The sequence below is a fragment of the Mya arenaria genome, chromosome 3 (genome assembly GCF_026914265.1).
Source record: "Mya arenaria isolate MELC-2E11 chromosome 3, ASM2691426v1".
NCBI classification, from domain to species: Eukaryota; Metazoa; Mollusca; class Bivalvia; order Myida; family Myidae; genus Mya; species Mya arenaria.
This window is the reverse complement of record NC_069124.1, coordinates 43,972,892-44,032,293: the sequence shown is the minus strand read 5'-3', so window position 1 is coordinate 44,032,293 and position 59,402 is coordinate 43,972,892. Positions and strand designations below refer to the sequence as shown.

At 33.1% G+C, this 59,402-nt stretch overlaps 1 protein-coding gene across 9 annotated transcripts; it reads right to left on the bottom strand.

The window, feature by feature from the left end:
- Positions 1–2,907: 2,907 nt before the first annotated feature.
- On the bottom strand, positions 2,908–52,869 carry LOC128227529 (protocadherin-11 X-linked-like). 9 transcript variants are annotated; one of them, XR_008259826.1, is made up of 7 exons: positions 36,819–36,972; positions 34,398–34,474; positions 12,310–15,220; positions 9,461–9,643; positions 6,216–6,285; positions 5,329–5,488; positions 4,654–4,791 (listed from the first exon to the last, which is right to left on the bottom strand). XR_008259826.1 is itself a non-coding variant. In XM_052938160.1 (6 exons), exons 3-6 carry the CDS (start codon positions 15,040–15,042, stop codon positions 4,235–4,237), a joined length of 3,633 nt encoding a protein of 1,210 aa, XP_052794120.1. In that variant the 5' UTR covers positions 15,043–15,220; positions 34,398–34,474; positions 52,711–52,869; the 3' UTR covers positions 2,908–4,234. The 9 variants fall into 9 exon arrangements, 8 of the variants coding, with proteins under 8 accessions (XP_052794120.1, XP_052794119.1, XP_052794121.1 ...); XM_052938160.1 differs by lacking the exons at positions 6,216–6,285; positions 36,819–36,972 and adding an exon at positions 52,711–52,869 and having other exon boundaries at positions 2,908–4,791; XM_052938159.1 differs by lacking the exons at positions 6,216–6,285; positions 36,819–36,972 and adding an exon at positions 44,934–45,022 and having other exon boundaries at positions 2,908–4,791.
- Between the last annotated feature and the right edge of the window lie 6,533 nt (positions 52,870–59,402).

The following is a 59,402-nucleotide window of genomic DNA, read 5'->3' as shown; positions in this document are numbered from 1 at the left end:
AAAAAATGTTTGAGGAATTCATGATCCCTGAATAATACATACTATCTCAAAATTCGATAGAGATCTAGGTCTGTTTAGCTACCATGTTTCTTTAAATAGCTCGACTTCTTTTTGTAGTGGTCGAATGACTGTCATTCAGTTTGTTGGCACTGCCATCTTTTTAAGCCTGCCATCGCCACCGTTTGGCTTGGCACTGCCATCGTATTAGCTTGCCATCGATATCATTTTGCTTGGCACTAGGATTAGTCCAAGAAAGATTGTGACTAGTTTCTTCAAGGGTATATAAGCACCACAGATTTTGTTTGTAAGCAAGGCTAGATTTGTTACTGTTAGGGTGAGGGAGGTAACGCATTTTAACAATTCTAAAAATGACGTCATTGAAATTGTGTCCATGCTTCATGAAAATCAAGATTTTCAGACAAATGTACCGGTATATTTCTTCACAATTTATTTCCATTAGGATATTAAAGAAGAAACTCCAGATCATTTGCATATGTTTGCTTAACAGTTTTCTAGCATTTGTTTTTCTCTTATTTTTATGAATATATTATATAATCTAATCAAAGACTTGTGCGGATTTCATGACCCTGAAATATTTATAAAAATCGAGGTCTGTTTAGGAACCATTTTTGTTTAAATAGCTCACCATTATTTTTTGTGGTGGTCACATGATTGCATGACACTTTGTTTGTTGGCACTTTCATTGTTTTAGCTTTGTAGTGCCATCATTTTACTTAGCACTGCCATCATTTTGAATGGCACTAGAGGTATATAAGCCAAACGATTTTTATGGCATGATGCTTGGATTGGTTGTAGTTACACTTACCTTGACCCTAATCTTAGAGGCACAAAATGCAATCCCATGGAAGTCCCCCATAAACTCTTCTTACATACCAAGTTTGGTCATGAAATTTCAACCCTAACTAAAGTGATTCAGTTTCAACCGTATTTTTGTAAAAGTGACCTTGACCCAAGGGGCCCCAATCGTAATCCAAATGAAAGTTCTCCATTAATCCTTCCTAAGTACCAAATTTAGTCAACATAAGTATTCAGTACAAACATATATATTTTTTAAATTTAAGTAACATTGACCTTAAACTTGACTCAGGGGTCCAACTGCAATCCCAAACTATTCATATATGTGATGTTTGGTCAAGATATATCAACCTTATCTAAAGATTGTGACTAGTTTCTTCAAGGGTATATAAGCACCACAGATTTTGTTTGTAAGCAAGGCTAAATTTGTTACTGTTAGGGTGAGGGAGGTAACGCATTTTAACAATTCTAAAAATGACGTCATTGAAATTGTGTCCATGCTTCATGAAAATCAAGATTTTTAGACAAATGTACCGGTATATTTCTTCACAATTTATTTCCATTAGGATATTAAAGAAGAAACTCCAGATCATTTGCATATGTTTGCTTAACAGTTTTCTAGCATTTGTTTTTCTCTTATTATTATGAATATATTATATAATCTAATCAAAGACTTGTGCGGATTTCATGACCCTGAAATATTTATAAAAATCGAGGTCTGTTTAGGAACCATTTTTGTTTAAATAGCTCACCATTATTTTTTGTGGTGGTCACATGATTGCATGACACTTTGTTTGTTGGCACTTTCATCGTTTTAGCTTTGTAGTGCCATCATTTTTACTTAGCACTGCCATCATTTTGAATGGCACTAAAGGTATATACGCCAAACGATTTTTATGGCATGATGCTTGGATTGGTTGTAGTTACACTTACCTTGACCCTAATCTTAGGGGCACAACATGCAATCCCATGGAAGTCCCCCATAAACTCTTCTTACATACCAAGTTTGGTCATGAAATTTCAACCCTAACTAAAGTGATTCAGTTTCAACCGTATTTTCGTAAAAGTGACCTTGACCCCAGGGGCCCCAATCGTAATCCAAATGAAAGTTCTCCATTAATCCTTCCTAAATACCAAGTTTAGTCAACATAAGTATTCAGTACAAACATATATATTTTTTAAATTTAAGTAACAGTGACCTTAAACTTGACTCAGGGGTCCAACTGCAATCCCAAACTATTCATATATGTGATGTTTGGTCAAGATGTATCAACCTTATCTAAAGCTATTTAGCTTCAACCGTTTTTCTATTTTTAGTTTCGTTCCCTTGACCTTGACCCCAGGGGCCCCAAACGAAATCCCATGAAAAGTCTAAAGTCTACATTAACTCTTTTAAGCTACCAAGTTAAGTCAAGATATGTCTATTCTAACTTTAGTTTTTAAGTTTCAGTCGTATTTCTATTTTTAGTATCATAGACCTTGACCTTGACTCCAGGGATCCCAAACGCAGTCTCATGAAAGGACTCCATAAACTCTTCCTAAATACCAAGTTTAGTCAAGATATGTCAACCCTAACTAAAGTTATTCAGTTTCAACCGTATTTCTATTTTTAGTAACATTGAAACCAGCAGCCCCAAAACACAATCCCATGAAATGTCTCCATAATCTCTTTCTAAATACCAAGTTTAGTCAAGATATGTAAATCCTAACAAAAGTTATTCAGTTTCAACGATTTTCTATTTCTAGTAATAGTGATCTTGACCTTAAACCCAGTGGCCCCAAAGAAAGGTCTCTTTAAACTCTTCCTAAATACCAAGATTAGTCAGTATATGTCAATTCTAACTAAAGTTATTCAGTTTCAACCGTTTGTCTATTTTTAGTAACAATGACCTTGACTTTGATCCTAGGGGTCAAAACACAATGCCATTTAAGGTCTTTACAATCCCAACCTATAGTTAGGTCAAGATAGGTCAGCAATAAGCCCATCCAGCTGCACGGCCACCCGCCCGAATAATGACGTACATCATTCTAATAACCGGGTTTCATTTTGTGAAAACCTTGTTAATAAAAGAAGAAACTTAGATAATTTGCAAATATTTTATTATTTTTCTAGCATCTTTTTTCTCTTATTTATTATGAATATATTATATAATCTGATCAAAAATGTGTGTGGAATTCATGATCCCTGAATAATATACAATATCTCAAAATTCACTATATTACAAAATCATAGAAAACAGAACAACAAATGAACACCAATTAGTTGATATAAATAACACAAGAAACAAAAACATATAGTACAGTAGGAAATGAATGAAGAATTTATTATTTGTTTAATATAAAAGTTTAAACCCAAGGGCTTTGTCCAATATCATTCTAAGCATCCTTAGACATGCATCAGTTATAGAATGCAGTCTCCGGCCCAAATCTCATGAAACATCTTGAGTGTTATATGTTTTATTATCATATTTCATTAAGCCTAAATCTTACTTAAAATTGATTCCATAACCCAAAACATAGTTTATCTCAATTATGTTTAAAATATTATCCTTTGAAGGTCCCAAAACTCTTAAAAAGGAGATAATTACAGATTTCATACATCCTTATTAAGTTCCAAGTCCCCACAGGGTTCACTTATATTTTTTTAATAATTGCCCCTACCAAATTGAAATAGAAACGAAACATGATTAATTTCACACAGTAAGGCATAAGTCTGAGATCATCGTAAGAAAGCTGCATTATAAGTTGTAATAAATGTGAAGTAATATGGGTATTTAATTGAAGTGTAAAACTTGGTGTACTTCAGTATTGTGCAATAATCCAATATAATCGATTTATCGTTGCAACATCAGCTACAATCGATTATGACCAAACACAGTGTTTTGAATTGAAGCCTTGTTTTTTGGTTTTTCATAATTAAAAATGGCAATAAAATGGCATGACAATCATTTTTATATCTGAGTACACAAATCTTTCAATGCTTTTCTTATAAGCATTCACACAAGTGAATATATTTTGAATTTGATTTATACACTATCAATATTTTCACTGGCGAACACAGTCATATACAATACACCATACTAGCAACATTTGGTACATAGCCTCCATACATCTGGAACATTACCACAAATATTGTGGAATTGATTATGCAAAACCCTGCATATCCTGTCCATATCACATTTTGATTGTTAGTGAGTATAAGTTAGCCTCAAGTGACCTCCCTTGTTTAATGAGTATAAGTTAACCTCAGGTAATCTCCCTTGATCAACATTTAGTTCATATCAACAAACGAAAAGGGAGGTAATTCACTTTATCCCAGATTACCAGCATCTCTGGTTGTCCCCCTTTGTTTTAATATCTTTTCAAGCAGTCAATATTAGCACTTTTAACCAAGGCAAATATGATCACAAAAGCCACGTCAGACAAACGTGTCTGGCTTGTAAAACATGTCCTGTGGCATATCAGAAGCAAGAATGTCATCCTGAATGTCATTGATGGTGTAGCTACCTGATGTTGTTGTTGTATTATCATCGTCTTGAGATCGTCCCGTAACGCTATCATTCTCAAAGGAATTAGCTGGATTCAAGTTGGACTGTTTTGATGAATGTAACAATGGATTGGCATCTAGATTATTCTTTAAATGGCCAAAAGTAGTCATGCTTGGTCCATAATGAGGATCGAAATTAAAAGTATTATTCACTCTCGGCGATTCACCGCCATCGTTAGGTCTGTATGAATACACACTAGGAACCCCTCCCCGTTGGGGGTTAGACAAGTCATTCATGGCGTAGGAATTATGATTGTTTTTATCTTCACTATTGCTATTCCTACGGTTCTGTTTTTTCTTGAGGAAGGCTGAGAGGACTGGACCGGCTTTGTGTACGCTGTTGCCATGGAACGATGTAAAGGTCGGAGACTGGGCGTCTGTGGAGTAGAATGGATGGGCGGTTGAGGTGTTAGGGCTTCGTGACTCATCTGGAATAAACAAATGGAGCCTTACTACATTTGTATTTTAAACGCTACTTGCATAGTCAGCCATTTAAAGGGGCCATACTGTGAATTACTCAGAAATATTTGGCAGGGTGGACTTTTAAGCATGTTTATTGTAAAATTCAGTTTGTATAAAATCATAAATAGAGCACATAATAAACATGTCAATAAAACATGTTATGGGGAGAAGAAAGTGTTTTAACTGCAATTCCAGGCAAAAGGACTAAATGAATACCTAACATTTGCTTTATTATATAAAATACTTATTTTGCATTTTTTAAGATGGTTAATTTAAATCTTGAACATGCCATATTTTAATGAATTGTTTTTGAAAATATGTATTTTTTTTTAATTTCAATGGTCTCTTTCTTATGATTTTATTACAGAAATATTTATACAAAATGTGCTGTTCAGTCTTAATATATAGTGCAGGGTGCATAACTTCAAAATCCAAAGTCAACCATATTTGTAAGAGTTGTGTCCCTTGCATCAAAGAAAATCCATCCCCAATGAATACTCTACCTGTGTCATGCGAGATGGTAATATTACGAATGTCTTCCTCGCTGCCACCTCGCCCGGAGTCGCTAGTGGTTGTCTCCCCTGAAGATTCGCTGTGTGTGTCGTCCAGGTGATGACCCTTCCCCCTCGCCAATCCAATATATCCCCTCCCCTGGCCGGACAGCTGAAGCGGTGCGAGAAATGACACACGTGAGAAAAAGCTCAAAAGCTCGTGCGAATAAGGAAATATGATTATACAGGAACCTAATTGGTGATTGGAAATAAAAACATATTTCATAAAAGAGATAAAAGTGATGTTTAAATGTATGTTCTTTAAAAACATGCTTTTACTTTAAACAAACTTAATATAAAATATCCGTACATTTAAAGCATTAATTTGCTATTTTTAAGGTGTTAAACAGACAGACAGACGAAATTTCACATCCGCTACAGCAGGGTCTAACATAGAACAACAACTTTCGGAGATGCTTACAAGAAAAGTTGACTGAAGTCACTAACTTGAAGATAATATACATCGTATTACAGGTTGCGCATGCATTTTATATTTGGAAAATGTAGTATGTATACATTGTGTCAGATACATTTAAAGTATTTCGTTAGAAAATCTGGAGAAAAAAAATACAACAATAAAAAAAAATTGGTTTTCGATGAAAAAAAATTTGTTCTCCTTTTGTGTTTAACATATAAAGCAGTGGTGAAAAGTGTGAGTTTTTTTGCATAAATCCCACGTACAACCAACACAACCATCTACAATTACCCTCGACAAATACCAGTACGCAAAAAGACATGTATGATTGAATGTTGAAAGTGCACCACAAGCGTAAAACCACATATAGACAATGACGTGCATGCCGTTTTTTCCCGAGCAAGGTCGGAGTGAGGTTTGGTACCTGAGAGGTATTTTGTGGAAACATTGGGCGTATTAGACGAGGTTCTACGAGGAAATGTCCAGTAACCGTCCTGTTATAAATATCAGATGATGTCAAAATTATGTGATTGAGAAATTAAAATTCAATACATGTAGACTGTTAAGTCAGAATAACATTTTGGAAGGACAGGCTTTTTATAAAAAAATATATATATTTCAATACTCTTTTTAAACATTTTTTTTTTAAATTCAGTGTTTCTTTTTTTGGATTTAAACTAGTACAAACATTAACAATGACACATTCTGCAGATGTAGGATTGAAAAAAAAAACGTAATTGTGGACTTGACTTTTCCATATGTCATTAACAGTATCTATCTGTCAGTAGGTGAACAAATACTTATTTATCAAAATTTTCAATAACTCTTCAATACATCTGCTCAATGATCCTTCACAGATGTTTCTCCGTTTGAACAAAGAATGATGGACAATACATAGCATGTTATTTCAAGCCAGCAATTAGATTCGAATTTGCAAACTTTGTAAACCTATATGGAAAAACAAAACCTGATACCATTATCTCAGCAGACAAAGGTCGAAATTTAATATCTGACTCGCTTATTAGAGTCGTTTAAATCTACGTGGTCAGTTGAGCATGGACGGTGGTCAAATGTCCAAAGATGCATAATGAACAGTGTCCGTGTCAGTTCATTTATACTCAACTTTAAAATAGTTCTTTGTAGTCCAATTTAAGGTCAAATTTAAACTTTAATTAAAGAACTCTTTGACTTTCTATTTTTGCGTTTTATTTTCATTCGTAGGCCTGAATCTAGGAAGCAATGAAGTCCGTGAACTCTGTCTTATCTTCTCTTTCTATCTCTCAATCTATTTGTACTATTCTTATATTACTTTATATTTTTTCTTCCCTCAAACTGAAATGTAACCTTAATGGTTAACTTCGCCAAAATGTCTTACATGAAGATGTAAATTTCCATAACAATTCACATTCATTTCATAGAAGCCTTCAAGAAATCAAACAAACTCACAAAAAGCAACAGAACATGGATTTAAAAAATACATTTAAGGGGTTAGAGACATGAAACTTGTGGACATTACACGTAAAACCATAAAATAGTGTACCTTTACTCAATGCTTCTACTATTGACCTCCTGGGTAACATTATTTTCATTTTGTTATTTTCTTCTTCATAAATAGATAAGCATCAAGAAATCTTGAATATTTAGACATATATCACAGTCATATATGCAAAAGAGTAAAACAATTAAGTAAATAATATTGGGCCGATTGTTCAGAACTTGTTAAATTTAACAACATGATTAGCAACATCATTGCTAACTTTTAAACATGAAATATTTGATGATTTGCACAAATATTTAAATAGAAACAAGTACAGCTGTCTTGATTCTTGTTAGATATACAGCAGATCACTAGAATATCATTAAATTTCAAGAGCAGTATATTTTAATATTTGAAAGTTGAAAATGATGATGTTAACAATGTTAATAATTCTTTAACAGCTGTTTTGAAATCGCAACCCGCTATGCCCCTGAGTCAAAAATTGTATTCTTCAGAGGAAAATAAGTGAAACCGATAACGGACATAAAAAAGCAGAAGTATTGCCATTACCACATAAAAATTGTCCTTGAAGATAAAAGTTTCATTTTTATACACCCCTATTTCAATCCTTTAAACTCTGCAGTAAAAATTGCTCAGGTGTACTTTTTTATGACCAGTGTACTTAATTAGAGGATTATAATGCGATATTAGTATCCCATTTTGGGGGTTAATGATAGATTTCGAGCAAGCAAATTGTAATAATAGGAGTTTTCAGTAATAATTAGCAGCCATTAAAACATGCTATACAAATCGACACGCCATGCACCCCAAGTTGAGCTTTTAAAAACATGCAAAATTTAAATTTAAGTGAAAAAAGATTTAGAAAGGTCAAAGAAATAAATACGGTCAATAGATAAAATAAACATAAATGAAAATTGTTTTAATACAAATATTTGCATTGCAATCTTTAATTCTCAAGTTGACTATAATTGCCGGGAAACAGAGTATTCATAGTTTTAAAAAACAAATTAAATTATTCAAACAGGATCAATTCTATTTGAAATTAGGCCAAATGAGCTATATTCGTGATATATTTGCCCAGCATTTCCCTTCAATATTACATAAAGCTGCCATCGTCAAAGTCTCGTATTTGTTTAACTCTTCAAATGCCTTATTCGGAAGCCATCCATCAAACACTATTCCATCTCCTTATCAGTCTAATTTAAACAATTTGCCTACGATCTGTCGCAACTCTACAATAATATGTTTTTTTCATATTTATTTTATCAACATTGGAAAAAATTATTTGCAATTGATTTAAAACAGTCTAGACCATTCGATTTAGCATGACTTTGAAATAAAACAATATTTTGATAAATAATTTTGAGTTAGAGTTCTTAGGTGATTGCAAGTAAAAACTATTGCCTAATTCTTTTAAAAGACCACTTAAATTTTATTATCCAACCAGCACCGGTCACAAAAGACCAATGAATTAAAGTTTGGATTTCTATGTTTGTATAAAATAACATAATGCTGTTTAAATATTAGCCAATGGTTATTAATGGTAAACGAAATCTTCGCACCAGTCCAAACATCATCGTTTCAGAAATCACAATTTTTAAACACGTCCTTTTCACACGTGAGTGCCAAGGAGTGACTTAATCGTGTAAGTAAATCAATTATTGACCGCGGGGATTAATTGTTGCCTAATATTGGTCAAGTGTGGGTATTGATCCATTGTAAGCGGCAAATAGACAGTGGATTCCCATTTACGTCCCTATGTCTAAAACAGGATGCAATATACTGTGGTCAAAGGAGACAGGAGCCAGTAGAACCATTTGACACTTTTACAACTTCCCTTACTGATACCATTTTAATTAGTTTTAAATTAAAGCTTCCCTTATAATAATCCTACTATATAAATGAAATTTAAATTAAAGCATCCTTTATATTAATCCTACCATTTAAATTAGTTTAAAATAAACGCCAATTTACGTTTTGGGCAATATTGAGAACCATCATTTTCTGTATTGCATATTTTTTCTAATACTCTATGCATTATCACTTACATCATAGAAATTTATTTAAAAATCCTGTTTTTGCAATTCAAAATACTCTTTTCACTATTAGTGAAAGTAAATTCCATTCAGAAACCTGAATCATATATTTTCCAGATAAAAATTTATATTTACCTCTTCTTGTGATGATTGTGGCCACTGTTTGCTGTTGTTGTTATTGTTGTTGTTGTGAGACTGTATGAGTGCCTGATGTACGCGGAGCGATGTCATCCTGTGGATTTCCCGCTGTTTCGTGTCGTCACTCTTCTCCGAACGCGGAGGAGAAACTTCCTTCTGGTAGTTCTGGTAATCAGGAGACTGAAAATATAATGTTTCATAAATTTAAAAATACAATGTTCCATTATTCAAAATAAAATGTTATGTTATTCTTAAATATATTGGTCCGTTATTTATAAATATACTGTTCCGTTATTTGAAAATATAATGGACAGTTATTTAAAAAATATCAAGTTCCATTATTAAAAAAAAATTATGCTCCTTTAAAGAATCTTATTTTTTAATTATATAACTAAATTAAATGACCAGGACAATGTTGAAAAAACCAAGCTTAAAAAATAATGTACATGTCTTGTTGTTGTTTTCAATGGTACTAGAATAGGGTACGGGGTGGGGAAGCATTTCTTTAAAATAGGGAAGAATTGCAAGCTCGACATTTTTCCTGTTTTGCTTTCAAAATTTCATACTTGAATTTCAGCAGTAACAGTATTCGATAACAGAAGCCTGAATCTTTAGTAATGAAATAGCTGTGTGACAATTAAGCTGTGTCCGCCTCAAAAGGCCTTTTGACCACCTCATTGAAAAACATTCAGGGGGTTACAGTGATTCGTAAATTTCAATAAACAGCATTATCAGAACAAATATTTAAATGTCTATTAATTTTTGCCCCAACAATAACACGTAAACATTTGGTCAGTGAAAGTCCACATTGCGGCCCTCTTGCTTTTGTCAGAGTTTACATAATCGGGAGCCACGAGACCTATGACATTTCTACAGGGTTATCAGGAATAAGAAAGCCCCGGATTACAGGGGTTTTCATACATGGGGCTTGGTCTATCTTAAATCTTATGTTGACAGATTGCTGCTAATTGTAACCCGATACCAATAACCAAAGGTGACATATTTGTTCATGATATAAAATAGGCCTGACAGATTTTGTGTAAGATACTGACTAGTCCCTTGAAAAATCACTGACGACACGAAATCAAATACACCATCATTGTCTGTCGGCAAACACTCTTAAAATCTTAAAAGAAAATTTTTAGTAATTAAATATATGAACAAGAAATTCTTAATTAGATTTAAATGAAATTTCATCGCCACTTGTGTTCTTCAGAAAATATGTTTGATATTAAAAGAGCAGTGATAGTTACACTATAATTACAGTACCTCTCTGATAATATTGACAAACATCTTCAAAATTTGAATAAGAAAGGAACATGATTGTCAAAATAAAGTAAGATAATTGCTCACTTTTTAATGATAAATTTGGTCACCTTACTTTTGGAAATATGAGACACCTAGGTCAATACAAGATGTTCTTAGCCATCTGTCTATTCAAACCCGGTTTAGCCGGGAATGTTTGTTTAATTTTCAACAATATGTGCTCCATTCATCTTCTGCATGATCACAGCTAGCAAATGTTTTATGAAGTCATTTAGTATAAGCAAACAGTTAACACTTTCCTCAAAGATGAAGGTAAATATAGACAAAATGAGTCAGGCTATGAGACTATGAAAGAGATAATGCACATTCACAAAACTGAAAAATCAAAGAAATCCCTAGCCAATAAAACTTCAGAACTCCATTAAATTACCAGCAATGCAGTTTTTCTGTGACACCAAATCAGCTCCATTAGACTAGACTGCATCATAAAAGTTAAAAACGTTTTTGTTCAAGTTTTCTCTTAAAACAATTTCTGATACATTAACCGAGACAAAAACTAGATTTTTCAAACCATTTTCTTCCTTCTGAGCCATGCCAACATTGACAGAAGTAGATTCATGTCAAAAAGTTTTATTTTTCTACCTATCATTTGACAATAGCTCATTGTGCGAACAACCTGACGTATTAACAAGATTGGTTATTATCCCTAAGAATGGATTCCGGCAGATGGGCTCAAATGACGTACAGACGTTGGTCACCTTCCGATGACCTTGGAAGTCATGTGACAGGTGAATACGGTCCGTCAGGGGGCATCAATTCTCATTGATGGCTTATAAATGGAAAATAAACACTGGCAGACCAGTAAAGCCTACAAGGCCAGCTTGGAGGTATAGCAATGACCCTCTGTCCATCCATCTTGGGAAATATTAAATTTCAACTGCTTATTACTTCTATCAAAATGAGCATGCATATTATTTATCAATTTTCTTATAGCGGATTAGCGGCTGACATGATATATGGGAATTAGCTATTGGCTACAGTTTCTTTTGACACAATAGCTGAAAAACGAAGCATCGTATTACTACAAATAAGATGGGGCCTTATCTACCGAATAAAAGACATTGTTTGTTATCTGATTTTTGCTGAAAATTCCTAGTTAAAATTGATTTAGCAGTGACAATAATTATATTTCACTTAGAAAGCAATAAATCTTTGAACAAACAGTGACATATATAACAAAATTATAACAGTACCAAGATGAACTGGAAGGTCTGCACCGAGCAATTTAAATAGATTGAAAGAATTGCACCTTAAAAACCCAAGCTCAGTTCAAATATTTGACGCACCTTAATAAATTAAAAAAAGATCTGAGGTTAAAGCAACTTGAAACCTTATAGTACTCTTTGCCAGTAATAGCCCTAAGGCTTATCAGCCTCCTTATTTCATATGCTTATATGCCTATTTTACACCAATGTATTAATCATAGAACTATTTTAAAATTAATTGCCAATAAACCTAGTCTGCCTGGTTATTTCATATGGCTAGAAAAGCCCCTCTAGCTAAACTAAAAATCAACACACCTGGACTGGTACCGGAGATGGAGACTTGAAGGAAGTGACAGGGTCAAACTGGCCGCTCGCCTCAATGGAGATTCCTGTGTCCTGTTCCTCATCCACGGAAAAGCTAACCTGCTTTTTCCCAAAGCCGTTCTCGATAAACATCATCTCGCCTGGGTAAACCGGTTCTGGAGGGAACAGCATCTTGTCTCTTGATCCTCGGGATGAATTCGAGCGATTGCTACTTCTGCTGGGATCAGAGATTATTTTTTGTTCATCGTAGGCTTTGGCATTGTAAAGTGCTTTTTGGTTGTCCTTGCGTTTCAAGACACAAATTATGGTGATAATGATGATGGAAAGGATGACAGTGACACAGGAAATAATAATGGCAATGAGGATGTTCTGACCAGTAGATGCTGCACTTGTTTCTGGTCCCATAACCCCTTTGGCAATGAAGACGCTGATATGTAATTCGGCTGTGGATTCCAGTGGAAATTCCTGACTGTCTTTGACTGATATTTCCAGTGTAAACTGTTTTGGATCATCATCTTTGACTTCACGAGTAAGAAATATTTCACCCTTGACTAAATCTATTTGAAACAGCTCTTTAGAGTTTCCTGCTATTATACTGTATTGCAACTCATCTTCTTGGTTTTCATCAGCGTCAGTAGCAACAACAGTGTATATGACAGTGTTCTTTGCAGTGTTGTGCGGAATGGAAATGCTGTTGTTTTCATTATCTCCTGGTATTTCAATGTATGGTTTGTTATCATTGACATCCCTGACTGTAACCATCACCGGCACTCTTGTAGACTTTGGCGGATTACCGTGGTCAGAAGCAAGAATCTCAAACTTGTACAAACTTTTCACCTCTCTGTCCAAGACTTCCTTTGTAATGACTGTACCATCATCGAGAACATGGAATGGAAATAAATCCTCTGGGAATTCATAAGGTATGACAAAAGAAACCTGTCCATTTTCACCTAAATCTTCATCTGTTGCAGTTACTTGTCCAATGCTTGTACTAACGTTACTATTTTCGAGAACAGCCATTGCGTAACTGTCGCCGGTAAATTTTGGAGAGTTGTCATTGATATCCAAAACTCTAACTTCTACAACAGTAGTGTCATTCAGACTTGGATTGCCATTGTCCTTAGCGATCACATTAAACTGATAATAATCCTTCTCTTCTCTATCAAATGGTCGCACTGCTCGAATGATACCATCTGCTTCAATGTAAAACATACTCATTGCATTGGTAGGGACAATACTGTAGTTAAGCCTGGCATTTGGACCGTCGTCTCTATCAGTAGCTACCACTTTCAACAGAACAGCTCCGGATGTTACATTTTCAAAGATATCCTTTGAGTATTCACGCTGAGCAAAAAAGGGTGCATTATCGTTGACGTCTTCAACAGCTACAGTGAATGATGTGTTTGAATGCAGAGGGATTTCACCATTGTCAGAACAATTTATCAGTATGTCATGTGAGCTTTTCACTTCTCTGTCAAGTTTTGAATGAACATGAATACTAAACTGAAAAATGTTCATAGAGTTTTTCTCTCCTTTCCTGATTGAAAAATTCTCGTTTTCAGAAGTGCATGTGACATCACCATTTTCGCCTGTATCTGCATCCCTAACATCAAAAATGGCCACAAGAAACCCTTCTGCTACATCTTCTCTGATTTTTCTATTATTTATGTAAGTGATTGTCACTATTTGAGGGGCGTTATTGTTAATGTCTCTGACATTTATGATGACTTCAGCTTGATAACTCCTTTTAACTGGATTACCATGATCAGCAGCTTCAACGAACAGCGTAAATGGTCCAGTTTGGGAGTTAATCCTTTGGTTTATGAATATTTTACCAGTTGCTTCTTCAATGGCAATAACATTCTGAATCGACTGAGGTTCCATTTTTGTGAAACTGTAAGATAACCTAGCATTTTCGCCTATGTCTCTGTCTGTTGCAGTAACAATGACGAGTTCAGTATTCACTGCTACATCTTCATCGATAGTGACATTGTATTTTTGTGGATCAAACACAGGTCGATTATCATTAATGTCTGTAATGTTAATATTGACAGTTAGAGTACCAGTGAGTGCAGGACTACCGCCATCTATTGCTTTCACCAAAAGCTGGTACAAGTCTATTGTTTCACGGTCAAGAGTTAAGTTAATTCTAAGATTAAGTCCAATAGAGGCATCAAGGTTGGTATGGTTTTCCAGTGAAAAGCTTCCATCATTTGGCTCAAGAACAAAGTTTTTTATCCTGTTGATTCCTGTGTCGAGATCAACAGCAGACGGAAGCTCATAGGTGCTTCCAAGAGCATTACCTTCTTGGATCGAGAGACGAAAAACATTGCTGGAAAATTCTGGGATCTTATCATTGGTGTCCATTATTTCAACATTTACTTCGATCGTTAGAAAATCTGCCTGTGAAATTGCATACACATTTAGTTGGAGCACACATTTGGGTGCTGAGCAAATACTTTCGCGGTCTATTTTTTGAACAGCACTAAAGTCGCCGCTTTCATTGACCGTAAAGTATCCACTGTAAACGCCATTTGGAATTTGAAATCCGTATCCATCCAAGTCATTGCCAACGCTGTCGTTAACTTTAGTGATAAGATTGCCAAGGTATTGTTGTCCGTTGATTTCCTCTTCTGCTTCAAAGTTAACACTAATACTCTCTGCAGAAGTAATGGACAAATAAAAAGTGAAAGCAAAGTACGCCCAAATATTCTTAAACTCCATTTTTTGTTCTTTAAAAATCCACTTTGGAGTTTATTTATCCGACTACTTCATTACTAAATCCGGTGCAAGTTTGTTGCTGTAAGTCCGACTTTTCGTGTTTTTTATTATTATTTTTGAAAAGTCCTCTTGGTCAGAAGTTCCATTCAGTGCAGAAGACTTTAGTCACTGGACACGAAATCTGAAACGAGACAAAAAGAATAAGGACTCATGATCGTTCTTTGTCAAAACAAGATGATTAAGTAGCATTATAATAATCCTCTAATCCTGTACTTTGTACAAAAAGCGAAATGTAACGCAACTGGTCAAAATGGGACACATGCATATCCCTACAATTGATCGTGTAGTGATTTTCGCATTTATATCCGTATTATCCGGGATAAGTCAACTACAGATGGTAATCCTCTTTTCTTGTGATAAATCAAAAATACATAGTCATAGCTCAGTTGGATATATTAGTTTCAAAAGTAATTGTCATTCATTTTTCTGTTGTGTGCTGACATGACTCAAGTCCCATACTAGCCTTCTAATCATACTCCTACACTGATGACCACTGCGTTATTTCCAATGCTTAAAACTGATGTTTAAAAAATATCCAACATGGAAAAAAATGTATGCTAACAAAAAAAAATGAAATTAAGCATCAGTTTGCACAACTATAATAATAGACAAACTTTATTTGATGTATTTAAAGTAACTTAATCGCTGAAAGCATTTATATCACAAAAATATAGTCTGATCAAAAAAAGAAAATTTTCAATCAGAATGTCAAATTCATTAAGAAATCACTGGAAAGAGCTCAATAATACAGCTTGTAATTTAGTGTAGCTGATTTTATGACTACTTTCAAAGAAGCATAAAATTTTATAGAGAGCGAAATTTCAATTGATGTGACTTAAAATAAGGTTACTGGTGTACTTATTGAAGAATCAGCAATCAGCCATCTTGGCTGTATAAAAACCTTAATTTTCAGATATTTTTTATAGTACGAGATATTTTTAGCTCATGTCATTTAAACATCATGAATTGAATATATGTGGATGAGACTTGAATAAATAAATAAATACATAAACGTATATTTACGAAACTTAGCTTACTTAGCAATAATTTTAGATCTTAAAACTAACATCCAACATCAAACAAATGATAACTGTAACACTCAGCAAGCAACATGTTTCATATTCCTTAAATGCACGTCATATTCCGAATACAACACTCCTCGTTTTTGTCGAACATATGAGCAAACAGATCGGACAAGACTTGGACTTGTGATGACAAACACTCGAACCTTTTCAACGGCCAGTTTATGACCATTTCAGACCTTATTACAAGTATGAACTCGGGCACAGCATGACCATAAATCAGTTTTCCAACTTCTCTGATCAAAATTATACAGATTTTACGACTATACATCATTTACACCTCAATAAGTAAAATCATAGAAATTCGGATTATTAAGTTTTCCTAATAACTCTGAGAAATTCATAGAAGTCCATATTATTAAGATTTCCTTATTCTGTGAGAATTTGAAGATGATAAATATATCTGTATATAGCAAAATGAAATAGACTCAATGACTTAAAAAAAATTAACGAGAGCATTTTGTTCCAAAAAGTATCAAATCAATGACTTCTTCAAGTTTTTAACGACAGAATTTTGTAATTTTTTTGTTTGTTGAAAATTTTGAATGACCTTTTTTTATGAAAAATACACATCGTTAAACGTATAAGGTGTTCGCAGCCATCAAGGACTTAACCAAACTTAAAACATCATTCTCCGGACAATGACCCGATTACAATAATTAAATCGAGAAAATCAACATGGAAATCTGAAACCAATTTAAGCTGACTCAATTGAGAGCATATTAGCAAATTTACTTTGAATCAGAGAAAACCACAAATACCTGTTGACACGTCGAATTTCACAGTCAACTAATTCTGAGTGTAATTAAAGTTACCCCTTATGGTGACAACGTAACTTGTATCGTTGCACGCTTTGTGTCCGGCTTAACCCCATATGGAGTTCTCCCCATACAAAGATGAATATCCATGAAAAATCACATTGCCTTTAAATGTTCAAATGGCCATAAATTGTAAAATCATAGCCCCTAGTTTCACACATTTTTGTCAAGCCATTACCTTACGCAAGTGAACGATAATCCTTGTATATTGCACATTTTTTTTGCTCATATAATGAAATAAAATGAGTTGTAATGAGACACAATATAATTGTAATTCTCAGTTTTGAATAATTTCACACTCCAGAAAATTGCTTTAAAATGTTTAATCTAATATATCACAAATGCATTACTTGTGAGTATTTAAAGCTTCCTACCAAGCTTGGTGAGAAACAGCTGAAAGTGAGCCACTAATATTGATGGAGCGCATAACACAATCAAATGAGACATCAATAATATTAATATTTCAACATTCTTTTTTGACAAAGTACTAACATTTATTGCGAGCTAACATAATAAAGATGTTTTTTCAATGTAGCAATATGTCAAATTGCATTTTGCATGTCAAAAACACATATTTTTTGGAGAAAAATATACGCCCTGGGCTAAAAGCCAATTTTTCTTATCAAATTTATCAGTCAAATTCTATGACTTTAGAAAAACGATATAAATTATCTTTGGAAGGATTTTATTGTTTTTCATTTGTTACATTTTGAACAATTTGTGACAGAAATCATGATAATGTTTTAAATGTTGATGCTATCTCGATTTTATGGTATTGTCTTATTTAACATTTACATCGGAAGGTATGAAAAAATAGGCATTTTTATTACGTAGATATTATTGATGTAATAAAATTAATTAACCTTATGATGAGCCATTACTTAAGGTCAGCAATTAAAAAAATATCCATAATTGCAAAATAACTTTATGATTATGTCAAGGTTAAATCCAGTACATATAATTTATAGTTGTAAATGGTCGAATTATTTAATCCAATTAAATTCTTGAACTGTATTATCTTGACTATCCTAAAAAGAATTTATAGAAAATTCTTAAGAATAAAACCTGTAGGTGTTAAAATCTAAATCTGTAATAAATAGAGCAGCTTATAATTATAAATTATTGTACTAAATTAGTAGCTAGAAAAACATAGTTTCAAGTTTTTTCACCAATTGGTATCCAAATAAAAATAAATAAATGAACAAAAAATGTGTAAATATTTGCTATTATTTATATTTAAAAAATGAATAATAAATAAATAATTAAAGAAAAAGTATGCAAATGAAACTTAGATCTTTTTTAAATGAATGAATGAATGGATGAATGGATAAAAAAATAAAACAATAATAAATAAATAAACAAATAAACAAATAAATAAATAAATGCATTACCTTTAATAGAGGAACAATAATTTATCATCTATATTTCCCAAAACTTTTAGTTTAAAATATTTTTCACATTAGATTAACTCTGAGTTATCCATACAGTGAAAGCCTTGTCCACCCCCTACGATGTAAATAACAGGATCTATTACCGATTCTAGAACCACTTGAGGCTGGGCAAATGACCGATTATTACTGCGGAGTCCATCACCACTGCCCGTCACAAAAGTTACACCTTTTCAACAATGCTAATTACAGTTCCTTGTCCGTGAATGACAGCAGCTGAATCATAGCCAATTACTGATCTTCAAGCCACATTTCACTTGTTACCTGACCACACGAGGGAGCTTTGTCCAATCGTTAATTAAATCCAACTATTTTGTCCGTGTATCTATTATTCCAACTTCAAGTGTTTTTTTTTTAAATAGTCCGAACTGCCTAAAGGATTTTTTAAAAGTCTTACAACAACGGTTCCCTCAGCTTCAATCTAATCTGGCCTAGTGTCGAAAATCTTGCGTCCACTACTTGAGCGGTCAAGACTATTGATACTGGCTCTCAATAGGAATGACCAGACTAATTTAAATTCGCCCCTGAGGTATCCCTACTCTGCTATTCAAGAGATGAACACAATAAAAGCGGTAACAGCAAATTATAGACCCATTTCTTATCACCACCACCAAAACCAGCAATTTTCATTCAATCAGGATAAAAGTCACAAAAGTCATAAACAAATAATCACCATTTAAAGAGAAAGTCCGCTTAAAACTCAAATAAACTCTTATTCAACGAATTCACATCATCATATCATTGACATAAGTACACGTTTGAAAAAAAACTTTGTACGCAAATCTTACTATCGTAAAGTCAAATAAACTCTAATTCAATGAATTCACATCATCATATCATTGACATAAGTACATGTTTGAAAAAAAAACTTTGTACGCAAATCTTACTATCGGAAAGTTTAACTCCTTGGCAAACTCTGGCCTTTTTAAATAAGTATTACCAAAATCAAGCTTAACGTCCATTAATCCGTATTATCCAGCTCCTGTTTAAAATGAAAGTGATAGGCTATCAGAGAATTCACCGAGACTTTGTTTACCAAACCTCCCCAATACGAAAGAACAAATATAATTAATAACTCAGAAAAATTGGCACATCTGATAGCACTTGCGCTGTCTTGTGAAAAATTTGCTGCCGTTTTTAATACATCGATATCGCTGTGAATTTAGCTTCTGTGTTTGTTTAAATACAGTGTAACATGTGGCACCTGTGATGAATTATATTCTTTTAAGTTGACAGAATTGAACACTTTCCGCTTTATGAACAGAATCTTAAAACGTCCTTCAAAGATTAGAATATATAAATTAAGGATAAGATAAGTATTTGGGACTGAATTATAACTACTTACATTTCCATCACTTCAATAAACAATTTTCAATCCACAACGAAATAAAAAGTATTGGGAACTGTAAACTGCTTACAGTTACATCACTTCATAAAACAATTTTGGATCAACAACGAAATGATTAGTATTGGGAACTGGTACTACTTACAGTTACATCACTTCATAAAACATTTTTAGATTGACATGAGTTTGTTTACTTACGCGATACAAGTCAGCACTAATTCCAGGGCCGAATAAAAACTTTGAAAAATAAGCATCATAACTGCTTTTACGTTGTCTGATATACAATTAAATAACCAAAAAGTAAACATAAATCATTATTTTATGGCACACCTCACCAATTTTCCGACATCAGACTCTGCATGGGACTTTAACAACATGAAATTTAATAAATGAAAATTTAATAGAATTATCTGCTTCACTATGTATGCTGTACGAAAATCACTGCACACATATTAAATATGAATTATTTGTGTGGCAAATGCGCAAATGTCACAGGTGGGAAGGATTTATCTGGAAGTCGAGCAGAAAACAGGATAATTTCTTGAAAAACAGTTGCTATGGAAATCCCAGTGGGGCAAATTGCGTAGATTTGTCACTTTTTATGTCCATTTAAGGATATTAAAGTTTAAATACTTCATGATTTGAGGCTGGGTTTCACCTGCAGAATATAATAAAGAAATAAATCATGGCAAATAAATTTGCCACTATAAATTGCACGGCAATGCATGTCTTGAACAACTTGCTCAAGAGCTCTTGAAAAACTGCAAATCTGAGCCATATTTAGCAGATCTGAAATTGAAAACAAAAACTGTATACATGTCAATCCACAGCGGTTTTAAATCTCTTGATTTTTTTACCCTATATATAATCAATTGAAAATAGATTATTTATAGTGTAAAAAAAATCAAAAGAAACCCCTGTGTGTGAAACTAGATGGGGTAGTTTAAACGAAAAACCCCAAAAAACTGATACTCAACACATTTCTGTTTCAAGAAAAAAATGATGATGATAATAAGACCACAAGAAAGAATATCATAAAACTGACCAAGAGTCTGTGGGACAAACCTTTCTTATCTTAACCATCACCTATTATAGTTATCGGGGTCTTACTGAAGTGGCGCTGCCATTGATGAGAATTCATTAATTTATCCCACCCTCAGAAGATTTTTTCTTAAGACAAATCAAACATATCGCCATCGACTGCGGCTGATATTGTCTCCTATGTCCACAAAGCCGGCGATAAATTTGTCCGAACATGATCGTCTGTCAATATTCGTGCGGCCGGAAAACTGACCATTTCTAAGGAATTCCGCTAAACAAAGTGCATTATCTTGAGCACGCACATGGAAATAAATGACAATTAATTAATATCGTCTCAAGACTTTGGTTCAATGTCAATATTTGAGATGGGTTCATTAAATGATGGCCATATTTGGCCAATACTGCACACTTTCTATAGCAACATGATACTCGGAACAATTTTCTAGGAAACGCCAATTACACATTAAAAAGGCCATATAAAGGGCCAATTTGTTAATGTCAAAGACTTATTTCCTCGTCTCAAAACCAACAGAAACATGTCCTCTTATGCCAATTTGCAGCCAGAGTATTCCTAATGAATGAAAAGTTTCAATATTTGGATCTGAACCATTGATAAAGAAAATGAAAAGAATTATACCATATTCTTCATTTTATCAAAAACTGCAAACACTGCCTTATCTTTACCATTTTAACAGCACGAGACCACAAATAGAAACCCATGGTCATTAATAATTTCACCCGTCACCAGAAAATCAGCACATATTTACTTTCGCCATGGGAAGAACAAAGCTGTCCAAGTCATGGGACAAACCCAGAGTAACGTTAAAACAATTTTGTAACAATTTTTATTGCATATTTTATTTTATAAGACTCGGTCAACGTAAATTTTCCGAACCCCTCCTGGTGACCAAGGTTATAGAAGGGGGAGTAATGTTATCTCCTTTTGAAGAGTCTGAAGTAGTTAACAAGGGTTGTTTAGACTAAGATACAGATTGTCAAGGGGTCATCATTGGTAAGCCGACAAATGTCATGATCGTTATATGGCCTTTCGGAGACTTGATTCAAGAATTAAAGGTGATTATGATAAGGATTTGAAACAATATGGCAAATGTTAAGTTTCATATCTTTGACAGAATTGTATTCATTTTGGTCAGGGACTAAGGCCCTTAAAGAATTGTTAAAGCAAAAGAATCAGAATATGTTTGCAAACTGATAAAAGAGGGCGTAAATGAGCATATAACTCAATTATAAGTTTTGTTGATTTTTTACTTGGACTATAAACTTTTGCTGGTCAACTTTCAGGAGCGAAGCTATGCTAATTTTGCTGTGACACGCAGTTACTGAGTCATCAGCCATGGCACTTTTTGCTGTACCTTTTTTTCACCAATTCTGTAATTTTTCCAATATTTGTTTTTTCAACTTAGCAGCCCTGATGTTACGCATATGTGAATGACCATAGCACTAGCTACACCCCTGGCTATAAGGGGTTATCTTGCAAGTGACCATGGCCTTTTAAAAAACATAAATCTTGGCACTAACTCTAGACCCAGATAATTTCCTTTTAAGCAGCTGTAATTTGAAATTTGAAATATAACCAAGCATTTAAAAACACTTGAAAAACTGATACACAGCCATATACTTGAATTTGATCGAGAAACAGCACCATTATCAGCAGTTTTCAAGTCCAAATAAAATATGCTACCAATAAACTGATCTGCCGAATTCTCACCTTTTATAGGGCTTAAGTACAGTTTTAACGGGACTCGAAAATGACAGTAAAATTGGTGATAAATAACCCTTGATGTATGTTTGGGCAGGGTATCAAATACAGGAACTGACACTCAAGATTTCGCACTCGGACTTGAAAATCTCTCCGGATTTATATTATAGGGGTATCGCTGTTCAAATATTAAGGACTGGGATTGGGCAATGACTGGGCAATGACTGTGTTGACACATTTATAATAATTGTTCAAAGAAATCATTTTTGCATTTTTATTTATACTAATTTCTTTAAGCTCAATTGTGACGAAAGCTGACATCTGATAGAATCACACTCAGGAATAGAGTGGGTAGAAACCAGTACTGGCGTCCATTTTGAGAGGCCATGAGAAGGGACCCCAAGTGGGGATTGAACCCACAACCTCTAAGTTAAGAATGGGACACCTGTACCACTAGATAACTCTCAACCCTAATTTTTGAAAATCAAAAAAAAAAGAGTATGATGTAATGTGTGCATTCATGAAAAATACCTACACCCAGGACAATGCAGTCCCTACAGTATTATTATCTGTCTTATGGTTCAAATATGGCAACAAGCAATACACTACCAAAACTGTTGGCATAAGAAATAACACAGATGAAAACCTCATCAAATAAAAGATTTTGATTAACATAAAGGGAGTGCACTTGCAAACATGACCTTGCAGCATTAAAATCCATTAATTCCGGTAAAGGCCATAATAACATACTTTCACAAAATGAAGTTATATGGCTCTTTTTGATCATCAAAAAGTAGAATTAATACCAATAATGTGGTTCCTGCGTGGTAATCTTTCTTTTGTAAATAAAAACTGACCCCTTTTGATCATCCAAAAGTAAATTTGACAGAATTAATACCAATAATTTCGTTCCTGTGCAATAAGCTTCCTACTCTAAAGAAATGTCACGTCTCCCTTGGCCTTCAAACATGTTTTGTGTACATTTCTCATTGAGGTGACCCACAATGATGACGGTCGTCGATAAAAAATCAAAAGACATATATGCCACATCTATTATTCAATAAGGCAGCTGTTCATTCGCATAGAAAATTATTAATTATATGAGTATGAATGTATAAATTCTGGGTTCATATGATGCAATTTTTTTATGTTCTTATTTCATCTACTTTTTGAAGCCTATGCCAGTGTTTACTATCATTTTCTTCAAAAAAATATTTTTTAATCTTACAGGATTGATATCTGACCTTTTAAACAAATCCCACTTGGCTAAAAATGTTAATGGTCTCATTTTATGGGTATAACATATAATTTAGGAGATATTAGGACCATGCAAGTCCTACTTGCACCCTCATCATACTCCCCTCCCCCCACACTCCCCCTCCCATTTACACACCTTAAATTGACTATTGTATGCAAATATCGTAGAAAAAAACACACATAAAATATCCCCCTCCCACAAGGAAGAGGATACCAATCCAAAGTTGCTACCCCCAAATTGCCCCCCCCCCCACCCTTACCCTCAAATGCCAAATCCATGATCGTCCCTGATTTCTTGCAGTAAATTGAATATCACATACTAGATAAATGTATATCTGATCTTAGAAAAACAGATGGAAATGAAGCTGCACCACAGACAAGACAAATTACGGGTCTATCTGAAGTTCAGCCTGATGCTGCCACTGATGTCTATGTGAAATCAAAATACGCTAATAGAAATGCGCAACTCTTATATCATCACAATGCAGAATGGTGTCATCCTGTTGAATAATATTTGACAAGTTAATTATGTTAATTTTCAGTTCAAAGAAAGCCGGCCAGTACAGTCAAACATGTTCGTATTATCTGTCCATCATCTGTGCATAATATCGGCAATCAAACAAATACAAAGGGATATTCTTCTCATTATAAATCAGTGGTCAAAGTATTTGCATTTTTTTTGTTCTACTATACGAATACATTACGAAATGATGTCCGTCAATATTTCTGTATAGATGGTGATCAATTTAGGGGAAAAAAAGAAAATACTATCATTTAAGTCACTTCTTATCATTGTTGATTTTTCACTACATTTTTCCATTTTTTTCAGGGAGAGGAAATTCTATTTTCAAATTTCTGGTATTTGGAAATTTTAAGTTGATAAATCAATGTCGGATTTCTAAATCGCATCAGCTACAGGCGATTAATCATAATACATTGAGCACCTACCCTTAATTTCAGTCATGTTGAGAGCCCTATCATTAGCCTTTACGAACCCTTGACATCCCACAATGCAACGTTACCTTCACTTCCTGTGTGAACCTGTGATAATTACTGACCATTATTGCATAAGCAGACACAGTTAATCCTAAAGAAATAATGACCAGAAATGGCGTTGTATTTTTTTTATTTTTTTTTTACATTTAAGAAAAAAATTGTCAAATAATATCATAGAGTACAATTATGCATATAATTCATCAATGCAGATTTGATAGTAGGTATAAAAATGTTCCATTCTAATAAACATATAATACTTACTTAAATAAAGTTAAAATTACATTGATATTTAAGCCCATAACGCACTGTTGACAAATAAATATAAAGTTCGCCCCTACCGTGATGTCAATAAAACCAACCAACTCTCTCATTTGAATCCTTTTGATTTTAACCCAACATAAATCCAATTTCGAATACAGGGTTAAACTAATATTTGACAATTTCCCACTTCTAAACACCTGTGTCAAAAGATGACCACTGCCGATGAGAATGCTCTGACCTACGTATTATATTCACATGCGACTGTCTGGAAATTAATATTCATGGGCATGATTCCAGAATGCCTTTCTAAAGTGAATTGCAAACAAAAATGTGACAGCGACCAATTCAGAATACTTAACTAGAAATTGTCTGTTTAATAAAGATGCATTCGCATTCTTTAAAGTCCATTAATGGTATTGAAATAGTTGACCCTATGCCCCAGTGCTAATTTAATGATTTTTTTGTACAAAGATAAAACAAAATTATATTTTCAGTTTCCTAAGCAGAAAAACAAGTAAACGAAATTGTTGAATTTTTTTTAGAGTTTTAATTTTATATTTATATATGAGCAAAAATAAAATTCTTACCGTATTTTCAAAGCACAATGCAATGTTATATGAAATATCCTGTACTTGCAGAAAAGAAATACAAAATAATGTTCCCATGTAAAATATAGTAAACTGAAAATAAGTAAACAGCACAGTGTAGCCTAAGTTGTTCAACACCAAAGTCCAAAATAAAACTGCATGATTTTTGGCCACTTTCAATATTTTTAAAGCAACATTACCTAATATAAACCCCATTGAAAAGTTCACACGGCCCCGTCAAAATCCATTGACCACCTTATGACACCTTGGCCCCTTTATTGGGCCCAGACTTAAAAGAATAACATAATCAAGCGCCAGAATAGACAAAATTGGCAGATTGGAAAGTCAGAAATGGTGTTATGTTTTTACGGTATACTGTCGAATTTGCCACCATTCGTGTTTATCCTAATACAAACAAGTTTATTATGTGATTATTTATTCTTATGAAGTATAGCTGTCTCATAGAAAAGCTTAATTCCTTTTCACACTATGATGATGAATGCCCTTGTATTCTCATTAAGCTTCTGCTTAAGTCCCTCTATAAGTATCTGTTTGAACTACTAATTTAATTAGCTCCCTTTAATTTTGGAATGTTGATATCTGACTTCTGAAAGACTTATAAGATGTATTATTGGCATTTTCATCTTCATCATGGCATTGTCAACAACAGCATGTGAAAAAATTACAACCTTGGATAAACTATGTTACAAAAAAATGGTAACAAAAATAATTAAGCCATTTAATTGTAAGTCAAAAGCCATATATATTGCTGAATTTTCTTATTTAATTAATTATAGTACCCGAAAATAAATGAATAATAATCTGACTTGATTTATTTCAATTAATATTATGTTCCAGTAAGTTTTGTTAATGTGTTATCTTGATGCATGTTTGATGGGGCGCTCTACACCCCACCCTCATGTTTGCTTTATATAATTACAATTTATGAAAAAGAAAAAAAAATCTATTATTTTCAACAGAAAAATATGCACATAAAATATATGCACTAAAATATATATGATTTTAATTCCCTTTTAGAAATTAATAATTAACAAAATTACTTCACCATTTTAAAACTCACAAAGTCGTTATGTTAAAGTAAAATCATCACAAATTAGAAATGTGTACCCATGAAATTGTGAAATTATTGAAATGTTTATACCAACTTTGAACTTCAAGCTAAGGTCAGCACAAATCCCAAAGTTTTGGTTAGAAAATCCTAATTTCAGACCACAAATATGGATGTAAATGATGACGGAAGACAAATAGATGACCATTTCGGATTATGACTTGACAAGGAAATGGATCATGTTAAAAGTAGTTTGGTAATAGATGAATAGGATGATATATTAAACAGAATTATGATGAAAATCTCTTAAACCCATGGAAACGAAGTATGAGAGATAACTACACTTAACGCAGATGACAAGAAATAACAATGAATTGAAATTTTAAGTTTCACCACGCCCGAGTTATTTGTGAATATTTTTCTTTGTAATTTTAGCAAAGAATAGGTATTATCTCATTTCATTTGTAGTCCTTTGTTTTAAAGTATGAAAGTATATAAAGAGGGTCATGACGAAATTGCAAGGTGCTGTAATGTAATACACCCACATGTCTTAAGCATTGAAACAAAAGGTTTTCCCAACTGTTAAACAAGCAATCAGACTTAACAAAATTTATGTAATGGTTTGGAATACCAGACTGACTCTCTTTTTAAGGCCAAGGAAATGAATGAAAATGCTTGGACAAAAAAAGAATGTTATAAAAACAGTAAAATAATGGAATGTAATAATAATAAAATAAAACTATTGTCCAATTGTCCAAAATAAAATGATATGCCTACCTTTCTAGGGTATTTTTTGCAAGCATGTAACTGGAACCACTCCTTTATTTTTGGGCCTAATGATAAATAAATTGACGATTAAATTGTCTCAAACAATTGTGAAAAGCTTAAGTTCTGCGAGTTCATGTCAATACATATGAATATACATTAAAGAAATTGTGTTACAATGTATATAGAGGTCTTGAAAGCGCCTGTCATAAAATATTTGTACAAAATTATCTCCCTTGATGGACCTGTCTATAATGCTATAACCAACTATAAACAGATTCCATGTACATTTTTTTACAAAAACGGTTTTTAACAATTAGTAAATGCTATTTTTGAAGAAATGAAATAAGCAACATGAAAGGCTAAGACGGGATCAGCCAGGATAAGCAGGTTTTATTGCACAACAAAGGGGGATAATCCTGTCTCTAATCTGATAATCTTAGGAACAGCCAAGCACCCATTGTTTCCGTCTACAATCAAAAAAGAAATGTGTATCCTTTGTACTTGAAAAAGTCTCAAATAAGTGTGTTATTATATAATCTATTGAAAATTATTAAAGCACTTATTAAAGCACATATTAATAATAAAGTCATTGAAATGACTAAGTTAACTTTAAACAGAGTTTTTATTAATCAAATTAGAAGTTGATAGAATTACACTATTAATGTTGGTATATGAATCACGCCATTCTCGTACACCAGAGCAATGATGCTGTGGGTACCATATGCATCAGATTAATCATTATAAAACCTCTGATGAATGAGAATGGAATCACACATATTTATTTTTTTTGAATAATTATGGTGCTTTTATATGTGGGTATCACATTCTAAATTTAAACATGTATCTATATTGTATATACCACATTTGCCAAACATTATGGTATGGGAGAATAATTGCGATTTGACTTAACTTTTTTAAAGTATATTCGTTAAAAAAATATTTTGCTGTTAACAGAAAACAACATCAAAATATGCTGCTTTTTTCTTTCTTAGAGAATAAAAAACATTAATCATGGGGTTAGTTTTGAAATTTCGATTGGCATATCAGGAAAAGTAAATAACAGAAAAAGAAAGACAATATGGTGGACATATGGGTCAGTTTTTAATGTAAATAAAAGGTTTTGCCTTAGGTATGCATCTAATAAGAAACTAGCACATAAAAGTGTGAACCAAACACCTTCGTCTTTGATCTTAGCCTACCTGAGTGTCAATTAAAACATCTGGTCAGTTTAAGGTCACCGTACATCAAACAATGACCAATAAACATTAATGTCCATTAATAAGCAGATAGGCAGAGTGTACTGTTATTTCTGTCAATGCTTGATTTATGTTTATATCAAATTTAAATCCTTCTGTAACAAGCAGGTAATAAAAGGTTTCAATTTTGAAGTTATGCAAAAAAAAATCAAATTGCAAAGGCACAATATTTACCGAAAAATTATGTAAATAAATCGAAAGCATAAACGTATAACACTGATTATAATTTCCATTAGAACAGATAATTTTGATTGAACTTCAAAGAGAGAGATTATAGTGTGAAACAGGTCCGCCCTGCAAGTAAAAGGTGAATACAAGTTTGATGCATTGTGTCATGCATATTGAAACCTCAAATGCAGAATAGATTAATTCAATTCCAAATGCATTTTGATTTTATTCCAGGTTACTTTTTTTCAGATGAGCATTCCAGAGAGCTCTCAAAACCCTTTTATGGCGCAGTGTTTTTATAGATAAAAAACCAGTCTGAAAATGGTTCGCAATTAAACCGTAATTTTCAGGTCGAACTTCTGTTATGGCTGAGTTTCGTAATGCATTGTTCCTATATTGGTAGAACCTGTTTCAGAATTAATTACTTTTTTTTGTTTTTCCATGCAGACTGAATTACTGTCAAAGGAGAGATTAAGTCATTTTTACTTATGTTTCATTTTCGATCACTGTTTCTTGCATTTGAACATCAAAGTGAAGTGCAGACTAGATCATGAGAGTCGAAGCCACCGATACATCACAAAGCCACAGATACATCACGTACCCATAATGCTGCTAATGCCTCACAAAAACTGGAAACATGGATTGAAATATCAATCTAATTAAAATGAATAATTTACGAATGATCTAAAGTTTATGAGACCAAACAGAGACCATTGGTTCAACTTTAGATCAAGTACATGAGGCAATAAAACGCATAATCGCGGCAAGTGATGAACAAGGTGGTGGCGTCCCCTCCCTCGGGAATAATGACAAGACAAACCCTGAACTTCACGTATTGATTTTACGTTATGATATCAGGATGAAGCATTTTGAGTGACTATTTCATATGCAAAATTTATTACATGAAATGACTGATTTCGGAACTGGAAGTCTTTATTATATAGCTTAAACATTCAATCGTCAATTATTATGATTAAGTTTGAACTATTTGGTCTTCGCATTGTTTAAAGACAAGATATGAAAATGTCATTTTTTATGTCTCTTTGTTTAAAATCATTTATTTCTATTAAGCCAAAAGCCAGCAATTAAAGTAATACATTTTAAGAAGGAAAAATATCCAATTCTCAATAAAAAGGCAACAAATTAACTGATATCGCTAAAACAATAGTTGTTAAAGTCATGGTGGATTTATTTAATACCCCGCTACACCTGTACGAAAAAAACAGGCTCCCCCAAATGGTCACGCGTATCATTTATAACTTCAATCTATGACAAACACGGTGATTTACAATCAAGTCTATCAATAAATGGATCAAAACAGAAGTAGTTTACGATTTATCTCTGTACGAGCCCTTCAATAGACCATCGAAATCCTGCCGTATCATTTCTCCTTACACTCATGTGGGGACCATCCATACAACCATGTCTTGCACAAGGAATGTCCTCAATATTAGCCGAACTTCTTTTTATTTTTAGTATATGCATGATCAAACTGATTTTTATTCTGCCTTTTGTAGCAGAATTTGCAAATGATGAAATGAAAACAGTAAAACAGATAATTATTTTATTGTAACCATCAATTTAATGCTTTAAGTTGCAAAGACTGCACTGAGTGACATAACAAATGCAATTCATGCATTTGATAAACAAAACATGTTCATCTCAGTATATGCCTTATGAAAAAAGTCCTATCTTTATTCACAAAGGATTTGAACTGGGCTGAACAATTATTTTTTTACCAAAAATATTTTTTTTAGTACAGGTTTAGCCTTTTTAATGTCTCTCAGTGTATAATCTGTCCCATTCAGAAAACTTTTTTTAATAAAACTGCATCTTAAAAATTCTTACCTTAAAAATTAACTCCACCGATTTCAATAAATTTAATATTCCAAGATCTGTTTAGTTAAATAAATATTACACCACTTCCAAGACTGTAATAACACAACTACTGTAGGGGTCTCCATCCAAATGAACAGTATTAATAAACCTGTAATGACATTATCTTTATGCATCAACAAGTGTCCAGATTGTTATCAAACTTGCTCTACAGCTATACACAAAATGTAGACAAAGTGTATAACATGCCCACACAGCATATACCAAGTTTGATAAGAATCTTGCCAAGACCCTATCAATTCCCTATATCAAATCTAAGAAGGGCTGACATGGCTGGGAGGCTGAAGGTGTCAGCAGGCATTTTGTAGTTGCATTCCTCCCAGTTTGACTGAAATTTGGCCAGTAAATCATTCAATGTCGGACAGAAATTACTCACTCAAATTATCTGCTACTGGCACAAGATGCTACATTAAACCAAATATTTGTCAAAACAAATTAGGCCTGAGAGTCCGGAATGGAGCATAGGCTTGAAATTAGTGGGGAAACAAGGAACATAATGTCCAAGAGAATGTCTGGTTCCTGCAGTAATGTTCTTTGTAAGCAAAAAAATTCTAATTTTGCACTGCAATATGTGTCTAAGATAATGCTGCTGGAATTCAGACAATAAGTGCTTTTCTCCAGAGTTGATCCAGGTTTGGCACTAAGAGGGGGTGGGGGCTTTGCAAGCGTGCCCCTCTCCCCAAAACCAAGTTTTATGGTTTAAAAAGGTCATGGGGCTATGGGGGCCCTCCCTCAAGAACATGTTGGCTGTATTTTTGTCTGATGCACTCTTGTGTATTCTATTGATTTTTTTTTCTTAACTTAATATTGACACAAAATTGTTCACTTTGACCATTTAAGGCAGGGTAGGGGCAAGGGGGCCCTGCTTTCCCTTTTTATTCAAGTGAATCTAATTCAGCTTCTCACTTTGACAATTAAAGGCAGGGTGGTGCAGAGTAGGTCCTGCTTTCCAATTTATTCAACAAAATCTAATTCAGCTGCTTTCATTTTCATCTATTCCTGACACCAGCCTTAACATAATCTTACTCAAGAGAAAATTACTTCAGTCACTTTCATAAAGATATCATGACAAAATTAAGAGTACCTTAAATTCCAGATTAATGGAATCAATTGATAAATAAAACAAATATTTACGCATTCAACACCAAATGTTTACAGATTTCCCATTTAATCAAGAGACTGATTGCAATCAGTGACAATGTATACCAAGTGTGGTAGAAATCTGATAAAAACAAGTGACACTTAAGATAACTCAATTAGTTGAGAATGATCTGTTTGATTAACATCTTTACTCGATTTGCCATTTTCAACAGGCATTGATTCTGTCAAAATGTGTTTTCTTCAGGAATTTGCATACCATGTCTGGTACAGTTACCAATCTTTAATGTAAATGGCAAACTTGAAACCAACTGAAAGAAAACCATTTAAATAAGGCCTTAAAATATCTTGAGCTTAGGGTAATGGTCACAAAAAGTGGTAGGGACTATGTTTTTTGTTTCGAGTTTGAATTCCACTCTAAACAGTAAACCAAGTCTTGCGAATGCTTACCATAACATAACATTTCAGTCTATTGGATATAAAATAATTTATACTTAATGTTTTTAATTGTAATCAACACAAATCGATTTCACGATAAACAACTCAACTAAAATTTGAAAAAATCAGATTTTCAAAAAAGAATGGCATCAAACTAGGTTAATAAGGGGTTTTGCTATGTAGAGTTGGTTGCCCTAATGACACAGGTGTTCTTTATAAAGCTTAAGGAAGAAGGAAAAAGTGCTGGTCTTGATCATTATATGAAAAACTAGAAATGTGTCCATAGGACACGGATGCCCCCACTTCGATTTTTTGTCACAGAAAATAAGCCATAATGATTATTCAGGATAATCTGCACAAGGGCTAATCCTTTTCAAAAATTAGATCGGATAAGATATTTTTTAAGTATTGTTGGGAAATAAAGGGCCCTAACTCCTAAATGATTAAAGCGATTTCCATGGCTATCGAACTTGATCAAGGTATTATGGTCACAAACATGTGTTAAAAGTTTGGTGAGGATTGGACAAACAGTTTTCAAGAATTAGATCGGAAACAATCTTCGGAACGTATTTTTCAAGTCTTTTTTTGCAAATAAAGGGCCGTAACTCCTAAATGACAAAAGCGATTTCCATGGCTATCGAACTTGATCAAGATATTATGGTCACAATCATGAATGTAAAGTTTGGTGAGGATTGGACACATACTTTTCAAGAATTAGATTGGAAACATATATTTTTGAAGTATTTTTGGCAAAAAAGGGCCGTAACTCCTAAATGACTAAAGCGATTTCCATGACTATCGAACTTGATCAAGATATTATGGTCACAAACATGTGTTTAAAGTTTGGTGAGGATTGGACAAACGGTTTTCAAGAATTAGATCGGAAACAATCTTCGGGACGTACGTACGTACAGACAGACAGACGTACGTACGGACAAGGGCAACCCTATATGCCGCCACTTTGTGGGGGCATAAAAAATTGTAGGTAAACTCTATTCCAGTTAATATTGTTAAAATACAAAACACAAAAAAATGTGTGAATTATATGAATTATAATACAAAATAATGTAGTTTCAGTCAAAAAGTGGAATAATTGTTAGCTGAAAGCTCCTATAATATATTCCATATTAAAATGCAACGAAAACTCGTGGACATTTCAGCCCTGAGTCAAAAGCTATGATAGCCATCAAAAATAACCTACGAAAAAAACAAGGCATTAAAACAAATGTCTCCGAATTTTACATTTTTCCATTACCAAGATTTGATAACACTCTTAGAGTGGCGAAGTTTCTGTAACACCAACGAAAATTTAGCTGGGATCCAGACATTCACTCAAGGATTTGATAGGAAAACAAACAAACATAAAGATCAGAGTAGATAAATATTTAGACAATATTGAGTAACTGTCAATGATACACCAAAACAAGACGTCCATCCAGCTAATTCCAAATATCCCTGATACGTTTCATTCAATAATTCAATAGGTAAGAAGACATCAAAAACATTGATGTTGGAGACAAATACAGGCACTTATAACGGTGAACAAGCTTGTTAAAATGCAGACAAGGGACTTAAGAGGCATTGGTATGATACCCTGCGGAGACTTGGACTTTGGTTCAACAAAAGCGTTACATGTTAACACCGCAGATGGGCATTAGTATTTTATATGCTCTCTTTTTGACACCATTATAATTAACTTATGTTATATAAAAATTCTGAAGATGTTTGCACTAAAATCAATGATATTGTCATTCTTGGCGCCTTCGAGTATACTGGTAATTATTCACGAAATGAGATTATTATTTAAAGAAATTTCTAGGGAAGGACCATTTAGCTATATTAAAACCAACTTACAGTTTATCGTTGAAACTCAGAAAAGTTACGATAGTTAAGAATTATATCACTGCCAAAAGAATGAATACTCTCAGTCATATAGGCTAATGAATGAAACAGAGTGCCTAGAAACGCATGGCTCTGATTCACATGATGAAATATTATGAAGTACACAAATATAGTTTCACATGCAGTAAGACTTATAAATCAAAGTTACCTTTCGAAAATTCAATGATGGCAGAGTTATCTAGGCTCTGTGATCAGCTGACTGACAATATTGATTTCGTCCCATATCTGAAATAATGCAAAGGAAGATCATTAATTAAATTTGATATCAATCTTCAACATCACAATTTTCATTTAAAGGACATAAAACGTAATGAGAAAAAAATGTGCTATTTTTTTTCTTCCAATAATCACCCTTAATTCAAAATGAAAATAGTTCAAATTTTCCATACAAAAAAAAATCGCTCACATTCAACTCAAAATAAAGTAAGTCCAAATGAGGTATCAATCTTTCTCATAAACTGTTAAGAAAGAATGCACATACTTATTTGAAAAAAGTATCCTGTTTCGCCCCTATACTATTATTCACTGGGCAAAAACATGCACTTTCGATAACACTATAATGATGTCTCTAATAGATTATGATAATTGTTATGATTTTTAAGAATGCCAATATTAATTAATTCGAAAAGAATCCTGTTTCTCCTAAACTTACGATTATTCACTAAACACAAGCATGCACTTTCAATAACACTTTCATAATGTCTGTAATAGACAATGATTGACATGCTAATCTATTGACCATTATAAGTCAATGTCCAGGCACGGACTGACCAGCGGGCAGTTATGATCAGTATCTGACCAGACATCTCTTCGCACTGGACTATTCACTGATCACTGGGGTTGTACATGGTTCATCAGCTAATTTATTTTCAAACATAGACAAGGACTTATACCAGGATCTATGACATTGCCTGGTTTTGAGACATCATTATATTCATCGTCATAATTATAATGATGCACAATCGGGTCAAAAACCTCCTTCTATTAGTTGTTAGGTATATATTGACATGCGCCTTGAGTTGTTTGTTCATTTAAGTTTATCAAGGTCTGCCCATGCTCATTGGCTGCATTATGGCTTGATCATGCCCTTGTACGCCATTATGACTTAAATTGTGTTTTAATGCCATAAGCGAAATGAGATAGAAGTAACAGCAATTCTCAGTCAAATCAAGACACTGGAAGACTTGAAGAAACAGAGTGAGATACAAGAGATTCTGGTGCGATACCCTAGCTCTTTGTGAAGAGACCTCGTGGTTCTTAAATGTGATCAATACACAGAATATATATAACTTTCCTGGGTTGCACTAGTACTGAGTACACCATTTTCCCAGTATTACCCTTTAAATGCGGAGTTCTAGGCAAGTGAGCTACTGGAGCTACTGGTACCATATTTTAACGTCTTTCAGTTTTACGCGGCCAGGGTTTGATCCCGTGACCTTCCGCATCCGAAGCAAACACTCTACCACTGAGCTATCGGGGGCACCTTGAGGAGCCAGACCTCTTTATGGAAAGGTGCAGGGGCCGTAGATCTAACTTAAGATTAAGAGTAGAATTTAAATATTTTGATTGGATTGTAACTAAATAACTAGCCAATAGGATGAATGGAATCACTGAGGCATATCTAAGAATAAGGATTAGAATTATATTGAACACTGCCTCTCTTAATTAAGACCCAACGCCAATGGACTGCTATCTTAATCACAGCAATGTAACATCCAATGATAGCTATATAATAACCAATACACAAAATCATTAGAGTACCTGTTTGAAGCCCAATTAGCATCAATCAGAGATCAAAGTCAATAAACAGATCACATGATATAAATTAGGCACCATGATATCGCCTACACCTGTCACTCAATTAGTAAACTACATTTCTTTCTGAATGAGATATATTCCCAACTCTTTGTGTTCATGAACCTTTAAGTCAAATTAATAACTTTCCTTTTAGACAGTGTTGATTCTGACCATAGATGCAAGCATTGGTCAGTATTAGCGATTTTTTTATTATATATATAATTATATGCACAATAAGTTTTAGGCAGTATATTATATATTAATTATATGCTTTCTGGATGTTAATAGAGAATTATTAGTGAAATAAAACTGATATTTCACAGTTTAAAAACAGTGAAAGTAACACAAACATATTTTTCACTGTTCTGATATTTTAGCCCACTTTCACTTCCAAAGAGCTGTGACACAATTTCATAGACATCAATTCCGAAATGACTTAACAATCACATACAATCGTCACACTTTTCAGAAAAACTATAATTAACTGTCATTTTATATCATTTTTAGGCATATAATAAAAAGAAATATTGTTTGTTTTAGTGCAAGATCTTTAGTAAAAAGCAAAATGCTCACTCAATATAATATCTTACGATCTTACACTGAACAAACAATTATCCCCTATATAATTTCATCCAAAATTGTTTTTGTTTAACATTTCTGATTGATTTTAACTGCCACTTTGATTCTGAAAACACATTTGTAATATTTATAAAGCAAAAGATTTCAAATTTCCCATTACATTTCATCCCAAAGATTAAATCATAATTCTTACCATACATGTATATTCAAATCCTACATGTAGCAATTCACTTAAATTGTCTTAAAATATCTAAACTATATTTATAAACAGACTACTTTGGTAACCATAACATATGTAGAAGAATACATAATATTTACGAAAAATTTCCCTCCATATATTGACACTGCCAAAGTTCCTTGTGAAATAAAATCCTCACTTCTTTTTCCGAACGTCTGACAAAGTCAAACACCAATTAACACGAACAATACAAAAGACAATACATAGTTTACTAAATCATTACCTTAAGGTGTCTTAAATTTCTTAAACGCTGTATTACCTAAAGTCACACTTCTTGAGTCACTTTCGTCCAGATTTTAATCTTTCCGTTTTTATCGTTGCTGTTCGAAAACTGTTAAGAGGTCGCGACTTGCAAACTTTAGTCCGCACATTTTGAAAAAATAAAAACAAAAGTGAGAGACAGTGTTTAAAACAATAGCCAAATGATTTTCATTGTCTGTTTATCAAAAATATCATGGAGAGTACTTAGTTAATGATTTCGAAAAATTTACAAAAGGCAGTAGATTGAAAACAAAAGAACGCGTTGAAAATAATGCTGATGCCCATTAGATAGACCCGGGTGAGTGATTTTTTTTTCGCGATTTTGTCGAAAATATGGATAAAATTTAGCCAAAGGGGGGACTATATTCACTGCAGATAACGTTGCTTGATCAGACTTGCCCAGGTTTCATTCTTTTCCCATTGTTTCACACTCAGATTATGAAGAAGAGGAATTCTTTACGACTTTATTTTTTTTACAATACCAGTAAAATTTCACATACCAACCAAATGAAAATACCAATATGAAAACTAAAATAAGATTGATGTTGTTTGATTAACTGCATGGGGAAACATTCAATTTTAACCAAAAATAAATTTATCAATTTAATAATGCTTTTCATTATTGATAGTTTTTAGTGTGGGGTTCATTTTCATGAAACGATGGGGAGATATAATGTCCAAAACACAATGTGCAAAATCTCACAAAAATTGACTACATCATCTAATGATAATCCAAAACGTATGAAGCAAAATTATGTACAATAAATGACAAATGACTAACCCACGAGAGAGAAAACACACCATTTTTATGCACAATAAATCCTCATGAAATGCGTATTTTTCTAAGAAAATTTGAATAATGCACAGTACTCTAGCCTAGAAATGCAATATAATATGTCCAAAGTGTCAATAGCAAATTTTATCATCGGCTTCTGCAATGGCACCAAATGTTATCTTAATCACATTCAACAACAATGGGGACTGGAGAAAATGCAGAAGTTGATGCAAAAACACAATAGTTTGACAGGGGTACTCTAATTTTCTTGAAATTTGAGAAGATTCCTGCTTTTATCAAAATACTATAGTTACAGATGTCCAAATTTATAGTTCCATAAAAATAGGTTTTATTTCAAAATAATTGTTTTTCCAATGCATGTAATTGACTTTTCTATCTTTGTACAAGATAAAATATAAATGATTCAAGTTTATTTTTGTTTCGGAAATGGAAAATATTTGATCATTGGCAATTGATATTGATTTCAGTTTTCTTTGAAATAGGTGCATGGTGCTTGAATATTGATCAATTTAATTGGGACTTCTATTTTCAAATTATGGATAGTAATGTATGCCCACCAAAAATCATTATAAAAAAGCCTACTCTTCATCAAAATGATATTTAACAAAACAAACATTGTGGTTTTTCACTTTAAACCATATCAAATGTTTCATTTAATACAATAATAAAACGTTTCTGCCTTTTAATGTCGTTGATATTAGTATCTGATGATTTCAAGTCCGAAAATAGTTCATTTCTCTGAAAGCATGAACACTTAAACCATGGTCAAGTGTTTCGTTTTCTTTTCTCTTTTTTCAAAAAAAGAACCTTTTACACCCAAAAATGAAAAAATTCATTTTTTCACCCATCAATGGCCACTTATCTGGAGGCCCAATGTGACCTGATATAAATCAAACAAAATTTCAAATAATTAAAATAGACTTAAACTAATCATCCTTAAGTTTTAATTGGTTACTGGATACCTGAAGAAGCTTTTTTATGGGTATCTTGAAACATTATTGCTGAAGCTCGACACCTCACAAAAGTGCCCTGAAGCAAACGCCGAAACTTGACTGAAAAAGGGGTATGTATGTATGGTATGTATGGTATATGTGTGTGTGTGCGTGTGCGTGTGGGCATGTGCGTGTGTTTGTATGTATGCATTTCTTTAGAGGATAACCTGTTAAAGTGCAAGCACTTATTTCCAACGGGGTCCTTTGTTTTTTTTGCTGAAGGGACAACACGCAGTAGAGACAACACGCTGAAGAGACAGTGGTGGGATACAAGGAAGTCCAGGTGTGATACCCTACCCTTTTTCACTGAAACCCCTTTGTTCTTTTACGTGCTCGATGTAAAGCACTGATACACGGGGTACAACTTTCCTGGGTTAATTGAACCAGTACTGAGTACACCACTTTTCCAAGCACTACCCTTTCAATGCCGAGTGCCAGTCTGAAGGGAGCTACTTGTACCAACTCTTAATGCCTTTTGGTATGACGTGGCCAGGGTTCGTAGGCGGAACCTTAACCACTAGGCCACGGAGACGGTGACATGACTTGACAATTGTTCAAGCCAGAGTTATGGGCCTTGTTATACATGTGCATATTTTCACTTATAACGATATGTAACACTAGTTTCATTTGAAAATCTTGCGCTGCTTTAAAAGTTATTGCGTTGAGCACGATGATGATGTAAGACAACGCCTTCGCCATGCATGGCAATGCGGACACAAATGACACCAAAGCTATGACAATATTTAATCTTTTTTTATTCGAAAAAATAGAAAAAGCTAAAACACTGAAGATATGGCTGCAAACATATATGTATCATACAATAAGGAAAGTTATTATAGTTCCAAAACTCACCTGTAGAAAATCCATTTTATAAAAAGAAAATTTCTTTAAAAGCTGAGACAGAATCACAAGACATTTGGAGCCAAATGCAAAAGGAAATTTCTTGCTAAAAATGAGTCCCCTGGATTCTGAACAATTATGATGGACAGGTTTCTTTATTTTCTGCAAATTAAATTTTATTGCCTTCCCATTAAGAAGAAAAGGCCAACCACTGGTCAATGATAATGATAATTTCTCTAATTACTGACCCCCTCTCTATTGGCACTGAATGCATGGGTTCTTCTCCAAATTAGCAGCACTGAATATTCAGGCAACTTAAAAGGCTAGATAAATTTTTTCTTTAGATTCTCATCCTAAATTGTTTAAAAAAAATTGTGGTATAGGTGGGTATAAAATTTATTTGAAATACAAAAAATCAGAAATGCTTAAATTTGAGATTCATTTCCCTGATTATCAATCATTTCTCACAAAGACAAAAATTTTGTTCAATGGACAAGCATTTATGACATAAGGTTTCTGAGACAGCAATTAGAGAAGGGATGAGATTATTGGGAAAAACACATCTGGCCTAATTTTGCCATAACCACAATGGCCACAGTCTGACCGGGGCGAAAATGGCACCAACTGCCGTAGAGCAACAAAATATCCCCGTTTTAGTGCGCTTTTATTGTTGTTCATGGCAAAACAACAGTGATAGCAACAACACTGATTGAAACAAGGTAGCATTTTGAGTACCCAATAAAAATGGTATCAGTAAAAGTGAGAGTTTGATTGGTGTAGCCCCATGGTTTACAAGGGCTAAGATGGCACAGCCATTGAAGGCTTATCAGCTCATCTCATATGCTGTTAATTTATCAGCAGATATTATTACTAGGTTGGTGTGAAAGATGGGTTTGAATTAATTAGGGGGAGGATCGAGAAGATTAATTCTTATATAGTATACTGCAACACAAGGAAAGGTAGAAATTATCTGGAGCGTCTCAATAAAAAAATCAAATAACTCCAAGCTATGATGCCAAAAATATGAGACTTTTTTTGTACTAACAACATATTGATCACTACCTAAAACTTCCCAAATTGAGTAGCTGTACATGCAAGTACAGTAAAATCCATCACTTCGGATAAAACTTCCCCAAAACCTGGTGTCAATGTTACATTAAAGGCCACATACATTTTCAATATGTTTTGAATAAAATTTATTGTTTGAATACACTTTTGTGAGCTAAGGCATGCTTTAGGTGAAAATTATTTCATATTTGTAAGAATTGTTGTACAATAATGAAGTAATTCTTAGTTTCCGAAAAACTTAGGAGAAAAATTTCAAAAAGTGATGCCAAGAATGTAACCAATCATACTTCCACTATTAAATTAATGGAAGTCCTGAGCGTCCTCGAAACTGAACTAACCATTAATTGAATGGAAAATAAGGAACATTTTGGACAATGCATTGCAATTCTTAAAATGAAAAAAATACCCCACTAAAATATTTCAGTGCATTTCAACTGAATAATAGATTTAATGTGAAATATGAAAGATAGCAGATTATTTTTGTATGACGCTAAAAGCTGTAAATAAATCATTCATTTCCGACATGACAACTTTTTCTGCCATAAAATAGAAACTGAAACCAAAGTTTTCTGTCTACCCTTTTTGCATCTGTCAAAGTTGCAATTACTTCATCTGTCAATTAAGAACGATGTCATCATTAATGGATTAAATGAAATATTTGTGCCGGTATAAAACTCATTGGGTTAAGCCGACATGAACATTAGACCCCTTAAATCTCCGATGTCACATTTTTGTAATTTACTAATTATATATGTCATTTAATACTTTAAAATATTTCAACTAATCAGATTATATGTCCGTCATATTGCAATGTATTTAAGGTTAATTGCCCTAATATGATTTTCATTTCAATAATTTTTATACCGCCAATATTTTTTTATTAAAATTCAGTACATTTTTTGCATCAACCAAGATCTTATATCAAAATGTTCTCTTAAAAATTTCTAAAGCAATTCAAGACTCTTTTATACAATATATACAATTGTGCTTCAATTCATAAACTTCTTAAAGGTATTTCATATTTTTACTTAACAATTATGATGGCATTATCCTAACCATGCAAACTTCAGTTTAGACCAAAACGCTTTCAGTCATTAGTCTAATAGCGCATGAAATGTCCTAAAATTGCTTTTAAACATTATTGTAGTGTTGTCATTAGAGATTTTATCAGAAGTTTGTATTAAGACAATAGTTGACCAAGGAGAAAGGTGGCGGATCGGTAAACCACAATACAACCAAAAACCAAACTTAGATATCAGATGTCCCTTTTAAGTGTACAACTGTCTCCAAGAAAATAATTAATTTTAGGCTCAATAGATCTTATTTTCATTCTCAGTTCATTATAAAAAAACACACAATTTAATGCCGTAACACTTTTACTTAATTATAATTAAATAAAATAAAACTGATACAAGATAAACATCTGCATAATGTATCCTACTGGTAGGACCACAAAAGATAGCGCTATTCGGCATGACCACAAATTTGAGACTGCTATTTCATAAGGAGAGCTCTATAAAAGCTTCCAAAAGAGAGCTCTATATTTCATAAGACAACAGGCGATTCTTAGATTACTATTTCATAGGACCACAAAAAAGAGCACTATTTCATAGGACCTCAGAGATAGCACTATATAGAACCCCAGAAGATAGAGAGAAGTTTGGTATGGCCACAGGCGAGTCTCAGAGACATTGGGTATGGCCACAGGCGAGTCTCAGAGATATTTGGTATGGCCACAGGCGAGTCTCAGAGATATTTGGTATGGCCACAGGCGAGTCTCAGAGATATTTGGTATGGTCACAGGCGAGTCTCAGAGATATTTGGTATGGCCACAGGCGAGTCTCAGAGATATTTGGTATGGCCACAGGCGAGTCTCAGAGATATTTGGTATGGCCACAGGCGAGTCTCAGAGATATTGGGTATGACCACAAAAGAAAGAGCTATTCAGTAGGCCTACAGAAAAAAACTTTTTTGGAAGGAGTGCAGAAGAGAGAGCCTTGAGAAGAGAGAGCCTTGAGAAGAGAGAGCCTTGAGAAGCGAAAGCTTTGAAAAGAGAGCGCTATATATTCCACAGTACCACAGAATATAGCAGTCTATTTGGTACGACCAAATAGGAGCACTATAAATATAACTTATCAAGGCAATGGCCTGCTTTTTAAAAGATGATAAGATTTAGTTAACTAATAGCACAGTGTAGTAAAAGAAAAACAGTTTCAAGAAGTCAACGTATTTATAACTGATCTTTTTAGATAAAAAATTTCAATGAAATGGCTATATATACATACATGTAGCTACCCAAAAGTGCCCTTTGCAAGAAGCAAATCTAAGAAGACCTTTCCTGTAATGCGCTGTTTGAAAAGAATTTTTCAAGTAAAGCTTAAAGTTACATAACCTTGATCATAAAGTTTTTCCCCAAAGTTGAGTTTCCTTTCAAAAACAAAACAAGCTAATGTTGCATGTAGTGTGACCTTCATCTAATTTACCTTAAAGTACAATTTTCAGGTTAACTTTTCACGAAAAATACTGTTTGACCATCACGACACAGATAGTTAAACAACCTTTTAAATACAATGTAGGATTCCAAATTAATGACTGATGTTTTCCCCTAGTCTAACCCTTCATTAAGCATTGTCAATACCTGAAAGCTTACTCAAATTACCGAACAGTTTCGTAAAACATTGCCGTATTTTCATGGTTCGCCGATTCTATTTTTTGTATTATGATTTTTCATAAATGAGTAAGACTCCTAGGCGACAAATTTCGTAAAGTTTTAAAAACAAATTGGAAAAAAGTCATTTCGATGTTAATCTACCATTTACTAATACATTTTGAATTTTAACCGCATTTTAAGTTCATTAGGATGTATAACACATGGGCTAATCTTTACATTTGGTCTTTAGAACACTAAAGATGAGAAACGTTTTAACAATTTTAACTCAATGCTGTTACGCGACCATAAAAATCGCGATACACGGATGGTGAAAAGAGGTTGGGTCAGAGTGCGAGGTGTCACACCGATAATGAGTCCAACGTAATAACGATCTTTAAGATACAGAGTTCTTAAATTTGCTTTTAAGCTGATTCATACTATGACAGTGTTTCTTAAATGATTCATTTTTGTTGAGGTTTTGTTTAAATACCAGAAACAAAATCTTATGAAGGAAGTAAGAAGAACTGCAAAAATATTTTAGTGGTCAACATAATATTTTGTCTAATGAAAAGGCAGTATAATTCAAACTTGCCAATACATTAATGTTAGTAAATCAGCAGTCAGCCGTTACTGATTGTAATCAGGAGAATCAGTAGATATTAACAGTGTTAATAGGTAGTTTACACAATAGTATGTAGACCACTAAAACTTTAGGTCAATGATTTTTTAGACAATGCCAAATTTGTGCACCTAACATTGACACTGCAAATGACACCAAAGTGATGGTAACACATCAATGGCAATAGAAAGGTACAAAGCAGTCTCCAGGTTGCAAGGTTTTTAATTTTGAATCGGGCAAGCTAATAAAAGGAAAAACTTAAAACGAAGAAAATAATGGTGGTAGCACAATATATAATATATAGAAAGGTGAAGAACAAGAAATGTAGCCATACATCCAGTAAGGCGAGATAGATAAGTGAATTTAGTCATATCAAAGTTTTACTTCGACTTTCTATTTACTTTTTTTGTATACAAATAACAAAAAACTTACTGTATTTATTTTGTCAAATCATACCTATACAATCTTTCCTAAGTATCTGTTTGTGCTGATTTTCATAAAGAAAACTTGTGGTTTGTGCTTACAGCCCTAGGATTTTAACAAATCAACATCATAATAGCATTCACCCATTAAACGCTATGATTTTAACCATTATTTCCTATTCCCATAAAATAAATTGACTTTATAGACTAATAAAACGCCTTAAGAAACATAAAAACATAAACATAAATCCATGATTTCAAGTTACATTTAGGAACGATTAATAAACATATTATATAGAAACTATATATACCCTGAATAATACATATACTGCATTTTGTATTAATCCTCCAAATTTCCATATCCAAAACTGTTAAGAAAATGATACTTTTTATAATACCATCAATGAATAAAAAAAACTCACATCAAGTTCTTCCATTTTACAGCTGCCAATAAAAGTCCATTTACAGAGTGATAAAGCACTTTGGCACTGTCAAAACTACCACTCCAAACTTCTCCAAAACTCTTAATAACTGCCAAAGCACGTGATTCAAAATGTTTAATTACATTGTAAATTAGATCTTTATCAGTCAACTGTTTTAGACATTGGCTCTGGCTTGGTTGTCATATTAAGAAAAGGTCCACTGAATTCAAATTCCATTGCACCCCGTGCTAAGCATATCTATATCTGCTAAAAATCTGTCTACTTCATTACAAAGAATGACATGGCTTGTTAATTAAACTACTGCTTAATTAAGATCAGAACTATGATAGTGATTGATATAAGAAATTATAAACAATGAATATTAAGAAAGAAATTTTAGACCAGCAATAACTCTAGAAGATTAGTTCTATCAAGTGTTGGCCGGACTTCCATGAGGAGCCGCATTTTTGGCAAAAGAATTGCAGAACATTACTTCTTATTTTCATTAACCACAACGTACGTAATATTCAATGCTAAATGGATAATGATGTGTCAACTTTTCAGATTCTCAATGTCTAAAATTGAATACAAGTGAGTGAGTGGTCATCTTATTTTTCAAGCAAAATCCTCTTATAAATTATTATATTTTAAAATTGTCAAGGATACACTGAATGTCAAGATAAAAGAGTTCTGTGTTGTTTACAATTTTCTGCAACCATGAGATGACATTTGCATACATTTGCCAAATATGTGTTACAGTTGAGCTGTCATACCACAAAGAAAGTTCTATGTCCCAATGTTGTGAATATCACAGGGAAAAGATAGTTTTATGTACCATTGTTGTCAATTTCACAGGAAAAAGAAATTTCTATGCCCCAATGTTGTCAATACCACAGGGAAAAGATAGTTTTATGCCCCAATGTTGTCAATATCACAGGGAAAAGAAAGTTCCATGCCCCAATGTCAATATCACAGGGAAAAGATAGTTTTATGCCCCAATGTTGTCTATTTCACAGGGAAAAGAAAGTTCTATTCCCAAATGTTGTCAATATCACAGGGAAAAGATAGTTTTATGCACCAATGTTGTCAATTTCACGGGGAAAAGAAATTTATATGCCCCAATGTTGGAAAAGAAAGTTCCATGCCTCAATGTTAATATCACAGGGAAAAGAAAGTTCAATGCTCCAATGTTGTCAATATCACAGGGGAAAGAAAGTGCTACTTGCCCAAATGTTGTCAATATCACAGGGAAAAGAAAGTTCAATGCTCCAATGTTGTCAATATCACAGGGAAAAGAAAGTTCAATGCCACAATGTTGTCAATATCAAAGGGGAAGGAAAGTTCAATGCCCCAATGTTGTCAATATCACAGGTAAAAGAAACTCAGTATATGCCCAATGCTGTCAATATCACAGGGAAAAGAAAGTTCAATGCCCCAATGTTGTCAATATCACAGGGAAAAGAAAGTTCAATGCCACAATGTTGTCAATATCACAGGGAAAAGAAAGTTCCATAACCAATGTTGTCAATATCACACAGGGCAAAAAATGTTCAATGCCGCAATGCTGTCAATACTACAAGGAAAAGAAAGTGCAATGCCCCAATATTGTCAATATCACAGGGAAAAGAAAGTGCAATGCCCCAATGTTGTCAATATTACAGGGAAAAGAAAGTGTTACTTGCCCAAATGTTGTCAATGTCACAGGGAAAAGAAAGTTCAATGCCCAAATGTTGTCAATATCACAGGGAAAGGAAAGTGCTACTTGCCCAAATGTTGTCAATGTCACAGGGAAAAGAAAGTGCTACTTGCCCAAATGTTGTCAATATCACAGGAAAGGGAAAGTTGCTACTTGCCCAAATGTTGTCAATATTACAGGGAAAGGAAAGTGCTACTTGCCCAAATGTTGTCAATGTTACAGGGAAAAGAAAGTGCTATGCCCAAATGTTGTCAATATCACAGGGAAAAGAAAGTGCGTCTTGCCCAAATGTTGTCAATGTCACAGAGAAAAGAAAGTTCAATGCCCAAATGTTGTCAATATCACAGAGAAAGGAAAGTGCTACTTGCCCAAATGTTGTCAATGTCACAGGGAAAAGAAAGTTCAATGCCAAAATGTTGTCAATATCACAGGGAAAGGAAAGTGCTACTTGCCCAAATGTTGTCATTGTCACAGGGAAAAGAAAGTGCTACTTGCCCAAATGTTGTCAATATCACAGGGAAAAGTAAGTTCAATGCTCCAATGTTGTCAATATCACAGGGAAAAGAAAGTTCAATGCCCCAATGTTGTCAATATCAAAGGGAAAAGAAAGTCCAATGCCACAATGTTGTCAATATCACAGGGAAAAGAAAGTTCAATGCCCCAATGTTGTCAATATCACAGGGAAAAGAAAGTTCAATGCTCCAATGTTGTCAATATCACAGGGAAAAGAAAGTTCAATGCCCCAATGTTGTCAATATCACAGGGAAAAGAAAGTCCAATGCCACAATGTTGTCAATATCAAAGGGAAAAGAAAGTTCAATGCCCCAATGTTGTCAATATCACAGGTAAAAGAAACTCAGTATATGCCCCAATGTTGTCAATATCACAGGGAAAAAATAGTTCAATGCCCCAATGTTGTCAATATCAAAGGGAAAAGAAAATTCAATGCCCCAATGTTGTCAATATCACAGGGAAAAGGAAGGTTTAATGCCCCAATGTTGTCAATATCACAGGGAAAAGAAAGTTCAATGCCCCAATGTTGTCAATATCACAGGGAAAAGAAAGTTTAATTTGCCAATGTTGTCAATATCACCGGGAAAAGGTGAGAATTTCGTTATATTTTACAACAATTATTTTAAATACCAGCCACTTTTCATCAGATTTATTCATATGCATACATATATTGTTTAGACCATTTTTTTGCTTATTTTCATGTTTTTGGTGTACAAACATAATGTTCGTTTTCTTAAAATTCAATTAGAAAAAAGGCAAAGATGAAAACTGTTACTGAGATGCTTAATGAATATGGCTCCATAACACATCACAGAAATGAGTCACATGCTTTTTATTAAGACAACCATCAAATATCATAATACCATCTATACAGGAAACTCAGCTGGGAGAAAAACAAATAAATTAAACGCTGATCAATAAATTAACACAATTATTCCTTATACCAGGTGCTGCATGTTTGCATATAAGGCGCAATGTTTAACAGCAACTCCTTGTTTTAATCAAAATCATAGCTTATCTGTCAGATCAAATCAAAAACACTCATAGATGGACAAGAATCAAGATTACGGGAAGGCTCGATTGTTGGGAGAATTTTATCAGTTTGATAACCACTGATCCCTTAAAACGGGACCATTTTTAAGAACAAAAAGCGTGCAACATTGACTTAGGGATTTGTAAAAGATTTATCTTATAAGATCAAATACAATTTTGAGTAGTTTAATTCAAGTAATGGACTTGAAACATATTATTATCTAATAAGATCAATGCACAATTTGTGTACAAATGACTTCGTCAAAATATTTCTTCAGAAACTAGAAACTTCACAATAAGGTTGCATTTGAAACAGTAGACTGTGATTAACATTGTCATAGTAAACATGTGTACCAAATTTCATCAATATCTTGAAAAAAAAATCAAGTTATGTGGTGTTTTTTTGAATATATATAGAAATGACCAAAGTAGGACTCGAACCCACAACCCCAGGGATAGACATGCCTAGCTGGGAAAAAACATTGACCTTAATGATTTAGCTAGCAGAACAACCGTCATAAAGATTCTTCGAAAAAACAAACTAAAAAAAATGACCAAAAAAAAATCATTCATAATGTAGCAATCCTAAATTGACATTCTGTTTGTAATACAATTATGAGCAGAACTTTTCAGATTCAATTATTAAGTACAATAACAAATGCCCGTTGTCTTTAAACTTCAAACATAAAAGAGGCTGGATGCAATTCAGTGACTGTAAAGGACTAGTATCAGGATGCTCCAAAAATATTCTGATGAAGCAATCCTAAATTAACATTTTGTGTGTAATGAAATAAATGGCAGAACTTTCCAAATTCAATTTAGTACAATAAAAAATGCCCATTGTCTTAAAACTTCAAACAAAAAAGAGGCTGGATGCAAGTCACTGTAAAGGACAAGTATCGGGATGCTCCAAAAATATTCGGAAATCAAAGCTATCTTATTACGCATCAACAATAGCAATTTACATTACACCACTGTCATAGCCTAATTAAATAAGCAGCTCATTAGGGAAAGTGGTCAGTCATTTAGGGATGCCTTTTTTATGCAAATTTATGCAAATTAGAGAGATAATTAAATTGCAAGATCACAGAATGTATTCACTTAACAGCTCATCTTGCTGTAGGCTTGTTAACGTTAAGACATTAACTTTCGGAGACGAGAAAGGTCTATCTTTCGTAAAATTATGCGTCACTTAAGAAGATTTTACACGGTCTCGGAAAATTAGTTAGATCACTTTTCAATGATGAGTTTAAGTCTGATGTACTAGGACTGTTTAATCAGATTGAAACATGCATAATCCGAGAAATGACATGGGCTAAATGGATTTGGGAGAAAATGATGTCATTACCGCCCAAATCTAATTGTCCGTTGGATGACGAAGGTGAATGTTACACTCATTTCCCTATTGCATGAGAATCTTTCTGCATTAAAGAAAAAATTAAAGTTGCATTATTATAGATCATGACTTTTCAGAGTCGTTTTGTATATGACTCGTTAAAACACAAATTCAAAACTAATATGCTATTGGCCAGTACCTTGTGAAAGACCAGGGCGGCCTTTTTTCAATAAAATATCTTAGTTATTAACCCAACGCTGTGTTAAGAGTGTTCAGGGACACCCCTAATGTAACAGGGCATAATCTTTGCAATAAATGTTCTTATGATATTTTATGGAAACAGAGTTGATGCAAAAATGGGGTTACTCGTGGAAATATAATATATTATATGATTTTAAGCCTTATGATCAGCTCAATTGAAATGCGACCAAGAACTTCAAAATAGTTTCCATAAATTTGCCTATGATTTGGTCAGAAAATACAGAAGCCTAATTTCAAAGCAGACACAAAGTAGGTTTGTGCACATACATTCTGACAAGCATGACACAGTTGTTAAACCATTTGATTATTAAATGTCATCATTCAAAATGGGAAGCTATCATTAATTATTCACCATTAGGACAGTAAATATGGATTATATAAAAAATTATGTTTTGATTATTATCGCAAAAACTTCAAAGAAGAATTCTATGTTTATAGGTCACAGGAAAGGTTATGTACTTCAAAATGTTTCATTATTTGGAAAATATCTGATCAATTATCCCATGTTTACAGAAATGGACCATTATTATATCTTTAAGAGACCCATGGTACATGGCATTATTTCCACAGCTCAAAATTAGCAGGACAATTCCATTTGCTAATGAAGAGCAATATTTTTCGAGACTCATTATTAGTTAATAAATTCCAAAAAAATAGCTTTATCCATTAGCTCAATAGTCAATATCCTTCCTTTATGAATCATTCTTTTCTTGTCAATAATATTTCTTTCAAGCAATTTACTGGTCATAATTTCATTCCCTTAACCTTTCGAAAAAGTTCTTTTCAACGTTTCATTTTTTCATACAAAAATGCAATATCTGTCATTGATAATGCATTAGAAATAATATTTCTTCTCTTATTCATCATAACCAAATATTGACAGAAGAAAATACTTAAGTCAAAGAAGAGAAGTGTGTAACGTTTTTGGAATAATAAGGTCGCTTCACCTTAAATCAACAATGACACAATGTCGTCGTGTGAATTTGGCAACAAAGACGATGGTCCATGATAGAGACTTCTTTATCAACAAAGTCAACAATGGCTTTCTTTTTCTACAACGAGTAATTCTCATTCAACTTCCCTCCTATTGCATTTCTCAAAAATATTATGTTGTCCTTACAAATAAAGCCTCGCTTCCTTGTCGATCATTTTCCCCTTTATTCATTTCACTTTCACTCTGGTACAAGCTTACAATCAAGGACAAGGTGTCTTAAAAATGCACTAGCAGTATTTATTTACAGTATTTTCTGTTATTTTTTCATTCAAAATTAAATAGGATTGACACACATGAAATGTTTTTATTATTTACATTAAGACATATCATCATAAATTATTATTGCCATACTTTAAAGTTACACGCACAATTTCAGCAGATAGTGATCACTCTGAGGGCATTAAATCGCTGTAATATCACAGAGATGTGAGCTCTTTTAACTTTGACAACATTATTATATTTATATCAAACTGTCAACTTGATTTATAAAGACATCAATGTTTTTGAGACCACAACATAAAAAGTTCACTTATGTCTTAATAACGCTAAGTTTGTTTTAACATCACCAGGATTTGCAATATATAAAACAATAAAACAATAATATTACTCATTGTATTCAGTAGTTCATATAATCTGAGTGCTTAACGCCCACATGTTTGTATACAAATTATGTTAATGCCATTTTGAAAAAAAATCACTATCATCATACACAAATTGTAAGTGACAAGTCATACAGTGACTGAGTTGCAGTGTGCAGCTGATGGACAGCTGATATGCACAGCCCAATGGCTATAAGGAGGACAAGAGAAAGAATATTTTGGTCAACCAAAGTTGTGTGCCATTTTGTCCAAGTTAAGTATTAATAGTCAATAAATGTATTTTCTTACACAGAATCCCATTCTGATTATCATAAAACAATAAAATCCCTAAAATATTATCAAGAATTACAACTGGAATTGTTAAAAAAAAAAAAAAAAATGAGTGACCAGGGGCTGTGATTACAAACAGTTTCAAGTCTGAGTTGAACAGACTCCAGACTCAAAATTTCAAATCTTCATTTCATTTGAACTTTCCTTCTAGAAAAGGATTGATTGTGATTTTTGCACATTATAGTACTATTTGAGTTTTTTTACTTTCATTACGCTTTGTTGTTGTTGTAAAAAAAGGAACAAAGATGATTTTTGTTCCTTCATAAAAATGTTTTTCTGAGTCTGAGTCTAGACATGGATTTGAGACTGTTCATAATCATTGCCCCAGGAGCTGTGACTATGAACACTTTCAAGTCTAAGTTCACTCAGACTCAAGTGACAAAACTGCAAATCTTCACTTCATTGCAACTTTCCTTCTAGTTGAGTTTTGAAATTGAAATTTGCAACAGTTCACTTTTTTTTTGGTACAAAGAATGAAACAGAGGTGATTTTTTAGTAATTTGATAAAAGTGCTTTTCTGAGTTTATACTTGGTTTTGAGGCTGGTCTTAACCATAGCCTCTGGTCCAAACCCACAAACAGTTATAACTATGATTGGACATTTTTAAAAATAACTTACAAATGTAATAGCAAAAATTTGCAAATTTAAGATGTTCAAGTATGCGCAAAATTATTAAAGCTAAAAGTTTAAACTTTAATGAACAAAATGCATCCATTTTACATACTTTTGCATGATGGATATACCAGTATCTAGCTAGTTAAAACAGCTGTATTTAGCTAGGTAAAACAGCTGTATTATAATTAAGCTGTACATGTAAAATACTTTGAATATAATTTAAAATGAACATTTATATTAGCTCTTACAAATTGTTGAATTATCCAAGCACTTATGACTCCCTTTATCGTGTTAAAAGCATGTATATATACATATTGCATATAGTAAATTAAAAAGTAAAATTGTGAAAAGTATCTATCAAAATTAGAAAACAATGACAATAAAACAGAAAATAACATTACCATGAAATGTGAAAATCCAGTGATATAATCTGTTTACATTTGACGTTTCATATTAAAATGTTTGTCACTTTGAGAAAGCATTCACATGTAACACTTTTTAAAACACTAATAATCATTCAAATATTGTCCTTATTAATGCCTTTTAAAAACAATTTATAAGTTTACCTTATTAAACGCATAGACATACGAAACATTAGCAATATATTGAGAAATACCAACAATACATTGTAAATAATGGGTAGAATATCAATTGCCGTTAACTTATTATCAGCTCATCACACAGCAGTGAATGTTTCAGCTTAGCTCCTCCTACTTTTGAGGTGAAGCAGGTCATGTGATACTGTGCTGCATTCTGAATGGCTGAAATGGCAGGCTGATGAAGCTGACTGGGAAACTCTGCATGACTTAATGAGGTTGCTGCAAAGATAGAGGTAGAACTGATATAGTTGGGTTTTACTGTTAATAAATCATTATTGCAGCAAAATTAACATGTATTAAAATAAAAGGTTTAAAGAATAGCTGATATGAGCTAAAATAAACAAAAACAAATCTTAATAGATCTATCTAAGAAAATTTGTTTGGCCTGTCAATGTTTAAATATGTTTTTTGTTTGTTTCATTCAAGACATTTGTATTCTTTGTTATGTTTTTCAGTAAAAGTGAAGCCTTACCCTGATCCATTGGTATTAAAGCTGTGAGTTTTTAAAATATTACACTGATAATATTGTATGAGTAAAAATGTGTCCTGATCAGTTAACAATAAACGCTGATGCCATTTTTTATTTTATTTTTTAATGCAATAATTTTTATGTTTTTTTTTTTAACTTATATGACTTTTATGATCATAACAAAACAGATAAAAATTTGACTTGTACATTTAAAAAAATATATTATTTTTCATTCATGACAAACGCATTATTTAATACGTCATGTTTAAGTTAAAGTGAGGCTCATCATAACCTGGCTCCATTAATAGATAGCATTTTCTCTCAAATAATGGCTATAGGATAGTGACCCCTCAAAGACGGTACATTGTCCTGAAATGACACATATTAAACCACACATTACGATAAAAACATAGATTTTATTGGTTGAAAATAATAGTTGTCAATAGTTGGAAATCAGTTTCTGCAATAAAACTTTCATTGTCATAAAATCATAATCTCCCTCAATAATCAAAATATCATAGAGATTGAAATGTCGTTTGTTCTTTCTCATGCCTTCTTGGATATGAATATTACAAATAAATTTAAAATACAAGGGTCTGAAATGAGCATGACTTACAGATACCTTTAATCATAAGATAACGATAATATTCGGCAATAATACCCAAACACTTGATCGGGCACGGAGTTCAAACCAATTTCCAGTCATAAATTTCAAATAAATATGGTGGTTATTTCACAAGCCAGTAAGCTTGGAAATTAAAATTGCAAGTTATCATCCTGTTCCGATAAAATGTTTGATTTTTATCAATATCTTTATCATCATTATAATTTGCATCACTTTAAAGCTGCACTCTCACATATTGAACGTTTTGACAACTTTTTTATTTTTTTGTCTTGGAACGAGCCAATTTTTGCAAAAATCCAAGGAAACCAGTAATATAAGACTGCTGACTAAAAATCAGATCGCAGATTTTTAAATTTAAGTTCAAAACTATTTTATATTTTATGCATTTTTCTTAAACCATTATTAACGGTTGAAGCTATGATAAAACATTATAATTTTCAAGCGGAAATATGAAAATCTACAATCTGATTTTTTGTCGGCAATCTTATATCATTGGTTTGCAGATATTTAAGATACGCAAAAATTAGCTCTCTCCAAGACAAAATATAAAAAAGTTAAAATGGTCAATCTGTGAGGTCAATCTCACAGATTGAATGTTTAAACAACTTTTTCATTTTTTGTCAATGAATGAGCCAATCTTGGCGTAAATGTCTGGAAACCATGCAGAGTTATAAGACTGCTGACAAAAGATTAGATCACAGATTTCATATCTACGTTCGAAAATTGATGTTTTATGTCTAAAAGCATTACTAAAGCTAAAAATGAAATCTTCGACAGTTTACCAAACAACTATGATCTTTTTGATTATGAGTTATCTTATGTGACTGAATTGAAGTCATTGATGCCAAAATCAGCCGATTCTGAGACATTTTTTTTTTAAGTCACACCTGTCAATCTGTGAGAGTGCAACTTTAAGCTTCAACTGCTAGTAATGATACCATAGTTATAACATAACATGACATCTCAATTTCGCATTATATTATTTAATTTGATTATATTTCTTATTTATGTGACATGCATGGGTGATTCCCTACTTCTCTAATGAAATAAGACATCAGGGCCCTTACTGCGATGAATAAACCTTGAAGATGAAATAAAATAAATTTGAAATTTCTAATTATTAGCTGGTGTGTCATCTAATAAATGCACATGTATAAAACCTTGGAAAATTTTAGCAAACTTCTGGATGTAGCAAACATAGGCCCAAAATGTCATATTCCCCCCAACCCCCCTTGAACCCATAGCTAAAAAAATGCAGGGTATGCCATGTACATTTCAAGTTTCATTTTAATCCCTTTAGCAGTATCAAGATATGGCCCAGACAAGCAACCATTTTCGATATAACAGCATACATTTTTAATCAAATCGATGAAAATAACGTATTTCAGATAAAATCATTGAAGCGATTATATCATATGATAAGAGAGATACTTAACTTAAGAAAATGGCTTAAGTTAGGAAATTACTTAAGATGTTTTATGAATACGGGCCCTGGCTCTCATACTTCAAAATATCAAAATGTGCATTAATTAAGAATCATCTATAAATATATATATAAAACAAAATTGTTCTAAAAGCTCTGCCAACGTATATTTTTTATACCAATTTATATTGTTCTTTGTTCATATCGATTTTTTAATATGTAAATGCTTCAAAAAATTGTTAATTCAGTGCAAATAATCTATAAAACAGGAAATTTGTTTTTTATCTGCAACAAAAAATCATTAATTATGAAAACCTTGGTTTCATTTTAAGTAAATGCTGTTTATCTAATTAGCAAATGTAAAACAGAAATTTCAAAGCTTATTATCAAATTGGACGACTTCAGAGGACTCGAAATTTAACGATTTATCTTTTGAAGTAATATCAAATGTATAGAAATTTCTAAAAAATCATCAAAAATTAAGAACAGCATTACACACATGTCTGAAAAACCAGCTCCAATCTGAGAACTGAAAATTAATTTAACCCCTAATTTATAGGTTACTGAAAGGTCCAATAATTATAATAAATGCCAGAGTGAAAGTGAAAACAAGATTGATTCTTTTGAAATCAAACTCCTCCCACGTTTTTGACCACCACACCAAGTTCCATAGAAATCTGTTAAATTACACACTAGGACACACTAGGACCGTTCCTGGCTACTATGGTCGCTCCTAATGAAGTCCAAAGCCCTTTTGAACATGTTAGCCCCTAAAATAACCCCTAAAATATGGGGTTGAAGTGAAATTTTGATAGACAGAAAGGGTCGTTAGATCACACAGGTGTTTAACAACAATACAAGAGACAATGTTATTATACCAGCCTCGTCTTAAAATAGAAAATTCTCGTGTTTGAATAAGCCAAATTTCAAATTTTATTTACATTACATCAATTTAATAGAATTTTTTTCTAAATAGTGGCACTGCAAAACCTATATCTGTTGGTTATGTGTGTTTTGTTTTAAAAGTAGCCAAATCTTTATGATAAGCTGAATAGAGCATTTTTGCCTTGTTAAGATATATGTACATAAAAAACATAAACCAATTAAATCAACCGTTTGAAGCTTGTATGAATATATGAACACAAATATAAACTGTATATGTAAACATATTAAATCGAGCGTCTGACAAAACATAAACTATATAAGTAAACCCATTAAATCGACCGTCTGAAAGATATATATTTTTCGCAAATTAACCAGTCTTCTTAAGCAAGGGCAAGGTGCACTTTTCACTATCTGACATCCGCAATGACACTGTATAACAGTCTTAAATAAACACGGACAAAACAAACTTTCAACATCTCCCGCTGTTTAGAAGCCAGGAAAACTTCTGTTTAAAACAAACATGAAACTCAAACATTGTAGGGCGACAGTTTATAGAATCGTAGGAAGCTATTATCTCATTGAGGCATGAAAGCACTGCCCTACCATCGCAAGATGGCAACGGAAAAGAAGATGTGCAAACATTTTGGACAAATACTGGCAAACACTTATTACATAATTGCCAATTTTTACGTAATGGCAATATTTATCAATCTCGATGAAGAACAAATAAATCTTTTCACCAAATTTGCGATTCAGGTACTCGAGGATTTTAAACACCTTAATAGGCTGGAAAAACTGAAAAAGGGATTATTTTATGATTACTCAGACACGAGGATAGCAGATATTCCTTTTGGTCACATAATAATAGCTTAAAATGTATTATGTTAATGAAGTTATTACAATGAAAGTCACAAAAAGTTTACAGAAGGTCATTTCCTAAACATGGTCTTGAATAAATTTTATATGATAATATAATATAGTCACTCATAGATTGGTCAGGTGTGTTTCTTAAATAACAAAACTTGTCAGTACTAAGAGGATGATATTTGATAATTGGAGGGAAACGGTTTTCAGTAGTTGTTAATTCATCATGTCTTAATTAAATGAACTGAGAGTATTCATTTTAAGCTTCGAATATGGCTGGCTTGAACCCGAATATGGTTTCCTGCGCCCCATATATCCCATATAAGGTCACCTACTAACCCCATAAAGTATATATCACATCGACATCCTGTTACACATTTAAATGTTACACTTATTCATCAGTATGGAAAAATATGGGGTCACCCCATGACCAGTCCTGGACCAATGGCGTTGCATCATTTATGTTGGAGGCATGATATAAACTGTGGCTGGCCCATTCAAGTTAAAGGCTGTAAGTAAGTACTTACACAAAATAACTTGCACTGGACTGTGTCACATCAAACCATTTTTTTTACAAACTAGCAACCTTTAACCATTACATAAACATTCAATCGTTCGAAAAAGTGAGCACGAATTATTGAAATCCATTCTTGAACAATGATCAATATCAACAAACTTGAAAACTTACAACTAGAGTTTTAACACAAGCACAATTGTTTAAGACTATATTAAAGTTAACAACTTGATTAACAACATCATTTTTTAACTTTAAAAGGTGAACGTTTTTGTAACATATAATATTATGCTCATATATTTAGATCAAACATGTACAGCAGAAACACAAGTTTCGAACCTTGTGATATATACAGTAATATACTGCAGATCACAAAGGTGTCCCTTTTAATTCCAGAGCAATAAATATTTGAATGTTAACAACCTTTTCTTTAGCAACGTTGTTAACTTTATGAAAGTTTTAAACAATAGGCCCAATGTAATATCTAATTTTATGAACATGCATTAAAACGCCTACCTGCATAACATTTTCAATGAGGTAGCTGTTACTTTTTTATAAAAATGATTCAGACAGAAGGGCGATCTACTCAATCAACGACGCACTTAAACATTAGATAATTAAAATATTTTAAAATTTGAACAGCATGTTCATTAATTATGCATTGTACTATAAAGAGAGAGCGTTTTTGCTGCAAGTTGAACTGCATTTCGTAATTAAGATTTTCAGTTTCAAAGTTTTCTACTATTTTAATCTTTTAACTGAATGATTCTACAGTAAAACTGCGATAACTCGAGTATGCAAGGCCTGATCTAAAACCTCTTGTTTATCGATGAATTGAGCTACTCAGGGTTTCAATTGAGTCTGTTATGAAATTTCTTATTTTTAAAGTTTGAAATTGTATACCCGGTAGTAGTATTATAGTAATACCATATTTACTTTATCATTTACTTAGAAATTTTTCTTATTATAAGTAAATATATTCTTATTCTCCAACAGTTTATTACTTTATATTGTCACTGTTAATGTGCTGTGTTGTTGAAATCGTTCATTATGTTCAAAGGCTGTTATATACAATATGTGAAAATGTGAAAGTAAAACGCCTGCTTCAAGGGTGGAAGGTTGCGTGTTCGATCTTTCACTACGTCATACCAAAGAGATTAATGATGGGACTGATAGCTCCATTACCAGATGTTTGACCATGCTGGTAAGTGCTGGGGGATTTAGAATGCAAGTAAGCACTTGCAGGTCCAGGGGGGGTTGGGACCTGGCATGTGCCCCCCCCCCCCCCCCCTTAAAATCAGTCAAGTTTATGCTTTATTTCAATATAGGAGATTAAAAGTAAAAAAATCACCCCAAAATGCCCCTTTTTTAAGCCCCCACTTATTTCAAATCCTGGTTCTGCCCCAGGTAAGTACCTGTTAGCGGATACCTTTTATGTTGCAAAATAGTTCAGCACACTAATGTTGTCTGTTTCCAACATGCAAACAATGGCAGGGGTCTCTCTGGGTCTCCTGGATGTAGGCATTTAATTGTTTCTGTAAAGTCATAATTATGTTTAAAATTGCAAAAATGGCAAACATAATAATTATAATATATAATAGTTAACCACACAAACAGTTTTACATACACCACTATCTATAAAGACTTATGTCTACCTCATAATAAGCAAACCATGTTTGGGGTCTCTCTCAGGGGCTTCTAGCTGTAGGATAGT

Excerpts from the sequence above, each read along its gene's own strand:
- LOC128227529 (XM_052938160.1), bottom strand. The coding sequence starts at position 15,042 with ATGGAGTTTAAGAATATTTGGGCGTACTTTGCTTTCACTTTTTATTTG. Across the intron at positions 5,489-9,460 it reads CACAATCATCACAAGAAGAG|CTGTCCGGCCAGGGGAGGGG; the intron begins GTAAATATAAAT and ends GCACCGCTTCAG. Across the intron at positions 4,792-5,328 it reads TACCATCTCGCATGACACAG|ATGAGTCACGAAGCCCTAAC; the intron begins GTAGAGTATTCA and ends TGTTTATTCCAG.